The sequence below is a fragment of the Zingiber officinale genome, chromosome 8B (assembly GCF_018446385.1).
Source record: "Zingiber officinale cultivar Zhangliang chromosome 8B, Zo_v1.1, whole genome shotgun sequence".
Classification (NCBI taxonomy): Eukaryota; Viridiplantae; Streptophyta; class Magnoliopsida; order Zingiberales; family Zingiberaceae; genus Zingiber; species Zingiber officinale.
In genome coordinates, this window is record NC_056001.1 from 46,450,939 (window position 1) to 46,523,027 (window position 72,089).

At 38.1% G+C, this 72,089-nt stretch overlaps 3 protein-coding genes across 4 annotated transcripts; all 3 read left to right on the forward strand.

Moving 5' to 3' along the window:
• Positions 1–25,563: 25,563 nt before the first annotated feature.
• Positions 25,564–31,340, forward strand: LOC122017368 (protein TONNEAU 1a-like). Its single transcript, XM_042574964.1, has 8 exons — positions 25,564–25,775; positions 27,419–27,551; positions 29,324–29,412; positions 29,505–29,612; positions 30,304–30,449; positions 30,539–30,564; positions 30,638–30,791; positions 31,019–31,340. The coding sequence occupies exons 1-8, from the start codon at positions 25,689–25,691 to the stop codon at positions 31,068–31,070; spliced, it is 795 nt and encodes a 264-aa protein (XP_042430898.1). The 5' UTR covers positions 25,564–25,688; the 3' UTR covers positions 31,071–31,340.
• A 1,911-nt stretch (positions 31,341–33,251) lies between these two features.
• LOC122016959 (DNA polymerase zeta processivity subunit-like) lies at positions 33,252–42,372 on the forward strand. 2 transcript variants are annotated; one of them, XM_042574401.1, is made up of 5 exons: positions 33,252–33,369; positions 33,437–33,517; positions 33,636–33,769; positions 41,696–41,885; positions 41,959–42,372. In XM_042574401.1, exons 1-5 carry the CDS (start codon positions 33,342–33,344, stop codon positions 42,168–42,170), a joined length of 645 nt encoding a protein of 214 aa, XP_042430335.1. In that variant the 5' UTR covers positions 33,252–33,341; the 3' UTR covers positions 42,171–42,372. The 2 variants fall into 2 exon arrangements, with proteins under 2 accessions (XP_042430335.1, XP_042430336.1); XM_042574402.1 differs by having other exon boundaries at positions 33,636–33,748.
• Positions 42,373–46,958: 4,586 nt separating this feature from the next.
• LOC122017062 (putative U-box domain-containing protein 50) lies at positions 46,959–48,853 on the forward strand. The gene is made up of 4 exons (XM_042574535.1): positions 46,959–47,163; positions 47,256–47,774; positions 47,858–48,475; positions 48,551–48,853. Exons 1-4 carry the CDS (start codon positions 47,077–47,079, stop codon positions 48,722–48,724), a joined length of 1,398 nt encoding a protein of 465 aa, XP_042430469.1. The 5' UTR covers positions 46,959–47,076; the 3' UTR covers positions 48,725–48,853.
• Positions 48,854–72,089: the final 23,236 nt, after the last annotated feature.

Consider the following 72,089-nt stretch of genomic DNA (forward strand, 5'->3'; position numbering starts at 1 on the left):
TATTTGAAAAGAAATAAATTATTTCAGTACAGAAACTAATTTTTAAAAATAAATCTTTAAAAATATTTTTTCAACTCTAAAAATTCTATTATTTTTCTTAGATGTATGAGACACATTGTTTAACAACAAAAAAATAAAATTTTCAAAATTTCTATTTTCTTAAATTTTTAATTTTTAATATTAATAATTATCTCTTTTAAAAAAAAAATAAATTTGCAATAAATCAAACATTATTTGAAAAAAATTAAAAATATTTTTAATGATAGAGAATATTATGTTTTATCACAGAAAAATATAAGATTTTCAAATTTTAAGTTTGCGAAATAAATTTAAATTTCAAGGTATGATTTTTGTTAATAAAAAATAACTCAACAGTAAACAAACTTTGAAATAATTTTTGTTTGTAGATTAAATCATTAAATAGCATAGAAAAAATTTTCAATTCGAAATACGAATAGAAAAACTTAAAAAAATATTTTTCTAATTAGGACTAATTCTATCCTAATAATTAAAAAAACTAGAGTTTAATCTAAAAAAGATTTTGAAATCTAACAAAGGTTTCTACCTACTAGCCATGTTCTAAAAAGCGTCATTAAGCGCCACTTTAGCGCAAAGCGAGGAAGAAAAGCTTCGCTTTAGGTGAAAGCGGGGGAAAAAAGTGGTCAAAGTATGTTTGACCAAATTAAGCATGATTAAGCGCGCTTAATAGCGTTTAAGCACGATTTTTATTTATAATTTTAATTGATTTGTAAATTTTTAAAGAACATAAGGAAAAAAAATTTAGAGAAAACGAAGAGACGCAACGTCTCTCAACTCTTGAGAGAAAAGTCATAATCTGCCATAAACTAGATGCTACAAGAGAAGTTTATGTCCAATTTAATGCAAGATTGATGAACAAGAAGAAGGGCAAGAATAAATTAGAGACTTTACTTGCACATGATGGTAGCAAGACACAATCTTGGATAGTTTAGGGTTGTGATGATGAAGTTGAGGAGGAGATTGACACTTTACAGCCAACAAGAGACATTAATGCTAATATTATAGGCAGTGGCGGATCCAGACAAAAAAGAAAGAGGGTGCTCAAAGAAGGGAGCTGGATCTTGTCTTCCTTCTCGCTGTCCCTCGGACTGCAACATACTGATAGAATTTTCTGAGACAAGGGGGTGCTCAAGCACACCCCCGCTCCCCCCTAGATCCGCCACTGATTATAGGGGAGCCCGATGAAAACGAGTTTGTATCGGATAATACGGAAGATGAGATGAATGAAGATGAGGAGATCGAATTAGAATCAGACAAGGAATTAGATAATATCTAGTTTTTATGTTCTTTTATTGTGAAAACTGAAAACTAATGGATATTATAAACTTTGTGACTTTTGTCTTTATAAACATGTGAGAAATTTATGCATGAACCTTAAATTTATCATGTTTAAGTATTATTTGATCTATTTATTTGTTTAAAATAATTAAATTTTATTTTAAAATAAAAAATGCTTTTTTACGCTTAAAATTGTCCTAAGCTCGCTTAAGCTTATAAAGCTTGAAGCTTGGACTCGGCGCTTCGTCGCGCTTCGCGCTTTTTAAAACATTGCCTACTAGATTTACTAAAAATTTGGAAGATACATAATTTTTAGAAATTTTCTTAATTTATCCCCGGTGATTTCTAATGTACCAGTTGATTCTACCATAATTTCTAAATTCTTGTTTTTTAAAATCATTTGAACATGCATGGTCATTTTTCAACTTTCGATATGTATTTTTAATTTTTCATTTTCTATCTTTAAATTATCAAACATATCTAAGGGACATGAATTTGCTAAGTTTAATTTTAACCTAGCATTCTATCTTTCTAATTGTACTATATTCTTAGATAATATTTTGATAAATTCAAAAGATTACTTGGGAGATAGCCCATGTACCTCACTTACTTTGTGTTCTAATGCTCCCCCTTCATCGCAGTTTTCTTTTGAAGATCCTCTCCCTTCGTCGATGTTCATCTCTAAGGAACTTTCAGCATCCCTCTGGTGGTCTGCCATTAGGACTAGTCTGGCATAAGCTTCGATCTCGGATTCGGAGGACGATGATTCATCCCATGTGACCTTCAGATTCTTGTGCTTTGATCTTGTTGGTCTTTTACACTTGTCCTTCTCCTTCTTCTTCTGTTCGGGGCAATCATTTTTGATGTGCCCTTCTCCTTGGCAGTTGTAGCATCAGACCTTTATTTTGCTCCGAAAGTATTTTTTTCATCCGTGACTTATTAAATTTATTAGATTTAATAAATCTATTAAATTTTCTTACCAATAATGTTACTTCATCTTTGTCGATTGATTCTTCGAAGTTTGGATTTAGTTCACCTTTCTTATTGGCCTTTAGAGTTATGTTGTGGGCTATCTTTTCTTCTTTATTTCGTAAGCCTACACATCTTGATTCGTGAAGTTCAAAATGGAAAATAAATTTTCTAATGAGCTAACTTCGAGGTCTTTAGATATATAAAATGAGTCGACTATAGTGTCCACTCGGGTGTCCTAGAAAATAAATTTAAATCGTACCTTAATGAATCTCGATTCGTTACCCTTTATCTGAGATTCTTGAGTCCGGTGATGAGTTCTTTGATCCTCGAGTGCATATGTGCGACTGTTTCACCTTCTTCCATCCGGAGGTTCGCCAGTTGCTTCCGGAGCAGGTCTCGTCTTGTGAGCTTTGCTTCGGAGGTTCCTTTGTGTAGCTCTAGGAACTTCTCCCAAAGTTTTTTTTACTGATTCGTAATCTTTGATCCGATTGACTTCCTAGGGTGGAAGTACGAGGAGCAGGTGGAACTCGACTCGTCCATTTGCTACGAAGTCTACTTGCTCCTTTTTGGTCTATTGGTATTCTTCTTTTTCATTTCCTTGTGGGTCTTTGGGAGCTACAAAACTATATTTAATAATTAAAAGCAATTCAAAGTCTATTTTAAAGAATACCTCAATGTGTTTCTTCCATGTCGCAAATTCTCCGTCGAACTTCGATGGGTAGATGCTTGGCCCGACCATCATCTCAGTGCTTAGTCAATGATTAGTCCTTCTGAGGTGTCTTGACTTTGATACCACTTGTTGGCACAACGGGGCCAGCAAGAAAAGAGGTGAATTGCCTATGTGAAAATCAAACAAGCCTTTCTCAATCTTTCAATTCGGATTAGTAGCAGTAGCATAATTATAATAAAAATAAATGAACAACTTTAAAATAAAATAAACAAAAAAGTTACTTGGTTACAATATAGGTGGTTGTTAAACCAAGGCAAATAAAAGTACTAAAAAAAATCTCATTCGGTGAAGGCAGAGAAGCCTCTTAGATTCGTTGAATGCTCAGAAAATTACTAGAAAATGAATACTAGAGTTGTTGATTATTTCCTAGGTCCATGGGTCCTTTTATAGATCCTGGAAAAAAGTTATCCGCAGCTTAAAAGCACCTCCAATGAGGTCCAATGCGTCTTCCATCGGATAGAGTTTTATCCACCAAGGATAAAACTTTATCCTCGGCTAATGGCTAGAAAAGGCGCCTTCAAAGTCTGGAAGACGCATTCCAACCATGGAAGGTGCCTTTCATAGGGCAACTAAGCTCATAGCTGATCTCTTCTCATAGTTCTTCGCGTAGGTGATTCTCCGGCTAACCGGAGTTGAGCTCACCCTAACCCAACTTTGACCTTCTCCTCGAGCAGGCTTCCTTCCCGACTTCTCATCCCTCGAATGCTGGGCATGTTCTTCTCGTTTGCCGGTGTACTCTTTCGCAGCATCTCGTCCTTCGGATACACCGAGCCCGTCGACTCCCTTCTCATGCCATCCTTCTCGCTAGCTGCTTCTTTCGCTCGACTTTTGTATTCCTAAGCTCCTGCACACTTAGACACAAAGATCAAATATAATATGATCTAACTGAACTTGATTGACCACATCAAAACTACCCCGAGATATTAACACGTTATTGTTTGCTTTAGAATGCCTCTTGTCAATCTGGAAATGTACTAGCACTTCATCCTCAAACTTCCAAGATCTAACACCTAAAATCTCCTAAAAACCCTTCTTTCATAGCCTTTAGGTCGGGGCTAATTTCCGCCTATCAATCGACTGATGTTATCCATCAGTTAATTGATCAACTATTGATTCAAATGTTGCTCTTGTCTTTACTCAACATTCAGTCAACCTTGACATGCCAAGACTTCCCGTTGCTTAGCATCTGACACACATTGATCTGTCGAGACTTTCTCATTGCCTAATATCCAATCAACCTTGACTTATTGAAACTTCATTACCTGATATCCAGTCAATCTTGACCTATCGCGACTTCATGCCTCATGTCAAATCCCTGTTGGACTTTTGACTGCTAAGTGTGGGGTTAACTGTGACCCACTTGGACTTTTCTCTTGCCAACTATCTGTTGGACTTTGATTACCAAGTGTCTGGTCAACTGTGACCTACTTGGACTTTTTGTCTCATTCCAACTCCATGTTGGACTTTAAACCACTAGTGTTTGATCGATCGTAATCTACTATCTGATCAATCTTGACCTACTTAACTTTTCATTCAACTAACTGAACATTGATCGACTGTCAATTATCCAGTCAATCTTGATTTACTTGATATCTTACTCGACTAACTAACATATTGATGAAATATTAAAACTCCAATTCAAATCAACTCAATCTTAGTCAATCTAATTGATTTAGTTAACATTAATTGAGGGTCAATTGCACCAATAATTTATTCCACCAGTGAAGATTTGTAGTTTGAATGTCAGATGACAGATATTATTACCCCCCCTAAAGATACTGACTCTAATGACTTCATATACAGTAGATTGACTAATAGCACGTCGTCTCAATACTTTTTTAATTTTAAGGTTCTAGGTAGAAAAAAAATTAGGTTATTTTTTAAAATTAAATAATATATATATATATATATAATATTACTAGAGAGATATAATATTATTAATGAAATTTAAAAGAATAACTTCGCACATTGTAAAAGGATATTCTCGCGATTAAAATTTGTGACCACTAGTAACATAGTAGCAACTTATCATTGCACCAAGTTTGACTTTTTTATTAGTAAAGTTAAAAAAAATCTCCTAAACTTACAAATATAATTTGTTAAAAAATATATATATTTATCTAATAAATATATTTAATCAACTAAATAAAAATAAATTGGGCTAATATAATATTAAAAATACTAGTTAAATTTGACAATGAATGATAAATTATTATAATACTAGTTAATATACATTTTAATTTCTATTTTTTAATTTATTATTGATTAATTTTAAGTTCAATAAATTATCTATTAAATTTATCTAGACAAAAATATTTAGTTGGTATTCTTTTCTTGACATTAACTACGAATTATAAAAAAGAGAGATTGTGTACATTAACTTTGGAGATTAAGGGATGATAATATAGTATAAAATTGATGACGAACTAGAAGAAAGATAAAACATAAAAATAATTTTTAAAGAGAAATAATATTAAATATATTTTTGAACTTTTAAAAGAATTTTTATAAAAAATATCAATTACTAATAAATATAACTAATAAATATTTTTAATTTATTAGACAAACTCACTATAACCAATAAATCAAACTTTAATTAATAAAAATTTTAAAATTAATAACTAAATTTTAGCCAAAAAATTATAAATTATCAATCAAATCTATAGTAAAAAATTAAAATTTATTAAATCTAATTTTGACTAGTAATTATTTTAAAATTATTAATCAAAGCTAATTTTGGTCATTAACAAATTAAAAATTACTAGAAATCTAACTATAATTAGTCAAAATTTTTAAAAAAAATGTCTACTAAATTTAGTAAAGAAAATAAAAATTATCAATCAAATCTATTTAAATCAATAAAAAATTAAAAATTACCAATCAAATATAATTTGGATAGTGAAAATTAAAATTATTAGCTAAAATAAATTTCAACTAAAACGTATTTTAGCCAATAATTTTAAATATTTATTGCCAAACCTATTTGTTTCCAAAATAAATTAATAATTATAATTTATTTAATAAATATAATATATATAATATATTAAAAAAAGTTGTGAAGGGTCTCAATGAAATAGGGGTCTGCATATACCTTAGAGGCAATCCTAATTGATAGATAATTTACTAGATCAGGATCATTAGTGACATTTATACATGTTGATATACTTATATATCGGTGATTTATATATATTATTATTTATATCATTGATGTCATTTATTCATGGTGATTAAACAATAATAATTGAGAATTATTTTAATTGATAATAAAAGTTATGATAATTATGAAATGATAATAGTAACTCTAAATATTGATAAACAACTAAAATAAAAATAGTAGATAATTATAAATACTTTTATATATCTAGATAGGTATAAGCTAAAAACTTCAAGAATAATTTAAAGTTATAATGTGAAAATGTAACCTACTTTAGTTCCTTGATCTCCAAAATGAGATTAAATTTATGGATATCTTTTCTAGTAATTTGTATTTATTGTCTACTTTCTTGGACTTCTAGTTTTGTAGGCATAAGCATCCATTTTAGATTACAGTTGGGTTCAGCTAACATATTTGACTTCTAGTTTTGTAGGCATAAGCATCCATTTTAGATTACAGTTGGTTTCAGCTAACTTATAGAGTTGGTTAGAGACCGAGGCGTAGTACGGATTCAAAATTACTTAGGGCTGATTGTCTAATATAACTAATATAATAAAATAATTAATTTAAAAATATAATAAAATGAAAAATATGTTGATACGGTGTATGATCGTGAGGTCGAAGAGATGATATGGTCAGAGGTCAAGCCCGTGGGATGATCAAAAGTCAAGCTCACATGGCGGTCAGAAGTCAAACTTGCGTGGTGGTTAGAAGTCAGGTCTGCGTAGGGGTCAAAAGTCTGACCTACGTGGAGGTCAAGAATCCGTTCTACGTGTAGTTCAAAGGGCCCAATTACAAGATGGGTTGGGTCAGGCATGAATGGGATCCCGGGGCTAGATCCACGTGTCAAGAACCCAGAGGCCAGGATCGCAGATCGGGATGGGTCAGCCAAAGATACAGGTCGGAACTTACAATCATGCGACACAAGACACATGGACAGAAGCATATAGGTCGGGATGTGCCAGCTAGGGATACAGGTCGGGACTTACAATCATGCGGCACAAGACACATGGACAGAAGCGTACAGGTCGAGATGTGCCAGCCAAGGATACAGGTCGGGACTTACAATCATGCGGCACAAGACACATGGACAGAAGCATGCAGGTCGGGATGCGCCAGCCAAGGATACAGGTCGGGACTTACAATCATGCGACACAAGACACATGGACAGAAGCGTACAAGTCAGGATGTGCCAGCCAAGGATACAGGTCAGGGCTTATAATCATGCGACACAAGACACAAGACACATGGACAGAAGCGTACAGGTTGGGATGTGCCAGCCAAGGAAGCGTACAGGTCGGGATGTGTCAGCCAAGGATACAGGTCGGGACTTACAATCATGCGGCACAAGACACATAGACAGAAGCGTACAGGTCGGGACGCGCCAGCCATGGATACAGGTCAGGACTTATGGCCTTACGACATAGGACACATGATTTATGATGTGCAGGTCGGGAAATACAAACCAATGCATACAGGTCGCGACAGACATACACAGGTCAGGACTCGGGATAGGCAGAAGTAAGTTGAGGCGTACAGGTACAAAGGCGAGATAATCAAAACCAGACTAAAGTGTACAGGTCGGTGTGCAAGGCAAGGCAGGGCAGTACCTCACAAAGTAGGTCAGTAGTTCACAAGACAAGACATGCAGGATAGGGCCAAATGTGTAGATCGAGACTTACGATATGGCAAGTGCAAGTTGACGACAGGTCTGTACCCACAGGTGGGGGTTGGCTAGTATGAAGACCAAGTCTAGGGTTACCAGGTCAAGTCAAGCATACACTACAGGATAAGCAAGTCAGAGAATCGTAACCACCCGTTAGAGAATAATCACAGCGTGTCTGGGAATATGCTAACGGTCTAGGGCTTGTTACCCCCAAATTCCTTCTTCGACCTTTAAGAAGATGCCTCGTGTCAATCACCGCCAGATAAGGACTGACACCCGACATTCCCTGACACTCACCAGACTCCAGAAACATCCACAGCAGTATAAAAAGGGAGGCTTCATCCTTACGCAGGTACACTCACTCGTCATTTTCATACTCGTCTCTTACTTTTCGTCCTTTCTCTGTGTTTTCTGAGAAAAAAGTACCTGACTTGAGGGTCGGAGGGCCTGACCCGGAGACTTTTTCCCTGGTTTCTGGTCTCTAACAACTCGTGGGCTCGTCCGAGTGTGCTCAGGATCCTTTCTTCGTCATCACCCCCCGTCATCCGCTCGCATAAGCTTTTCCGGCGGGTGCCAGATCGTCAGGCTTCGCAGCGACTTTCCGTCAACACCAGCGACAGCGCGACCCGCCTTCATCCGACTCAGCTTCCGGACGGGATCATATGTGGCTATTAATTTTTCAAAAATATGAAACAAAATATTTAATGTTCAATACATTCAAAATTATATAATAAAAATATTATTGAAGTTGCATTATTCGATTCTTCTTGGAGTCAAACTTATTAATTATTATATCGTTATCAATTTTTTTTAACTAACTCCCGTTTAATGTAAATGACCATAGAATTTGTTAAAAACTCTTCTTTCATCTTATTATGAAGAACTCTTTTAACAAGTTTCATAGATGAAAATGTTCGTTCTATTATTATTTAGAAATGAAGAGTTAAAACAAGATAAATAAACTTGTCAATTAAATAAATATATTAGATTCAATATAAAAATAAATGATATAGTTATAATGTATAAACTATAACAAATGAGACAAAAAATCACCTATCAATCAAATTGTAGGTTCTTAATTTGTTTGTTTCAACTAATTTTCAACATAATTCAGAAATAGTTGATAAATTTTGAAAACTTTCATGGCTAGCAACATCAAGATTATAATAATCCAATTGCATTCTCAAGTGGTACAAATCTTGTGCATCGAAATCAAGAGGATAGAATTTCTTAACAAGTCGATAGATGTTGTCAACATTAAGAAGCTTAAAATTTTCTTTAGGTTCCAAAGCACAACTAAGCTTTGGAAATTCAACTGCCTCATCCTTAATCTATACTATTAAGTCGTTCAACTTGAAAACCTACTATAATAGTAAATACATTAAATTGATAGTGGTGCTCAATTGTGATTGAGTCATTTTGTCGACAAGAATGATATGTAGATTTATAACGAGCTTCCATGTGAGGTATCTCAATGTCATTCTTAGCACAAACTTATTTCACATAACTAAGTAAAAGAACAAATCCTTCTTCTCTCAAAGTATGAAGCAAAGTTTTAGTAGTTGAAACATAGTCCATTGCATTGAAAATATTTAGAGATTTCTCTTGCAATACTTGACAAAGATGATTAGTTATCCCCATTATCTTTTACATTAAGTGTAATATGAATATGGAATCAAAAGACTTTATCACAATCAACAAACCACTAACTTCACCGTGGATGAAGTTAGAATATCCACCATCCATCATGTTTTCTAACATAGTCATCAGAGAGTACATATCAATCATGCTACAAATTGAGTCAAAATTAGAATTTCAATGAGTCTTTCCAGACCATAGTAAATTTCTAATTTAATTTCATCCTCTACTAGGATCACGTTCATAGTAGCGATCATATGTCAACTTCAATTCTTTGACAAGAATGTAACTCAGCATGGCGTTTAAGAGAAGTGTTAATGAGATTACATATGCAATTTAATTTTGAAAATAATAACCAAATGGATACCTCTTTTTTAACATGAACAATCTTTCAATAAAAGAATATGTAATTCATTCCCAGAGTCACACATATTGCTAGCATCATTATATCTTTATCCCCGCATGTTGTGGATATGCAAATATAACAACCAAGAAAATCAAATATTTCTTTCTTAAGTGTTGCAACAGTTGTATTAGTCACATGTATAATGGCAAAGAATTGCTCTTATAAAAACTCATCAATATCCATAAATCTTAATACAAAAGTCCTTGTTAGATGTATCTCTTACTTCATGAACTAACATGTAGAATTTTACATCCTTGATTTCTTTACGAATCTTGGTCTCACTTGATTGGCAAGAATATTTAAGATATCTTTCTGAATTTCTAGTGAAGTATACTTTATATTCTTTGGAGCTTTCTGCAAAATGATATCTCCAATACTTTCATTCATTTTTTCATAAATTTTATCATCTCAATTAAAATTTTCATGGTTATTAGAATATGGAGATTTATCATGCCCTCTAAATATACATGCTTGCAAAGTGAGTCATCGAATGTTTTCAATAGTTGTTGTAAGCCACAATATGTTTTTCTACTTTTCTTCTGAAGATTGTGCATTTATCACTTTTTCAATATGACGAGGTATATTCGACAACATTACTATGCAATGATGTATTGCATCCTTTATATACATAAAAAATGCACGTCTATCTCCATCATTAACTAACTTCCAATATTTTAATCTATTCATCATAAATGCAGGATTGCAAGGATGCTTATGTTCAAACAAGAAACATAGAAAGTAAAATACAGCATTTTTCGAATAAGAGTACTCTAACTAAATAAATTTCTTAAATCAATGACTTTGAAATTGTCAATTTTGACTTCCAAATTTGGTTGATGGATACTCATTCTTAATAGGTTGATATGACACCATCTTAATATAAGCTTGTATAATTTCATCCCTTTGATTAACAGAATATTTCCATATCAAAGTATGCAATGTAGGATCAAGTTCAAGAGAATTGATATTAACATCAATTATAAGAGATTTGTTAGATTGTTTATTACTAAAATTTGATATATCAATATTGGATGGAGAATGCCCCTAGCTTATCGATGTCTGCTATTTTAATTTAAAAACAAGTTAATAGTTTTTCTTTTCTTCATTCCCTGAGTTTTTAGTACTAAAGTGAATAAATGTAAAAATTACCATCATCCAATATTGTAGAAATAGCCCTTAGTGACAAATTTGATACAACATAATACAAAGTTATACGTTGTTAATATCAAAACAACAATAAAGAAAAGTAACCAAGTATAAAAATAAAAGTAACCAAATTAATTAATAAACTTGTTAACAAATTTAATCAATTTGAGGTGCTCAGTTAGTTAGAGGGTGACAGATTTACTATCATATAGGGCAGTGATCAATTTCTAATGAACGCATGCATGCCCTCGAAGAAAAACTCCTCCCACCCCTTAGTCATTTGGTGGTCGAGTATAAGTTGATCCCGTGATTTTATCTCCCTTCACATTACCTAGGGACAGACCGTAAAGAATCCCTGAGGTGAGTATAATCACTTTGTACTACAATAAAAAACAAATCAATTTAGGGGGTGTTTGGTTTAGGGGAATAGGAGTGGGGAATGGGAATGTGAATTATTGATTGTCATTGTTAATGTTTGGATTATGGGAATAGGAATACAAATAAGGGAATGAATCCTTGAAATTGGATAATAGCTCATTCCCATGTACCTCCCCTTCAATGAGCCATTACCCCATTTTCATCAATCAAAATATTTCCTTATTCCAAAAATACCCTTGACCTAAAATTAAAATTTTCTCCCTTAATATCAAATATCAAAATATATTTATTTATTTTTTCTTTCGTATCACTTCTCTCTCCTTGTTTTCTCTCATCATATTTTCTCTCTCGTCATTTTATCACGCACTTTCTCTCTCCTTAATCTCTCCTATCACACTTTTTTTTTCTCATTACACTTTCTCTCTCCTCAATCTCTTCCATCATACTCTCTTCCTTCTTTTTTTCTCATCATACTTTTTCTCTCATCATACTTTCTCACTCCTCAATCTCTCCCATCACACTCTCTTTTTTTCTTATCACACTTTCACTCTCATCATATTTTCTCTCTCCTCAATCTCTCTTGTCACACTCTCTCCTTTTTTTCCTCAACACACTTTCTCTCCCATCATACTTTCTCTCTCCTCAATCTCTCCCATCACACTCACTGTTCTCTTTTTTTCTCATCACATTTTCTCTCTCATCTTACTTTCTCGCTCACCGTACTTTCTCTCTCCTCAATCTCAATCATCACACTCTCTCTCCTCATTTTTTTCTCATTACATTTTCTCTCTCTGCATCCTCACCCATCATACTTTCTCTCACATCATATTTTCTCTCTCATCATGCTCTCTCTTATCACACTCTATTTTCTCATTTTTTTATCACACTTTCTCTCTCTTCATTCATTGTCATCACACTTTCTCTCTCATCATACTTTCTCTCTCATCATTATCTTTCATCATATTTTTCTCTCACATTCATCTTTCTCTCATATATAATTTTTTCTTTTATTTTTCTTTAAGGGTAAAAAATGAAATTTTGATTTATTCCGATAGAAAATATGCAACTAACCAAACATTGCTTTTAAGAGTGATATCCATGCTCATACCCATTCCCATTCCATAATACAATGATTCTCATTCCGATTCCTATTCCTAGGAATGAACCAAACGCCCCCTTAATAATCTAGCATATCTATCATCAAATCATTTTTCAATTAATGGATTAAATTAATTATTCTAATCAAGTCAGTTAAACTGATTAACATCAATCATCTAATTAGGCTGATCTCATGTTATTGATTAATTCATAATTAACTAATTAACTAATTAGCTAATTAAAATAGATTTAATTAACATATTGATTACTTTTTGTATTATGTGGCAATTCTCGGTGGCCGATGGTTGCACAGGGTCGGGGGCAACTATGGGTGGCTAGCGTTGGTGTTCTGGATATGGTGGTCACGGCTAAGCTAAGTCACAACGATAGGGCAGACTCGACATCGCAAGTGGCAGGGAGAGCAACAATGATGAAACTCTCAACGAGGAGAGCAGTGAACGTGACGCGGCAATGGTCAGGGAGGAAGGTAGTGACCACGAGTCGAGGGTAGTGGTTGCGGCTGGAACTATGGTCTCGCAGATATCACGCACTATTAGGGAGAAGGGATGCTATAGTTTTGCTAATCAAGTCACTGTCGTACGCCTACGAGGAGGGACAAGGAAGGCGGTGTCGGTTGTTCATGTGACAGATGGAGCAGTGCGTCTCACATGGGGAGGTGAAGTAGGTGTGCAATAGAGGGAAATTTAGGTTTAATTAAAAACTTCGACCAGCAACCGTGCAATAGGAGGGAATTCATGGTTTGCAAGAAATTTAGGTTTAATTAAAAATCTTCGGCCAACAATGGTGCAATAGGGGGAAATTCATGATTTGTGATGGGTGTGAAATATAATTTTCAAAAAAAAAAAAAGGAAAAAGATATTATAGATTAGTCATAGGTCTAAAAAAATAATATTTTACCCCGAGGTAATCTGATTATTCAAGCATATAGAGGGTCTAAAAATTTATAAACCCCTTTTAAATCACAAACTATAAAACAAAGTAGTTTAAAATAAATTTACAACGCAGACATGTCATGATGTGGTGATGGTTATGTGATGCTGATAGGTGATAGATCATTATATGAGTATAATAAATATTCTCATAGTGAATATTGATATGAATAGTCCTTAGACCTGAAGTCACTACAGTTTCTTACATAAAGAGTTGTGTACTTTAGTATCGGCAAACGTCATCTATAATAAGATGGACTATAAAGGCAATCACTGGATATGTAATAAATTATACGGAGGGATGTGAGTGATGTAGAAGGAATCTATCTCTTTCATATGACAGAGGTGATATCTATGAGCCCCTTGATTAATTAGGATACAAGAATGCATGACCATGCTCAAATTAGTCAATATGAGATATTGAGATTATTTGATTGAGTATGCCTACTTATGGATCAAAAAACATAAAAATTGATAAGAGAATGATACTGTCTATGTCTTATTGATCAATTTAAATATCAAAGATAGAAGAACTGAGTCATACAAGATAATAGACACAGAAAGATTATGTTTGATCTCTATATTCTCGTCACTTGGATAGCAATGATGAATTACTAGATGTCACTTATTGCATATGTATCTAAAATGGTTTTAGAGACATTGTTAATATTACGAGAACCTATTGGGTCACACACAAAGAACATGTTGATTTGGAGATGAGTTTATTTTAGTTTGACTAAAATATGATAGATCTTAAGATCATAGGATTAAGTTTAATCCGAATTAGACTTATTGAGTTAGACACAAATGAATCCAACCATTGGATTATTGGATTTAGTTTAATCTAAATTAGATTCATTGGATTAGACTCAACCACTAAAGAGAATTAATGTATATTAATAGAGATTAATGTGACATTAATGAAAAGGAGATCAAAAGGTAAAAACCTTTTATATTCATTGGATGAGTACAAAAGATATTTTTCAATGCATTTTCGGATGGATAATTTTGTCTTCTTCCTCTTCTCTTGGCTGAATCTGTTGGGTTTTTCGGGCCGCAAAAATCGCTTTTTACGTTGCGGAAACCCCGAAACCCCCATGCCACGGATTCGTGCGAAGAAATAAATTTTTGAAAACATTCACGTACGAGTTTCTAAGCCTAGATCTACACTAGATCTACAAGGAAGAAAGGTTACCCTCGATGCGAGGCCCTTCGCGTAATCCCGCTCGTCCAAGGTTCGCTGGATCTCGAAAGTATCAAAGTAGATACTTCTCTATGTGTATCTACACGAACGGAAGATGGAGAAAACAACTAAAAGGTGTGCTAGCACCCTTAGAAGTTTCGGACAAAGAGGTGGAGGAGAGGGAGAAGAAGATGAGAGCTTGAGAGGAGGAAGAAGATGAAATCAATTAGCACACAAAGTGCACTCAATTTCATCTTTAAGTGGTCGGCCACTTCAAGGCTTGTAACCCCCATGGAATATCAAGAGTCAAGTCTCTTGACCTCCTCCATGAAGTGACATTTGGTCAAGTCAAACTTGACCAAATGAAGAAGCCTTGATGATGTGGCATTGGTCAAGTCAAAGTCAAGTCAAAACTTGACTCTTCATCTTCCTACTTAAGTCAAGTCAAACTTGACCACTTTTCTCCCTTGGTTGATCTAATCTAACCATTGATTTAAGTCAATTTTAATTTTAATGAATCTCTATTCATTGAATTAAATTGATTCAATGAGTCTAAGTCCAAATTAGACTCATTTAATACATGAACCAAATTGAGTCCAACTCAATTAGCCTAATTTGAATTACTCTTAATCCAATTTGGTTCATCACATGAACCTAATCCTTTAGGTACATCAAATGAACCTAATCTCCATCTAATTGTTCTTTGTGTGTGACCCTATAGGTTCTTGTAACGTTGGCAATGCTCCTAAACTCATTTAGGAGCATAAGTAATGAGCGGTATCTAGCAACACATCATTACTACCCAAGTTACAAGAATGTTGAGATCCAACATCACCTTGTGACTACTAATTGTGACTCTTCACAATATATGACATTGTCCTTCTATCCTTGACATCTAGATTGATCAATGTGAGGCATAGACCGTGTCATCCTCTAATCAATCTAAATCTTGAACTCCAAGTAGACTCACTCAATCAAATGAGCTCAATATCTCATATTGACTCATTTGGGCATGGTCATGCACTTCGTGGTCTCACTCTATCAAGAATATCGATGTCACTCCCGTCATATAGGAGGGATAGATCACATCTACATCACTCACATCCCTCCGCATAATTTGTTACATACTCAGTAATCGCCTTTATAGTCCACCCAGTTACGGGTGGCGTTTGACGAAGCCAAAGTACGTAACTCCTTATGTAGAGAACCATGGTGACTTCAGGTCCAAGGACTAGTAGTCATACTAATAGCCACATAAGAAAGTATATGACACTCATATAATGATCTATGATACTTTCTCATGGCGGGTCATTTAGTATACATTTTCCAATGCATACTCATGTGTCAACTTGATATCTCCATATCCATGACTTGTGAGATCAAGTCATCGAGTTGACCTACATGCTAGTCTCGTCGCATTAACATTGTCCCTGAATGTTAATACTCAACTAGGAATGATTAAGACTAGTGTTCCCTATATCATCTCACTATCGATTCAACCAATCGATTGATATAGGTAAGAACCTTCTACTCAAGGACGCTATTATACTTAGTTATTTGGCACCAATACAAGTAAGTATAATAACCAAAACAAATGTCTTTATTTATTTATAGAAGAATATGATACAATGAATGTATACAACAATCATCAAATGATTGGCTCTAGAGCTCTAACTAACAGAATCATCCAAGTTGCTAGCACAATGAAGGTGGTTCTTCTCCAACACTGAGTGCATGAATCGAACATGGAATATGTTCGTGTGGCTACTGAAGAGGCGCGATCATTTTGATCGTATTGAGATCTATCGAATCAAAGTTGCTGTCAAGATTGTATCGTTCATGCAATAAAGGTAGTCATTCTATCAAACTTTATATACTGTATTGACATGGACCTTTAGAAGGATCGATTTTTCTACTGTATATATTTATTATTTTCTATAAAAATTTCCTACAATTTCATCTAGCTCCCAATGTGTTTTCTTTCAATTTTGATAGATATATTTTCTTTCTACCGTCTTAATCTTGGTGAGTCTTATGGGGACTAGAAACTTTTTAATTTGCTCCACTTGGCTAATAATGTGCCATGTGCACTTTATTTTTGATATCTTTTTATTGCTTAATTAATTAATTTGGCCATGTATATTATAAGTTTTTTCCTCGGTATGAATTCATAAATGGTGGGCAATTGAAACTACTTTTAATTGACTTGAGAATGTGGTAGACTAAGTGGAGATTAAAGTTATATATATATATATATATAATTCTTATACAAATTATTTTGAAGTTAATGAAAAGTTAAAATATAAAGTGTTTGGAAATAGAAGTTAAAAGTTAATATAAATAAAGTTTGGGTATTTGATGAATAATTATTTCCAAGTTTAATTTTTAATTAAATAATAATAATATCCTTAAATTATATAAATTATTATTTTTTAATTATCTAAATATAAATTTAATACACTATCAATAATGTAGTTATACCATTATTATTATATTTTGAATATTGTATTATGTCTGAAAAATATATATAAATTAATAAAAATAAAAATGTAATAAAAGATAAAATTTATATAAATACATAAAAATATGTATAAAAATTCTGAAAATATAAATTATATAAAATATTATTTAAAAATAAATTCTTATAATAAAATATTATTAAAATTTTATAAATGATTTGGAGAATATATCGGAAATATAAATTATATAAAAATATAAAATATTATTTAAAAATAACTTTTTATAATAAAATATGATTAAAATTTTATAAATGATTTGGAGAGTGGCATGAGGAGAGAAATTAAGTCAAAAATGTGATGACAATTATGTAAAATAATAAATTTATTGAGAACATAAATACTAATTTTTAATTTTAGATCATAAATAAAAAAGCTTCTAACTTTTGAGTAAACATTATAGATGCAGAAGAAGCAGAATTTGACATTTACAAATACTTAAAAGTACTTTCAGATAATTAGAATCTAAGAAGCATTTAGTAGAATCTTTATCAAATACTCCTTTAAAATATTTGAATTAAGTACTGTTTATAGAAAATTTATGTGTTCTATCTTTTTTAATATTTTACTAGATATAATAATTAAAAAATGGCTCATAAACATTTGTCCATTTGTCTAGCTATCAAAATAGGAATAGAAAGAAGCATTAATTCAAAGCCTAGGTAAGTGATATTGTTTCATGGGGCCATTTTTTAAAATTGGCCTGAGGTATTAAAAAAAAAAGATGGGATTATCCACACCCCATGGATTACTTAAAAAATCTCATTTTCTATATACACTAATCAAAAAAATATATTATCACGATTGTTTCAAAATACATCCTATAAAATTGTTGACTCCGGGTAGCTTTTGGAGTATGCAAACTGATCGTCGAGGCTAGTGTTCGATACTATCTCCGTAAACGATATTGCTCCGCTACGGTGCTTAACAGATTGTTGCAATTCGTTCCCAAGATACAACGATGAACGTCTCAGAATCGTAGCACTCCGACTTCCGAGACCAGCGAACCTTTTAGTAGACTTCTTGGACTATTGAATGCACAAGATGCCCATTGCAAAGTGCAAAGTGCGCCTACAAAACGCCCATTGCGCACGTGCGCACGTGGCGGGTGGCGGGCTCACAGGTGCGAGCACCTGCTCGCCCTGGGCTAAGGGGTCACCTGTCCTTTTATTTTTGTGTTAACTCCATTAACACATCTTTATTAATAAGTAGAGAATACACATCGAGAATTTCCGATGTGGGACTATTCTCCCATGCAATTTATTAATGAATAATAAATGTTATTTTTGGCTGACTTTAAATATTAATTTCTCATTCACCCTTAATCGGTTTTGAGCAAATTAATAGTCTAAATCTATCTACGCGAATCGTAGATTTCAATTTTGAAGTCAATTACGACTTTCAACAATTGATGGCTTCCTTCCTCTAAATCGTTTTGGTCCATTTAAGGCCCCAATATCCAACAATCCCCCACATGAATGGAAATTAATGCAATGCGTGTATGCATGCTGACATTTTACAAGAGTCCAATCGATAAGTCACTGCATCGGGAGAGGTAACTTGTGGCTTTGAACCTTCCGTAGTGAAATGCTATCGAGTATACTAGGCTGTGAACGTGATGTCTTGAACTGCTCAGCTGTTGGTGTATACTTAGACAATAACACCCACACAGAGATCTATCTCACATACTTTAGGTTCTCATGGTTGGTTCCGTTTCGGCCATGGATATCATCTTGGATTCATGAGTGTTTCATTGAAGCAGCCTGCCTGTCTTCACACTCACATAGGTGACACTTCTATCAAGAGTATCCTACCATACTCCACCTTATCAGGTATAGAAGTCACTAAAAGCATAAGCTTAACCTCACTACATGAGGTAGGACAGCACAAATTCATCCTAGGATTGGGATAGAGATAAACTATCTAATGTGCTGGACCACAACTTCTGTAACTTCGTTGTCCCATTGAACCAAGATCTTGGGATCTCCAGTCAACAAGGTTGGGTTACCGCTACAGTCGTTTTTAGTTGTAGATTTTTTAATCTCATTCCTCTTGATGAGCAGTATACTTGATCTCGACTCAACCCCTTCGTTAGAGGATCTGCCAAATTATCTTTGGACTTAACATAGTCGATTGCAATCACTCCATTCGAGATCAACTGCCTAATGGTATTATGTCTACGACGTATATGTCGTGACTTCCCATTATACATATTACTCTGTGCCCTTCCAATCGCCGATTGACTATCACAATGGATTAGTACGGCAGGCACAGGTTTCACCCAGCTAGGAATATCTTCCAAGAAATTCCGCAGCCATTCAGCTTCCTCAGCTGCTTTGTCTAGTGCTATAAACTCGGATTCCATAGTTGACCGAGCAATGCAAGTCTGCTTAGTGGATTTCCAAGATACTGCTCCCCCACCGATCATGAATACATATCCACTAGTGGATTTGGAGTCTTTTGTATCTGATATCCAATTAGCATCACAATATCCTTCCAACACAGCGGGATATTTTCCATAATGTAATCCATAGTTCATAGTATATTTCAAATATCTGAGAACTCGCATCAATGCTTTCCAATGGGTGTCGTTTGGATTACTCGTAAAACGACTCAGTTTGTTGACCGTACAGGCAATATCCGGACGTGTGCAGTTTGTGAGATACATCAAACTGCCTATTATCCGAGAATATTCCAACTGCGATATGGTCTCACCATGGTTTTTCGCTAAGTGTTGACTTAGATCCATAGGTGTTTTCACTGTAGAGAGATCGTACGCATTGAATTTTTTCAATACAGATTCTACATAATGGGATTATGTTAAAACTATCCCTTCTGATGTCCTGAGAATTTTAATTCCCAATATAACATCTGCTTGACCCATATCTTTAATATCAAAATTTCTGGTCAATATTTTCTTTGTAGTCATGATTACATCATGATTACTGCCCATTATTATCATGTCGTCTACGTATAGACAGACAATTACATAGCCTTCATGTGTGTTTTTGACATAAATGCATTTGTCACATTCATTTATTCTGAATTCGTTTGACAGCATTACTTTGTCAAATTTTTCGTGTCATTGTTTAGGCGCTTGCTTAAGTCCGTACAACGACTTAACAAGTCGACACACCTTTTTCTCATATCCAGGAGCCATGAACCCTTCGGGTTGCTCACCATTTAAGAACGCAGTCTTAACATCCATTTGATGTATTTCAAGGTCATACAGTGCTGCAATGGCTATTAGCACTCGTATGGACGTAATCCTTGTCACCGGTGAGTATGTATCGAAGTAATTAAGGCCTTCCTCTTGCTTGTACCCCTTGGCTACAAGTCTGGACTTATACTTGTCAATTGATCCATCAGCTTTATACTTACGTTTTAGTATCCACTTACAACCTAATGGTTTATTACCAGAAGGAAGATCTACTAATTCCCAAGTATGATTATTCATGATAGACTCAATTTCACTATTGACAGTTTCTTTCCACATTAAAGCATCGGGTCTAGAGAGAGCTTCACTTAATGTTCTTGGTTCCATTTCTGACATGAAAGTTATGAAATCTGGCCCGAACGATTTCTCAACTCTAGCCCGTTTGCTACGACGTGGCTCTTCACTTTGATCGTCAATAGTCCTTTTATAACAGCTAAGTTCGGTAACGTCATTTTTGTTTGAACTTCCGTTGTTATCACTTTCAACGTTTCCCTTTTTATTTGGGAATACGTTTTCAAAGAATATCGCATTCCGAGATTCTATGGTTGTTCCCACATGTATATCAGGAATGTCTGATTTGTGAACTAGGAAATGATATGCACTACTATTATGGGCATATCCGACAAATATCGCATCGAACGTTTTAGGTCCGATCTTTACTTGCTTTGGTTTAGGTACTTCGACCTTTGCCAAGCACCCCCACACTTTCAGGTATTTGTACGATAGCTCGCGGCCTTTCCATAGTTCATATGGAGTTTTATCATTTTTCTTATGAGAGATTCTATTGAGAATGTGATTTGCTGATAATATTGCTTCCCCCCACAAGTTTTGAGGTAAGCCTGAATTTATCAACAAGGCATTCATCATTTCTTTTAGTGTCCGATTTTTACGTTCGGCAACACCGTTTGATTGAGGTGAGTAAGGCGCCGTTGTTTGATGGATAATGCCAGATTCTGTACAAATTTGATCAAACGGTGCACCATATTCTCCACCTCTATCGCTTCGAATTATTTTAATTCGTTTGTCAAGTTGGTTTTCAACTTCTGTTTTATAGGTTCTGAACGCCTCTAGGGCTTCGTCTTTACTTCTTAAAAGAAAGACATAACAGAACTTTGTGCAGTCATCGATAAAAGTAATAAAATATTTTTTACCTCCTCTAGTTTGCACAAATTTCAAGTCATATAGATCACTATGTATTAACTCTAGAGGAGTTGTTGTCCTTTCCACCGAATGAAAAGGTAGTTTCGTCATTTTCGCTTCCACGCACACTTCACATTTGTGTGTTCCGTTAACATTGATGTTTGGTAATAAATTTAATTTGATGAGATGTTTGAGAGTATTATTATTCACATGTCCGAGTCGATCATGCCATAAATTAAAACACTCAGCAACATAGCTGGAAGCATTTATTTTATTACCATCAAAATTTCGGAGTACAGGCATTACAACCATTTTGAATAGACCCTTTTCTAGGTACCCCTTTCCTACGAAGACACCATTCTTCGTAAGTACAAAGTTGTCTGACTGGAACACTAGCCTAAATCTGGCCTTGACCAATGCCGCTCCAAATAGGTTCTTACTGATGTCGGGAACATGGAGTACATCAATGAGTGTTAGCTCCTTTCCGGACGTCATCTTCAGAACAACCTTTCCGAGTCCAACAATTGGCGACGTCGTGGAATTACCCATATAGAGCTTCCTGTCATTTATCGGAGTATACTTGGAGAACATCGCTTTATCGGAACAGATATGACGAGTTGCTCCAGTATCAATGAACCACTGCTTCGGGTTGGTATCCACCAAGTTGGCTTCAAATACAACCGCAGTGAGATCCAAGTCCTCAAGAGAGGTTGCGACATGATTCGCAACATCCTTTGGCCCCTTGGTTGGCTTCTTTGGGCGTCTGCAGTCCTTGGATAGGTGTCCTGCCTTTCCACAGTTGTAGCAGGAGCCTTTGAACTTCTTTGCTTGAGCCTTCTTTTTGAACTGCTTCGGGTTTTTAGCGTTCGGCTCGACCAGGTTGGACATTTCGTCTATAGTCCGCTTGGTTCCTCTGGAGTCGGATAACTTTCGATTATCCTCCTCTATTCATAGCCTCAGGATCAGGTCTTGCAGCCCTATCTCCTTTTGCTTGTGCTTTAGGTAATTCTTGAAATCCTTCCATGACGGAGGGAGCTTCTCAATTACCGCAGCAACTGCGAATGTCTCGTTCAGCTTCATGCCTTCGGCGTCCAGATCATGCAGTATTAATTGCATATCTTGGACTTGAGATGAGACGCTTTTTGAGTCCACCATCTTGAAATCCAGAAACCGACCGACGATGAATTTCTTCAATCCAGCATTTTCGGTCTTGTATTTCTTCTCAAGGGATTCCCACAAAGATTTCGCCGTCTCCAGAGAACAATATACGTTATATAACATGTTGTCCAAGGCGTTGAGTATATAATTGCGGCACAGAAAATCTCCATGAGACCACGCATCGCTAGCAGCCTTACTACCTTCCGTAGCGGCTGGTGTGTCTTCGTGCAAAAATCGTACAAGGTTTAGCGTTGTTAGATAAAACAACATCTTCTGCTGCCATCTTTTGAAGTCGGTTCCGGTGAATTTCTCCGGCTTTTCTCCGTGCAGAATGGTTGTCGGAATGGCGGTCGGAACGGCCGTCGGAATGTCGTTGGTAGCCATATCAGTTTGCAGGAAATATCGTTTACGACTGTTGACTCCGGGTAGCTTCTGGAGTATGCAAACTGATCGTCGAGGCTAGTGTTCGACACTATCTCCGTAAACGATATTGCTCCGCTACGGTGCTTAACGGATTGTTGCAATTCGTTCCCAAGATACAACGACGAACGTCTCGGAATCGTAGCACTCCGACTTCCGAGACCAGCGAACCTTTTAGTAGACTTCTTGGACTCTTGAATGCACAAGATGAGATGAATGCTTGAGGAAGAGAAGAGAGGATTGAGTGAGTATTCCATCATCTGGAGGGTTCTATTTATACTGTAAGAAGAGGTTGAGTGTCCTTTGGGTGAGTGGATGTGTTCCTTGGGCTGGATCGATCTAGATCATCTATTCTGAAGGGTTGTAACCTTTCACCAAGCCCACTTCAATCTCATCCATCAGATCTGAGGAGTTGTGACCCTCAGATCCCGTTGTCATCGGCCATCGGATCTGGATCCATTGATTCGATGCTTCAGATCAAGTCTCATCCCAGGCTGTCAGATCGTTACTCTTTTGCGATCTAACGCTCTAGATCGCATCACAAGCGATCCATCATACCTATTTGATCAACGGTAGTCATCCATTCCCTAAGTCAATTGTCCAGTCATCTCCCTTTGCCCACGAGGATGCCGCATAGGTACTGCCACGTCAGGTACGAGCCTGACACGTCACCCGAGTGCCACGTAGGCACTGCAATGTCACCTGGAGCATAAATTTAAGCTCCTCAATGCTCCTGAAGTGCAAAGTGCGCCTACAAAGCGCCCATTGCGCACGTGGCGGGCTCACAGGTGCGAGCACCTGCTCGCCCTGGGCTAAGGGGTCATCTGTCCTTTTATTTTTGTGTTAACTCCATTAACACATCTTCATTAATAAGTAGAGAATACACATCGAGAATTTCCGATGTGAGACTATTCTCCCATGCAATTTATTAATAAATAATAAATGTTATTTTGGGCTGACTTTAAATATTAATTTCTCATTCACCCTTAATCGGTTTTGAGCAAATTAATAGTCTAAATCTATCTACGCGAATCGTAGATTTCAATTTTGAAGTCAATTACGACTTTCAACAATTGATGGCTTCCTTCCTCTAAATCGTTTTGGTCCATTTAAGGCCCCAATATCCAACAAAAATTTCTATTTTACCTTTTTATAAAAATCCTAAAAACCATAGCATCATCTTCTTCAATTGCTCCTGCCTACAAATTCGAAGATCAAAGAAACGAGAGGACTCTTCGTCTCTCCCTCTCATCTCTCCACTTGGGTAACTTGATTTCTAGCACAATCAAACAATTTTAGTACTCAATTCAAATCATTATATTATTTTTGTTAGATTTTATGTTTAGGTTTCAAGTGTTCATAAAAATCTATCTAACTTTAGTCGTGCATCGTTTTTCTTGGGTTTGTCGAACACATTGTTGCTTGTTGGCTACAATTTACCGAACGCACCAAGACCTATTCAGTCATGATCTACTGAATACAACACAATGTGTTCAATCAATAACCGCTGAATGAAACACTAAACAATAGGCTAGAAATTGATCCCAATATTTATTGGAGTAACTGCCTATATAGTTATCAACTACGTTAGTCCGTGAAATTGTTTAATTTTTGGGTAAAACTTAAAATGACACCCTTCTTTTCAAAATCGTCGAAAGGATGCCCTTTTTCCATTACTTTTTGAAATTACGTATTTTTAATGATAGTATAGCAGCTATAAGATGATACTCGCTATCCAATTACTATTCGTAATTGTTACATAATTGTACTAACTATTATTTTATAGTTATGATAATTATATAATTTTAATAGTTATGATCTCATAACTATTATTGATTAGAGATAAAACGTCTATATTATAGTTCATATTGGTTATCATAGCGGTTATAATATAATTTATCAGTCGCTATTTCAAAAATTTATAGTCATTTATAATTTATCTTTTTCATGTTGATCCTGAAATAGATTGACAGGGATACTAAGGTGAATATAATTATTTTTTTATCACCCTAGTTACAATACAATTTATCAGTATGAATTAAAGTTATAAAGTATTTATATTATAATAGTTATCAACTATAGTTACAATATATTTATATTAATTAAAGTTGACTGTCAATGTATAGCGGCTATGAATGTATAAGTAGTTTCGGAAATTAAAAAAAAATACTAATGAATACCTTTTTAATAATAAATCAAAAAAGAATACAACTATTTCAAGGACGTCTTTTGATTTTTATTCTTTATTTTTTTAGGTGAGCAAATGAGACTTTATTAATTGATTTAAGTATAATTATAGTAGAATATTTTTCGATTAGACTTTTTTTTTTTTTTTTGAAAAAGATGGTTCTTGAAATAAAATTTTAAGCTCTAGATGCATTTCGATAATCTTAAATTTTCAGGGTTATTTTAAAATGTTGGCAAACTTTCAAGGGTGAAATGGAATTTTCGCGCAACATTAAAACCAAGCAAAGTAATTCAACCACTGCTTTGCTCATTCCTTCCGTTCGCTTCTGCCGTCTGGTCTGCGGTTCCTGGAGGAGAAGAGAGGAAGGAGAAAGGAGAAGAGCGGAAAAGGTGGGCGAGGGCGAGGATTGAGATGGACGACTACGCAAGGGAGATGATGGAGCTCAAGACTCTGGTCACCCGCACCCTCGAGAAGAAAGGCGTCCTCGCCAGGATTAGGGTTTGATAGCTACCCCTCGCCCTTTTTTGTAGCCCCCCTAACAGTTTCTCGTCTTCGAATGCAAAATTGTTCTCTCTTGTGTTTATTGATTTGAGAACTAAGTTTGTTTACCCTTTCTCCGTTAAGTTTGTGTTTTCCCCCAAATGCATGACGGGATTTATCCTGTTGGAATGAATGAATGGGTGATTGGGTCTCCAATCCTTCCGAGGAAAATATTTCAGTGGAAAACATTTACAAATTGCAGCTTTGCAAGAAATCTCTAATATTATGTAATTTTTACTGGAATTTTTCTCTCTATGCTTGATTAGGCTCTTCTACAGAATCATTACTTCTCTATTTATTATTGAAACAAGTGTGTGGAGCCATTTTTGAGTTTTTTAAGGAACTTGGAAGCGATCGATCCAATCATGACCATCTTAAGTTGGATTTCTGAAATTTGTGTAACCTTTTACATCAACAGATGTGTTATTGAAGGAATTTAGTTATTGCCTTCTTATTCCATGCCCAAGTTAGTGGTTTATATCCTGTCATGCAAAACTAATTGGTTGTATGAAAAATCAAATAAGTTTATATTAAGGTTTAAAAGGTGTTTCTATGACCACTGCACAGTGCATATGTTGCATGCGGCAGCATTTGTGTAGTCATTAGGAATATTTCAAACATTTACAGTGATGAAATTTACTAGCATATATCCTGCAAAATATGCAAATCAATCCATCCACTTTATAAGTTCACATAGGAAAAAATGCATAAGTACATGTTCATGCCATCTTAAATGCATCCTTCGGAGTTTTCCCTTAATAAGTGCAACTCCGTTTTTCTCTCAAATGTTCTCGTTTCTTATCCCCATACATGTATGTCTTCATATCCACCTTAAAATCCTCATCAATGCAACTCTCATCTGTTGCTTGTGCTCGCTTTATAGTCCAACATTCACCTTTATATAATATAGTGAGTCTAACCATCGTTTTCTAAAGTTTTCCTTTAAACTTTAGAGGTACCTCAGCATCACAAAGAACAACTGACGTCCTCTTCCATTTCAATCATCCATCCTATGTAAAACATCTCTATCAACCTCTCTATTTTTTTTTTTTTGCAAAAAAGTTCCTAGATATTTAAAGCTCTCAATTATAGGTAAAAAAATTGGAAGTGTTTAGCATTTGCAAAATAAATGTTTAAGTTAATACTTACATGTTAAGTGATAAAAACATAGTTAGTGCATCATAATGACAAGATTTGTCTTCTTTAATGTAGAAAAACTATCATACAAGTCCTTAAGCTCCTGAATATCAAATAAACCAAACTAGGATTTTTGTTTTCTTCTTTTACCACATAGATGGTCCATCTACCCCATATAGGCACCCGCCTAGCTCACCAAGTTACTTGAATTACCTGAAGGGACTGGATATTGCATAAGTGAGGCAGTCCCTTGTCTAAAATGCCAAAGTAGTACTTAGGCTACTTTTTAGAGCAATGATTTATATGAAGGAAGACTATTATTTGTTTTTCCTTTATCAACTTTTTGATATTACTGAATAAGTGTTCTGTGTTTTGGACTGGCTACTGTCATGATGGCCTTTGTTGCTAGGACTACACTGGAATCTGGGTATCCATTTTCTTAGTATATCTTCTCTTTTGGATAGGCTGAGCTCAGAGCAAGTGTATTCGAGGCAATAGAAGAAGAAGATAGAGTGGCTGAAAACAATAGCAATCTCTCCCCTGCATTACTAGGATGCTGTAATGATCGGGCAAAGCAACTGCATATTTCTCCATCAGGTTTCTTTTATACTAAGCCAATCACTTTTTGGCAAGTACTACTTACTTCATGTTAGCATATGGATTCTTTTGCAATTTATGATTTGTGGTTATGCAAAATATCTTTCTTATGGGATTCAATGAACTTCATCTTCAATTATGTTGATTCAATTAACCATCACCATTAAGTACTTTGAACAAGATCCTGAGACCACTTTTCTTTCTTTGCTGGATTTCTTATAAGCTTTATTTCATTCAGGGTTGGTTTCTTGCATAATGGAAAATGAAATTAGTTATATTCCATTTCAAATTCGAAAGGCCAGTAATCATTATCTTATCTTGTGAATGAGCTTTGATGGATTTATTTTTTTTCAGTTTTACGAAACATCAAGTAGATTTGCAATGACATAAAGGGTGACAAATCATATAAATTATATGTTTATTGGATTTGCCTTGGCTAGGATCTTAATGCTTTCATGTTAGTTAGGCAGATACTGGATTGAACTGTTGTAGAATTGATTCATACCATAGTTTTAACTACCATTCCATGCTATTTGGCACACAAGAAACTTATGGGTCCATCTGCTGATTGAGTGAAACAAGTTTGAGTCCCTTCCACGATGGAGGTTTTGTGACTGCAATAGAGTCTCTATTAGCGACTGCAAGGGCTAGGGTTCCTTGAGCAACTCCATCGGAGTTACTGAGAGTGACCATAACAGAGTTTCCACAAGAGCCCACAAGGACTAGGGTTGTAAATGGGACATAGGAAGATGAGCTTGGTTACTAAAAAATCTTATCAAATTCAAGCCTTTTATTGAGCCCAACTATAGGCATCCTCTAGTTTATTAGATCTAATAAATAAAAGGTATTATTTTCTCTTATTTATTATATCATAGATAATTTAAAAAATTTAAAATTTGTAGTGTATAAGAAATAAGATTATAATCAAGTTTTAGACATGTAAATAAATAAGATTATTCATAAATTGTTCATGAGTTTTGTTTATTAACACTAATGAGCTAAACTTGTTCGAACTTGCTTATTTTATTTATTGTATACTGCCGATCAAACATCAATGAGCTCTCATCGAGATGAGTGTCATACTTGATCACAAATATCCTTTTCATTTACAAACGTGAGGGCTAGAGCTTCGTTGTTCACGTTGTGACAAAGGACCTTCCTCTGTAGGTATGGTTCCTTGAACTTCTCGCCTTTCTTCCTTCAGATCTTCTTCCACTTATCTTCTTCATCTTTCTTACCTCCCTCCTTAGTGTGTTTGTCACTGTGTGTTAGCATGCTCAGCATGACTTCAACACCATGCCAATCTGATAGAGTACCAAAACCTCAACCCAATTGATATTTCAATCCATGGTTCATACACAATCATGATTATTCCTACTACCTTAACAATCTAAATTAACAGGAAAAGGATATAAACACTTGAAATATTCATCACTCTAATTGTTTCCGTATACTAGTAAAATAGTATAGGACAATTTTGGTGGACACTAGTGTCCTAGTTTTCTTTCCTGTTCTTCTATTGACTCCCCTGTTTATGCTACTATGTTTTATTCAGTAGTCTTTTTTTTTGAGATGTTATGCAACATAAAAACATTCTTTTATTGGATATCACCACATTTATCTTGTAATTTTTTTTCTTATAAAATGGCTTAGTAATTGTGTTAGCTTCGTGATACAGAAATTTTGCACATAGTATTTATTTATTTATTTTTGATAAGTTGCACATATTTATTACATGTATGTTTGTGTCCTTGATGTTTCATTGCTTGCAGGCAGGTTATTAACAGCATTAATTGGTGAATATTTGGACTGGGCTCAGTTAGGCCATACCCTCAAAGTTTATCTGCCCGAGTGCAATTTGGTAATCATGCTAACTTTAATTAATTCTACTGCTATATGAAGAATATTCATGTGTGTATGGTTTCTAATTTCCATAGAATTTTTTATTTTCAGCCAAGGGATTTCTGGAAAGAAGAACTGAAAGATTTTAGTAGTTCAAACAAGAATGGTGAAAGTGGTCCACTGCTTTTAGATGTGCTTGAAGGTTATCTGAAGTACGAGGTTGGTCCCCACATGTGATTGACTTTTTATACTTTCCACACCCATTAGAATATTAGACAAGTTGAGAAGAATATGCAAAGAATTACTTGAAGACGTATAGATTGAGGGATTGTATCCCATGGAAATGCTAGACTTTCTAAAACAATAATATCTTCATTATTGTTTTCTCTCTCTTTTTAAATTTTTTTTGTCTGTACTGTTAAACATAAATTGTATAAAAAAAATCCACAAAATTGTTTTTTGGCAACACCGCTGTATCTTACAAAAATAAGATATCAGTTTATGTAACATGTGTTCATAGTTCTGTATGTGATGGTCCCCTTAGATTTCTCTTGGTTACAACTGGTTTTTAGGAACAGAAGGTCAACTATTAGGAGTTGTTATTGTCTTCAACTATTGTTAGATATGGATTTTCTGAGTGATGATGGTTGTGATCCCATAAAAAAAAACAAGTTCCATACAGTGGTTTCAAATTCAATTTTCAATATAAGTTTTAATAACCAAAAAATTTCAATCCTGGTCTGTATGTTAGACTATGGCTTCCTTTCAGGTCATAAGATATCTAGATCAGTTTTTGGTTATAGAACCTTAATGTATTTGGGTTAATTGAATGGATGATCACATGGATGAATTTGACCAAATAGAGATTAATTTAATGTCTATTGCTTACCTGCAACATTTTCCTGCACAGAATCTTATGCAAAATAGGTTGGCTGGCGGCAGCTTAATTAATTCAGACTCAGAGTCCGTATCAAGTGCAGAAATCAGGAATGTTCGTAGGCCGTCAGGATTGTCATCATCATCTGCTGTTCCTGGCGGATTACCTGCTTTGGACCGGTAAAACCACAGTCTTGTAGCCTTTTACCTTTTCTTTGCCTTCTAGTATGTGCTATCTTTCTGATGTTCTTTCTCACTGTGGATGTTAGGCCGATCCCTCGGGTTCACTCATCAGGTAACTGAGAAGCTCTGTTATGTTTATGTTGTCATTCTGCTTCTTAAGCTTGTGTCTGATTTTATGGTTCCAGATAGAAGGTCAGGTTCCTCAGTTTCCTCAACTAGGAAGGATGATTATATGTGGAGATATGATGCTGAAGTCTCAGATGATATAATTCAAGCTGCAAATGCTTTAGAAAACATTCATCTTGACAGAAAAGCACGGAATATGACAACAACTTGGAGGTTTGTCAGAATATTTCTTTCCTATTACTTTTACACGCCAGAACCATGAGATAACAATCACCTCACTGCCCCATATATCTGTTATAACTTATGAAAAACCTATTACATTAGTTTCTAGCAACTTCAGCTTTTGTCAATATTATGAGTTTGAATTTAACATTTTCATAGAGTTCTGGATTTATTTATTTTCTTCCTTTTTTGATACATTGCTTCAATTGTTAATGCAGGCAAGCAAATGACGGCATCATTGAAGATATTGGAATGATGGATCGTCAGTAGCATCATCGTCAGTGTATTTGTAATTTCTATTTGTTCCATTTTTCTACCACGTTTGAGATTAAGAACCCCTAAGGACTGTGATATATGGTGTTGCTTCCTTCCCCTTGGAACCTTTCAGTTTTTAAGTTTTTTTTTTGGCTTTGGGCTTCAGATTTTTCGCCGGGTTGGAGTTATCTCACTTGTGGGGTTGATATCCTTCCATATCTCTGTGTAATTGGTTTGCCAACTGCAGATTGATCTCTTATGAAAGACATTGTTTTCGTTTGATTCTTCCAGTTTGTAATCAGTTTAAGCTTGCCTTTTTTATGTCAAGCTGGGTGTAACCGGTACTTCTGTTTGTTGATAGCATGGTTCATATATTTTGGTCGTTTAGTTGTTGAGTCTCTTAAGATTTTCAGCCATAACAGTGCATACATAGATTTATTCAATAGTGAAAATCAAAATTAGAAGTCTATTTGAATAGCCTAGTGTGTGCACATCATTTGGTTCATTGTTGGAAACTTGGCATTTATAACCTCTTGGTTATTTATTTTGTGTGCATGGTTTGTGTTGAGTTACTAACAATTTTTAAATAATTACTTTCATAAATAGAGTAGTCTAATGGTGCATTTGGTTCTTAGTAATAGTTATTCTAAATTCAAATAAATAGTTTATTCTTTTTACTCAGTTTTCTTGTAGTATATTTGATTGTTCGAATTATACCAATTAGATTGAAAGTGCAAATGAAAACACAAACTGACATGCTTGCTTGCTTTCTTCTCATCCCATCTAGCATCAAAATGCTAGATGATTCAAGACTCTACTCGAGTTATTCTCTTATCCTCACTTACAGTCGAAAAAGAGATTTATCTAGTTAGCGAACTGGTTTCCCAATGGCCAGTGTGGGATTTTACTTGCAAAATGAGAGCATGCAGAGATATATGTTCGTTATATTTTGCGTGCCCATTGATTAAGATATTGATCAGGTATCAGTGTCTTGGTTGGATTGAAAACATTGAAGTGCTTGCTAGTATTACTTGATGAATGGAGTTGATGGAGATTGAAGCTGGATGGTTTGCCATAATGACTGTTTGAAGCCTAAAATATAGTTAATCTTTCTGTGTGAAAAACTCATTGAGGTAGCTGGTGGAGAAGTGATTAGAACTTTCATGTTATAAAAATAGTTCTCTATTATAAAATGAACTCTCACTATATTTTAAACTCTAAAGTAAAAGCAACAAACAAGACAAGGTCCTATGTTTAATCAAATATAGTAAAGATATTGCATTTGTTACTATAATTTCTATTCTTTTATCTATTCGACTTTGAACAAACTCTATGTATATGTGTCATATGTAGACATAAATGTTATCTTAAAACTCATGCTAGAAAAGTGGAAAAATGCGAATCAATTGGAATGACATAACATAGCTAGTTGAAAAAAATTCTTTTGATTGCCTCAGGCCATCCACTCCCATAATTTATTCATTTCTTTGTATTTTTTTTTATAATCCTAGTATTCAACTCTTCTGATCCTACTAATTTTAAAGATGATCAATTTGTTTCATGAAAGTTTTTTATCGGTCACTAGAGTAAATTGGAAAGTAATTCCTGATGAAAGATTTAACGTCATATGTAATGTGTTATAGGTGAGATTTAAACTCTCATTGTCTATGAAACTTATTCCACTTCTTATCATCATACTGTCACCAAGAGGATTAATTTATTTATTTCTTTCAGTTAGTCACTTTCAAGTTAGAAATGACTCATTTTATATTTGATTAATCCTTTTTATGTCGATTTTTTGATCTTTTTATTCTGATTCATTAAGTTTGGCCAATCCTAATTTAATAAAAATGATATCGCTCACTTCAAATGATCTAATATTATCGATCTTATGATAAAATATAGATAAATAAATTACTATATGCAACTACCTTCTAGGTGAGAGGACATTTACCTCCAAGAATCAACTTGTACCCAATTGGATAAGCCTATCATCCGAGCACCCATTGGACTACGCCTGTGGGGGGCAACCCTATGCTCGGTGGGTACTTCATGTTATTCTTCAAGTTGGTCTTTTGTTCATAAACAGGAGGGTACATATGAAATTTTGATAATTATCAGGGAGTTTAGCAAATATAATCGGACCGTTTTTGATAAAAAAAAAATCCCAAAACAAGTGGATTTTCCTTCATAAATCCCTTGGTTCAAGTCTGCTCTACCACCCTCCACCGACCAGTTGTCTCCGCCCTCCGCTTCGCTCCGAGATCCTTCCTTCCCCGCGACACCATGGATCGCAAGAACGCCTCTCCACAAGGTTCAGCAACCAACTCCATCAATCCATCCTCTCCTAAATGTGCATAAAGTCTCCGATCTCTTTCCAGGCGAAACGGCTCGTGTCCTGACGGAGTTCTTGGAGGTCGCCGTTAACTGCATCGTCTTCCTCAAAGGCTTCTATCCTCCAGGTATTTCATCGATGCCTCTTTCTTTTCTTTCCCCTCTCGCATATTATCGATTGTTTTGTTCTCAGTGTGTGATCTTTGTGTTTGTTGTTTGGGCAAAAAAAAAAAAAAAAAAAAAAAGCGGCGTTTGAGAGAAGAAGATACATGAACGTGGTGGTGCAGAAAGCGAGGCATCCGCAGCTCGCCGACTACATCCACTCCGCCACCTCCAATCTCCTCCCATTTGTGCAAAAGGTTTTTATCCTTCAAAAAACGGTATTCCATGTGTTTATGTTATTGCTCGACTTAATTTTTCTCAGTAAGCAAAGCTTTTTATCCTTCAAAATACTCAGACCTAATCTGTATCTTGATTAGGTAACGAATAAATCTTCCTACTGCAAAAGACAGTAAATTTTCAGTTTATTTTGTAATCCCCTGCGATTAGTTTTCTTCATAAAACATAGTTTATCTATCAGTTATCCGAATTAGGGTTAGAATTCATCACGCAGTGACCTGCAAGCTAATGACATAAGCTTATTGGACTTGTGAGTCGGGTGAAGTTAGATATACTTCAATTTAAAATGACCCTGGAGTGAGGTTTAGCATTGTCGAATCAATATAGTTTGATTTTGAACAAAGAAAAAGGGATCTGAAGATCAATTTTGGAAATTGACTTCCAATCAGTTATGAGACACTGGACGCTTTTACATGGTTGTCTAGCTGTTCAAACCTTTTTGCTCAAAGGTTGTCAATGACTAGTCGGTATTCCTTTGGACCAAAACAATGAGGTTGTTGGACACTTGTTGCAAAATTGAATGAATCCTCGAGCATAGGCTGAGCATACATCTTACATCGTTTCAACTTTATATATCTATGTCGAGGATACGAAGGCTCATATACAAAGATATGGTAAAGCCCATCTCTATTATTCGTCACTAGATTTTTTAAATATATATATATATATATATATATATATAAGATTTTGATATGCTGTGTACCTCGCTTCTGCAGCTGTGCTGCGCAACTCAGTGAGTCGGGGCGCCCGAATCATTTCCGGGTGCCTCGACTCTCAGTCGCGCAGCGGTGGTGAACAGGAGCGATGCGCAACACACACACATAGTTTTGATATCTCGCACACCCGGTGAGTACCTCAAAATTTTTTTTGTACTTACTGGCAACCCCTAAACCTTAAAGGCAAAATCTTAAATGGCATAACCGCAAGCTAAAAAAAATAAAATAAAAAATATACCGCACGTCTCCTAGGATAATTTTATGCTATATATATATAGTGATCCTGTCCGAACGCTGAGTCGACGGACGCTGGGGACGTGGCGCTCTCCTCTATCTCCGACCAGCTACACAAATCTCCGGCGAACCTGCAGGGAAGTCGAGCCGGGAAGGGGTTCCCGGCGACGACCCTCCGACGCTCAAGTCAGGCAAGAGGAAAACGATGAAGTGGCTCCAAAGATGATAGATCGCGTACCTCCGGTGAAGTTTGTGGGCTCTTATATAGAGCTCTAGGGAAGCTTGTGCACACCTGTCGAGGCATACACGTGTCCTTTACCATACCTCAGTATGGGCTTACCAGAGGAGCATGCCTGACACCATACTGCTACAGTCCGAGCACCTCTCTGATGGGACAGCAGAACCTTTCGTCGTATGATTCTGCGTATGGCTTGGTCGTCGAACATGTCTGTTGTCAGAAGATGTTTCCCAATGTCCCCTTGTCCTTGTCTCTTTTTTCCCCGAGCCGAGCGTCCATCCGCTCGGCAGGCATCGGTCCGACCGGGCGTAGTTATCGGTCCGACCGGGAAGATTTCACTCCATCGCGTGCTCGGCTGAGACTGTTCCTTCACAGCATTGCTGCTTTACGCCTCGGCCGAGCGGGCTACCCGCTCGGCCCGACGACCCTGTTCACCATGAGCGTCGAAGACCCGACTCCCCGTCGGGTTGTCTTTGATTCCGCCCGGACCCGTTCGGCCGATCGACCCAACCCTTCTTCGATCGGATGGACCTCATGCTGACCCTTTTGATTTCTGACACGCAGGCTCCCCACAAAGGGGGTCCCCCGTCCTTACTGCCGGATCACTTGCCTCCCCTTCAAGTCTAGTCGAAGGAGGCGATTAGTCCGACTGACTGGACCGCTAGTCACGTCGAGCGACGTCTCTGTGAAACTATCCTTCGCTCGACCCCCACGGGGGTAGCTATGACCTTATTCAACGCCAACATTCCTCGGATCTCTTCGAAATTTGCGTCAATCTTCGACATTAAGGCCGGGCATGCGCTCTGTGCCTCGTAAAGGCACTCATTAAATGCACTCCAGTGGCCGAATGCCACGTGGCGCTGCTGCCGTCATCGTACGGCGGCGGCGGCGCGGGTGACGAGACCGAGGCGGTTTGAAATGGACGACCCGATAGCGTCCTTGGTTTTTGCGACCTGCATTCGACGGCTGAGGCCGTTCAGGCCCAACCCTATAAAGCTTTCGCCTTCTTCCTCCGCCGCATTCTTGCTTTCGCGTGCCCAGAAGCTTTCCCTGCCGTTTTTGCTCCGGTGATCCTGCTGCTGCTTCTTCCGGCGACCTCTCGCATTCTTCCTTCAATCTTCGTCTGCTTCCGTAAGGTCCTTCTGCGATCTTCTTTTCATTTCTTGTTTTCCCTTGTGCTTTCTTCTTCTCTTCGCGTTCTCGTCTCCTGGTTACGATTTGGTCCCCTCTCTTAAGCTTTTTACCCTTTCGTACATCTCTTGCTCCTTTTCCCGCTCGGCTTATGGCCAGCTCTTCTCAACCTCAAGACCCAGCCCTCGGCCCGTGGTATACCACCATGGAGTCGCGCTTCGATCGGCGCGACGCCGATATTCTGATGGACAATTTTGACATCCCCTCTGACTTTGAACTTATCTTACCCTCCCCCTCCGCTCGGCCACACAAATCGCCGCGCGGAGCTATCTGTGTTTTCCGCGACCAGTTCATAGCCGGTCTGCGATTTCCACTCCATCCCTTTATCGTAGAAGTCTATAATTTTTTCGGCATTCCGCTCGGAAGCTTAGTCCCTAACACCTTCCGCCTTTTATGTAGTGTTGTTGTCTTGTTCAGAATCCACAACATTCTCCTCCGACCGGAGGTCTTCTACTATTTTTATTATCCTAAACAGTCCGAGCTGGGTACTTACATGTTCCAGGCTCGGCCCGGTTTAGTCTTCTTTAATAAACTGCCCTCTTCCAATAAACATTGGAAAGAGTACTACTTCTATCTTCGTCTTCCCGAACGGGCCCCTTTCCGAACACAGTGGTAGGTCGGACCGCCAACCTCCCCTGAGCTAAAGAGGTTTAAGACCCGACTGGACTATCTTCACGCTGCCAACATGCTAGCCGGTCTGAAGTTCGACATCAACAAATTCTTACCCGAAGGGGTGATGTACATATTTGGTCTGAGTCCGATCCGGACTCCCCTCCCGAGCATCTTCGGTAAGAATTTTACTTGTGCATTCGCCTTGATTGCTAACTGATTTTCTCCTTTTTCCTTTGCAGCGGACATTGTCATGGAGTCCGTGATGGCCGGGATTTTGAAGAGGAAAGTGGCGGCGCTCGAGGCCGCAGCTGCCAAGGAGATGGAGTTGCGTGACATTGAGCCAGTCGGCTCACACGAAGGGGAGAGCGAGACCCACGAGGAGTCGGCCGCTTAAGCCTCTCCCCGGGATGTGGCAAGAGGCGCCACCCCCAGCAGGGGACCAACAGTTCAGGAGGAAGGCTCCGCTCAGGAGGAAGAGCGCTCTCCGACAAAAGAGGCGCCGAACGGAGATACCACTTCGATCGGCCACTTTCGTGGTCCAGCCGTCCGAACGGACCACGACCGATTCTCGCGGCAAAGCCCCAACGGTGGAGGCGATCTCGTCCGATCGGACCCCATCCCAACTGGACGCGTCCGCGGACCCCCTTGAGGCCATACCTGTCAGCGCCCTTCCGCCCTCTCCCCGTCGAGTCCAACGCTCGGCCATTTTGTCCTAGTTTTCTGCATCGGCCTCCGATCCTTCCCCAGCTTCCGCTCAGACGACTCTTGGTCGGCGCCGTACCATCAGGGTCTCCCTGCATCTCCCTGCCGAAGAGTTGATGCCCGAGTCCGATCGGCCAACCGCGCCTGAGCACATGATCACCATGAAGGGGCCCCTAGCCGAGATGTGGGCCAACGCTCGGGCACGTGTCGCGATGATTCCACTCGGCAATCTGGCTAATAGCCACATGCAGCAGGCCACTGGGGTAACTATGTTTTCTTTGGTCTTCTACGCGCTTTCTCTGATCGGCTATTAATGATTTTATTTATGTCAGAGATGGGTAAAGGAGATCACTGTCTCCAATCGTCTGGCCATGGTGGACGAAGAGTTAAAGAGGCTAAGGAGTTCGGGCGGCGCCCCCTCCCAGGGTCCTTCATACGCCGAGCTGCAGAAAGAGCTCAAGAAGACCCAAGATCTGTTGGCGGCTGAGCAAAAGAAGACGGCCGGCCAGGCCCATACTTTGGCCGAACTCGAACGACAGGTCAAATCACTGGATCGAAAAATAAGCTTGGCAACCAATCGGAAGAAAACGACTATCGCCGGTCTGGAGAAGAAAAACATCGAGGCTCGAGGCCTGGAGCAATAGGTTAAGGAGCTGACGGAGCAGCTGGCCGGCGAGAAGGCGGCCCGATCGAATGAGGTGACGAAGCTTGAGGCTTCCTTGCAAGAACACCAAGCAGCCGCCGATGCTTCCCGAGCGGCCCTCAAGGAATACCAGGAGGCTGAGCCAGGCCGGGTCGCTGCCTTGAGGCTAAATTACATCCGTTCGGACGAATTCTCGGAGAAAGTCTGCGAACGGATGTACACTGCTTTTGAGCTTGCTATGACTGCCACAACAACCTACCTGAAGTCCAAGGGCCAGCTTCCCGACTTCGTCCTCATCCCGGCCCAAGACCAAGCGACGCTCCTCAGCACCATCCCAAAGGACCTTTATGATTTCCTGGAATGAAGGCATTTTGTAACCACTCCGATCGGCCTTAACGACCTCTAATGATATGCTATCATTTTGCTTGCTTTTTCTTTTGCTAATCAATACGCGTGCTGTCCGCTCGGCTCACCAACTACCATCGTTCACGTTCCTTCACTTCTTGTTATTCGCCTCTCATCCCGCCTCTCTTGTGTTTGAACGGGATTTTTCACGAAGTATTTTGTACAGCTAGGCCGCTAGGCTGAATATATCTCGTTTCGCAAATGGAATTTTCGCTAGATGTTTACGGGGTACTTTTGGTAACCCGCCCGCTTGCACACTTGGTCAGCCGGACTCGCTTAGTTGAACACATGCATAGCTTTAATTGGAATTACCGCTAAACAACATTACTTCCGGCCGGAGGGTTTATAGTTGTCGGTCCGACTCTCGATATTAACGTCGGAGCTCGACGGTCTTCCGATTCGGCTGACGATGCCCTATACTTGTGCTAATTTTCCGATTTTTTACTCCTGCATTTCAAGTATACCGCCGAACGGAAAGTATACAGCATACATTACATTGGCGCACCTTTCACCCCGCCCGGTAAGACTGGAGGTGGTTTGCGCTCCATGGTCGATCCAGTTGCCGTCCGTCTTCATCCTCCAGATAATAGGCACGCGAGCGGAGCTTTTCGATGACTTTGAAGGGGCCCGTCCAAGGAGCCTCCAGCTTGCCAACGTCCTCGATCGGCTTTACTTTCTTCCATATTAGGTCGCCGAACTGGAATGCTCTAGGGATCACGCGCCGGTTGTAGTTCTGCTTCATTCTCTGCCGGTATACCATCAGCCGAACGGACGCCTTGGCTCGCTCCTCGTCGATCAAGTCCACTCCACCTTCCTCCGCTCGGCTTGCGCCTTCTGTTTCTGTTGCTCCACGAGCTTAGCTGCTCTTGCCTCGATTAGAGCATCGAGCTCCTCCTGGGAGAGCATCACGGGGTGAGGTCGTCCAGCTTCGTCCATCTCTTCCGCTCGGATGCAGGTGCGTTCCCACAGACGGCGCCAATTTGATCCTGTCCGAACGCTGAGTCGACGGACGCTAGGGACGTGGCACTCTCCTCTATCTCCGACCAGTTGCACAAATCTCCGACGAACCTGCAGGGAAGTCGAGTCAGGAAGGGGTTCCCGGCGACGACCCTCCGACGCTCAAGTCAGGCAAGAGGAAAACGATGAAGTGGCTCCAAAGATGATAGATCGCGTACCTCCGGTGAAGTTTGTGGGCTCTTATATAGAGCTCTAGGGAGGCTTGTGCACACTTGTCGAGGCGTACACGTGTCCTTTACCATACCTCAGTATGGGCTTACCAGAGGAGCATGCCTGACACCATACTGTTACAGTCCGAGCACCTCTCTGATGGGACAGCAGAACCTTCCGTCGTATGATTCTGCGTATGGCTTGGTCGTCGAACATGCCTGTTGTCAGAAGATGTTCCCCAATGTCCCCTTGTCCTTGTCTCTTTTTTCCCCTAGCCGAGCGTCCATCCGCTCGGCAGGCATCGGTCCGACCGGGCGTAGTTATCGGTCTGACCGGGAAGATTTCACTCCATCACGTGCTCGGCTGAGACTGTTCCTTTACAACATTGCTGCTTTACGCCTCGGCCGAGCGGGCTACCCGCTTGGCCCGGCGACCCTGTTCACCATGAGCGTCGGAGACCCGACTCCCCGTCGGGTTGTCTTTAATTCCGCCCGGACCCGTTCGGCCGATCGACCCAACCCTTCTCCGATCGGATGGACCTCATGCTGACCCTTTTGACTTCTGACACGCAGGCTCCCCACAAAGGGGGTCCCCCGTCCTTACTGCCGGATCATATAGAGAGAGAAATATTATACCCCACACCTTATGAGCACCTAATATAACTTTTGTTTAAAAATTTTTTTAGACTTAATACTATACCCCTAACCCTTAGATCCTAAAGTCAAAATCCTAAATGACTAAATTCTAAGCTTAAAAAAAAAAATGTACACATATATATATATACTTTACTTACCTTATGGCGCTCACACAATGTGTAATTTTTTTTATTATTTCTTTAACTTTAATACTATAACACAAACTCTAAACCTAAAGACTAAATCCTAAATTTTAAATTCTAAGGTCTAAAAAAAATATACTTGGTGCTCACAAGGAGCACCATAAGGTAAGTAGGGTAACATTCTTGGTTTTGTGTGTGTGTTGGGGGGTGTGGGGCGCCCGAAAGTGATCCTTGGGTGTCTGTGAGAGTTGCGGACGGGAGTTGGGCACCATATCAATGCTATATATATATATAAAACTTAATTTCATTATTGTTGATATGGTGCCCGACTGGGTGTGGGGGGCGCCCGGAAGTGATCCCCGGATGTCTGTGAGAGTCACGGACGAGAGTTGGGCACCATATCAGCGCTCTCTCTCTCTCTCTCTCTCTCTCTCTCTATCTATATATATATATATCAAACTTAATTCCATTATTGTTGATTTTTGTCCTTTTATTTTAATTAATCTGAAACCTCCTTACATTACATTAACTGTTCCTTATTCTAAAATCTCTCTCCTCCTTTTTCCATTTTCAATTTCTCTTCTTAATTTGCAAGAAGAAATTACTTTCTCATTCTTGATCATTTGTTTTTCTCATTCTCCATCTTCCTAATATTTCTAATTGCTCTTGTGCTTGGTCCAAGAAAATCCTGTTTCCTATCATCCATGGGCTTTTCTTAAAGTTTCATGAGAAATTGTATATACATGTTTCAAAAAGTATTACACTCTTTCATTTCAGCTTTATTTAGTTGATATTTTTGTTTTTTTTTTCTCAAGTTACTGTTGTTGGAGATGAGAAATGGCTTGTGATATCATTATCAATTAAATCCAAATAAGATAGGTAGCTTCAAGGTGTAATCTAGTAAGGGTCTTCTGGAATAGGACAGACATGCTTATGATTGGGAGATTGACACATTAATTCTTACTAATTGGTAGTTGAACTTCATGACTAACCTCCTCCTCATGAAAACAAAGAACATAATTGGTTCGGCCTAAATATTATAAATTTGATTAATTAGTTTGGTCACGGTGCAATTTTGGTGCAATTACTTAGCTCTTCGTAGCATCTGAATTGTGAAAATTGATAATAATCACTTCTAAAAATAATCATTCTTTGTGATATATATAATAATGTTATTCCTTTTATAATTTGATGTGCCAAAGACCTTGACATACCTCACAGGGGTTGGTGGAGCGAGTGAATGTTACCTTCTATGACAAAGAGCACATCCCGCTCGAGAAGTTTGTGTTCAAGATAGATGTTAACCAATCTTACAACTCCAAGGTGGAAGAGAGTGATATCGGATTTGCTCTGAGAGCTTTCCTCATCAAACTGACAGTCGCTAAGCCAGCAACCAAACCCCTTCCACCCAGTACTTGAGTTGGCCGCCTTTCATTTTGGTGTCATCACGGGGCCATGAACTGAGACACTGCATTGTGATGTAGGTAGCGGCTGGGAGATCACTGCTTATTTTCGAGCCCTTCCTCAAGGCAGCAGCAAGGAAAAGGAAGCTCAGCTGTGGATCCCAACTGACACGAAGCAGTGGCTGCAACCGCCGGATATAACGCCCATTAAATCTATGAGCAGCCAACCATTGAAAGTGCAGCTCTATTTGGAGCATCCTAATCCTTGTGAACCTAAGAAACTAGAAGAGTAGAAGATGATACAACTTGGATCTTATTATATGGGAATTGCTCCATCTTGGGTTTGACAATATGAGATGTGGATTATGTTAGTGTGGGGGATATGTCTCTGTAGCCTTTTTTTTAATCCACTTGTAGTTTTCTTAACTAAAGAAATGGCTGTTTAGTAGCAATTTTCTCCTGAAAAGAGTAAAGTCTCTGAGGTGTTTGATTTTATTGGATTTCAGTGTTATATGAAACTCAAAGATGCTGTTGGATTTTTTTTTTAAATAGACAAGTATCCCGCTTTTCAAATTGATTAATTTTGAAAGTGATTAGTCCGATTTCACATAAAATTTTCACTGATCATTTGAATATATCAGGAAATGTTCACAGAGATCTATCCAAACAGTCAATGTTTTTAAGTTTGTCGTCTTACTAGAGAAAAAATTTTATAATGCACCACAACTGAAATTCGAACTGTGGATGCCTGGTTAACCACTTAGGGACTTAATCGTTGCACCGTAGCTCTAGGGGTAATAAAGTTGAGATTCATTAGTAGCAAAGAGATGAAGCTGTCATCTCGACGGTCCCTCCAAGGTGACTCTCACTGTCTGGAAAAGAGATAAATCACAAGGAGTTTTGGTCAACAACAACATCACATGCAAGGAGGAGTTGAGATAACGGAGCATTCTTAAATTTTTTTTTCTTATTTTTTGGGAAACACATAGAAAATTAAGAATTCTTTTTTTATAATAAAGAATATAGAGCTTTTTTTTAAATAAATAAAAAAATGAAATGATAAAGAACTGAAGTCTTGAGCTATTCAGTTTATCAACAAATATCTCACTTTATACAGGCTAATGCCCAAGCCCCCGTCCTTTAAACTGCAGACAAGAAGACCAAGACAATTCTTCTTGGTGTGTTTGTGTATTTGTTTTTATTTTTCCTATTTTTGTGTACCTGTATTTGTTATTTAACATTCATGTAGAAGAGGTTGCGGTTCGGCCTAAATTTGAAATCTCATGAAAGTGTTATATGAATTTATAATGATTCAAGTTTGGTGTTATTTGGTTGATCTAATTTAACAAATAAAAACTTTGTTCATATAAAAACTCTTGGTTTGCATCAAATATTAAGTAAAAAAGTTTTTGATTATTAGGGATGACAATTTTTCTCATGGATTCGGGGTCCCGTGAGGAAAATCCGAAATAGGGACGTGAATCCCCGATTTATTCGGGGATGGGGGCAGGTTCGGAGATTTTTTTCGGGGATGGGACGGGTATAGGGATATTGTCCTCATCCCCGAACCCGCTCTGAAAATAATAATAATAATAATATTATTAATATAATAATATTATTTTTTAAAATATTAATAATAATATTGATAATAATATTAATATTGAAAAATTTTAAAATATTAATAATAAAATTATTATTAATACTGATATTAATATTAATACTAATAGTAAAATAATAATAATATTAAATTAATTTGGAGATGAAAGCGGGGATGGGGATTTGATCTCGATGGTTCGGGTTTGAGGATTCTCCGAATCCGAAAAAATGAGGATGGAGACGGGGATGGAGATGGGGACGGGGATGAAATTCGGGGGTGGGGATGGAAATGACAAACCCGTCCCCGTCTCGCTTTGTCCCATTGTCATCCCTATTGATTATTGAAGGGATGCCATTATAAAAATATGTAACTTAATGATTAAATATATTTATTTATGTAATTTGGGCAGAATGCATTATAATGTAAATTTCAAGTAAGTTAACAAGAGAGTTTGACACTTACCTTGGTGTCAAATTCTCAAGTTTAAGCAACGATAAATTACCTACCGATGGTTAAGTAATCCTAAATCGATAGTTTGCACTTGATCAAAGTCAATATCAACATAAAACATTATGCGCATTTGAAAAGATTTGTAATCCTTGGCATAACTCTATAAGAAAATTACTCGCCTAAACATGTTATCAGCGCTTGCTAAGTTTCATATTGATTGATAAAGAAATTGTATTTGCTATTTAAGTCAAGATTTCTCATTCATCAAATTCTGAGAAAGTTATGGATATGTTGACATCACCAGCAATAGATTCTAATAGTCAGTGTCCTTTGAGATAGATGAGACTATTGGAGACCCTGATTGATTGAGAGATCAGCCAAGTTGATACTCGGGAGAGCTTGCCACCAGAGATGCATAGTTTGATTCCCGACAGGTACAAATTCTGCTTTAGATGATCTTGTGCCCCTTTCTAAAAGGCCGCTCAGCTAAGAGTGAACAAACCCCCATGATTTATTCTCTTTCAAAGTGTGTGGGCCGTCTTAGAGGAACCACTAAGATGACGACTTCATCTTTTGCCACCATAGAAATCTCGCTCCTTATTCCTAAAAATGTTCTAGAAGCAAGCATAGAATTGTCAAGCTACATATTTAGTGAAGAATATTTACTCATTGGGTAGTTAACCTTCAATAATTGAGGACAAACACAAGGATATTTACTCGCTTGGTTCAGCTAATAGGGGTGTAAATGAACTAAGCTGCTCGTGAACTATTCGAAACTCGATTCGATAAAAGTTTGTTTGAGCTCGTTTAATGAGGCTCGTTAAGATAAACAAACTAAGATCAAGCTTCACAATATTCGACTCGTTAGTTTGTGAACACGTTCGTTAAGCTCATTAAGCAACTTTTAAATAAAAAAATAATAGTTTTGATATTGAATTTATAGATTTTACACTCTACTTATGAAAAAATATAGACAAATATATTAAATTTATTTATTAGAATAAAATTATAAATTTTAATAATAATATTATAATTTTCTCTAAATATATAATTTAATTTTTAATGAATATTTAAATTTATGATTTATATTTATTAAGCTCATTTAGGCTCGAAAAAGTTCGAATAAGCTTGTGAGCCATGAATATATTCGTTAAATAAAGCTCGAGCTCGGCTCGATTATAAACGAGCCAAGTTCAAACATTCAAGAGTTCGGCTTGGATCGACTCGGCTCGATTACACCCCTACCAGCTAACTTGTTGTCTGTTTCCTCCAAAGTTTGATTCTTCACCCAGTCAAAATTTTGTTCATCTGATCAAAATACAGTAAGATTATTGTGCTGACAAAGAGAAATCGTTTCTAAGATCAACTCTAATAACTTACTTTCTGGAAACATGGCATACAAAAGATGGCGAGTTGGCGAAATCAAAGTCTATCAATTACTGAACATTGGAGGCAATCCTTTAAATTGTACTATCATTTAAAGAAAATAATGCTTCTTTACTAGTGTTGAAAGTGACAAACTACGTCCATCATTGGTTTTGTAACCCCCATTCTTGTAGATCCATAGATGCTCAAAAGATTCTTGACAATTTTGAAGCATGTCACCAAATTCCAAACACTACCCATAAGTCTTCTCACAACCATAAAACCATGGTTTCATTAGATCGATAGTTGCTATCAATCAAAGGAAAAGGTTGTGTTGAGAATCAGCAACAATGGCTTCATTTCAAGAAAAGGTTCATGTTGTTGTGGGGAAGGACGTTCAGCAGGGCTCTGGGTTGATAAGGTGGGCGATAAGCAAGTGGTCCGACCAACCTGTCACAATTGTCATCCTCCAAGTCCTTATTAAATCTAAGGATTTAATTAACACTCCAAGTGAGGAGGGACAAAATTCCATACCAAATACAATTTTTTTTGGTTATACTCTAATGTATATATTCTCCTGATCCTGTGTTTAGTTGGAGTTTTACCGATCAGCTCGGTAAATGAAGAGATGCTGTGGGCTTTGAGAGCAAACGAGCAGGAGGCAGCCGAAAAGGACTTGAAAAAGTACATGGCTTTGTGCTCACAGGTTTGGCCACCTTCAGATGCATGTTATTCAGTACTTCCTATCTAATTTCCCATCTGCAACCTTGCAGGTGAAAGTAGATGTCATGAGGATCGAACGATTTGATGAACCACTCGATGAGATAATCATTGGTTTAATTTCCAATATGGGAATGAAGGAACTAGTGATGAATGTAACAGTGACGAAGTCATTAGCATGGTAAGTATCATGCTAATGTTTGCATTGCTTCCTACACTAAAAATGAGATTACTAGATTATATGATCTTAACAGGAAAAACAAGTATGACTTAAGTGTCGCCTATTCTGTTCATAAGCTTAAACCAGAGCAATGTGAGCTATTTGTAGTTTGCGGAGAGAAGTTAATCTTCTTTAACCATGAAAAAGGATGTGTGGAAAATGAAGATGGAGTAGTTCTCGGTGATCTCAGAAAGTTGTCGAAGGAAAAAAGAGGTTTAAAAGGTTTGCTAAGCAAAAAATTTACTGAGGATGTAGAATGTAACAACCACAGTGGGTGTTCAACTCAAGTATCACCAAGTTCTAAGAGCTCGACAGACCCATACGACGAAGTTGAGAATTATGTATCCTATTTGCAAACATTGTATAATAACGAAGGAGAGGATCAAGAAAGGGAAGAAAACAACACTGTTAGCTTGACATGCCAACACAGAGAAGGAACAACAGAAAATGAGATGGTAAGTGTGCAAAACCAAATTAGTAGTTTTTCTTGCTATGACTAATCCAGTTACATGGAGGATCATACAGTTAACTGAACTCTCATCTTGTAATATTATGCTACTAAAAGTAGAGAAGGCTAGCACTAGTGCTTGGTCAAAGTGAGACACCTGTTTCACTAACATCTGATTACCAGTTCAAAGGTCTGATGATTAACTAATGCGCGTGTAGTTTGAACAATTACTGCCGTAGCTAATCCACTTCTTATAAAGACAAACTTTCTTTCGTACTTGCAAGGAATAATGAAACACTCTGAGGCTGGCTCAGTCACATTAAATATACTAATTTGCAGGAAACCATCAACCCACTGAGCAAACAATTCTTGGAAACAAAGATCGAGGAAACGGAGAAGATGCTGGAGGAGAAGCGTAGAGAAGCAAAGGCCCAAGCTGAGAGACGCAGTAAAGCCGAGTGGGCGATATCTATTTGCAATCAAAAGGTAATTAATTAAGCAATTAACATACGATATCATATGGTTTTAATTAAGTTTTATTTTGGTAAAAACAATAATTCAAGCTTTAATACTTACAGGTTGAGGATTTGGAGGCACAAATTAGCAAAGAGAAAGCCCAGCAAAATCGCTTGGAGGAAGAGCTGGAGGTTGTAAGACAACGCGTGTCGGAGACCACCGGCGACATCCACCACATCGAGAGCGAGCTCAAAGCCGTGAAGGAGCTTGAGGGCGAGCTCAGGACCAGACTGGAAGAGTTCGATTTGGAGAACTCATGGTTCGAGACGCAACTGGCGAAGGCCATGACGGAGAAGAGCGAGATGGAGCGCAGGGCGGAGGCCCTTCGCCGAAAGAGAGACGCCATCCGCCAGCAGATCGAGCAGTGCAAGCTGAGAGAACTCTCCAAATTGTGGCACAAGCCCTACAGGGACTTCACCACCGACGAGATCAGAGACGCCACCGGGGGGTTCTCCGGCGACTTTCAGATCGGCGCCGGGGAGAGAAGCACCGTTTATAGGGCTAAGATCTGCCACATCGACGTCGCCGTCAAGTTCTCGGTGGAGTTCTCGACGGCGACTGCGGAGAAGTTTAGGGCGGAGGTAATCGGACTTTTGTTTTTATGGATTCGGCCCGATAGGACGCATAGTCTGTTTCACCTTTTGTATTCGTCGTCGATGCGTAGGTGGATCTGCTGAGCTGGATCCGACACCCAAATATCCTCCACGTGATAGGCGCGTGCGAGGAGCAGCGATGCGTCGTCTTCGAGTTCGCCCCCGGCGGCAGCGTACGCGACGCCCTCCCGATCCTCCGCTGGCACGAACGCATCCGCATCGCCTCCGAGGTCGCCTCCGCCCTCAGCTTCCTCCACGCCTCCGGATCTGCGCACGGCCGCCTCTGCGCCACCCGCGTCCTCTTAGACCGTCACCTCTCCGTCAAGCTAATCGGCCTGCTCCCCTGCTCCTCCTCTCCCCCTCCTTTGGCTGCCGACGTAGCTGCCCTCGGCGAGCTCGTCCTCCAGCTACTGGCGGGGAGGGAATCGATCTCCGCGGAGGAGGACTCGATGGGGCTGGCGGACCCGGCGGCGGGCGATTGGCCGGCGGATCTCGCGGCGGAGTTCGCGGACGTCGGGGTACGTTGCGCCGCAGGAGCAGGCGAGGGATACGAACGGACGGCCGAGATCGCGAGGGTGCTGGAGGATCTGAAGAAGCGGGCGGAGGATGAGATGAGCAGGCGAGAGCGCGAAGGAGAGGAAGAGATGCTTCTGGAACCTTCTTCCGCCTGTTTCTGTCCGATACTTCAGGTACATAAAAGTGTTATCCATAATAATGAATAAAATGATAACAATAATAATAATTTTTGTGAGATATTAATTCAGGAAATAATGGAGAACCCACACGTGGCAGCGGATGGATTCTCGTATGAGCACGATGCGATAAAGGGGTGGTTGGAGAGTGGGCACGAGACTTCGCCCATGACAAACTTGAAGCTGAAGCACACCAATCTGACGCCTAATTACGCTCTTCGATCTCTCATAAGCAGTTGGAAATAAGAAAGTATTCGATGAAGTATTTTCATATAAATTAGTGATTGTGCCTCCTTATTAATTGTAACGACTCGATCCCTCGATTTCTTGGGCGGTCACATTAACGATTCAACTGGCGATTCCTTATGTCATCAATCGACGATTCTTCGATCGTACCGTTACTCGTAAGGACTTCCCACTCCTGATCAGTGGATTTTTACTTTTTCCAAGATTCGAACTCTAGATCTCCAGATTAAATACTGGAGTTTATGAATCTTGTTAGTCAGTTGGACCGCCCAAGGGACCGTCAAAGGATCGCCAAATAGGTCACCAGTTGGGCCGCTCAAGGGGCCAAGGGGTCGGGTCGTTATATTAATATACATAAATTATATAAAATAAATATTTACTATTAAATAATTAAATACACGTATGCTAGCAACAAAAAAGGCACACAAACAACTCAAACATAAAAAAATAATAAATAAAAAACAATCATATAGACAAGAGAATGCATAAAGATCGAAATCTATAAAATATGTTATGGGGTACCTTAAAGCTTTTATGCACCAGTCAATTATTGCAATGGAAGCTTTTGGATTGAAATATATGTGTATTTTTTTTATTACACAAGATGTATATATCTATTAGGGTGATAGATATGCAAGTGATCAATAATGAGGGTTGTACTTTTATCCACGTGAGTGAGTGTGCATGGATGCCTAGAGGCTTAGCGATCATATATATCCTACATTTTAGGAGGAAGAATGACAACTTGAAGAGGCAAGCATGTGAGAGAGGTATAAACACTAGGGTAGCCAAAAAAATTATAAAAAAAATTATAATAAAAGACAGGGAAAAAATGAGAAAATTGGGGGCTAGCCCGGGGCGGCGACATCGGCGTTGACGACTAGCCCGGGGCAACGACATCAGCGTAGGCGGCTAGCCCAGAACAACGAAGTTGATGATCTCTACGTCAACGCTTGTAACTCATATCTTGAGATTAACCCGGGTAGTTCATCTGGGCCGGCTCCGCCATTGGGGAAACGAGCTACAATGTGGATGGCAATTGATGATAGCCAGCTAATCCCATAGAATCACCCAATGATGATGGTGGACTACTCACGTGGACATGCCACAATGGTAGGTTATGCACGAGGAGTCGATGCAGGCTAAGTCGTGGGCAGCGATGAGTAACAATAAGTGATGAAAGGAGAGATGAAGGAGGATCGATCAGAGAAGTTATGTTTGTGAATAGGGTACACTAAATTTAAGAAAGGAGGCATTGTGTGATTAAAAAAATAATAATAAATTTAGTTAGCTTCATCAATTATTCCTCAGGTGATCAGTCCGGTCCTATGGAAGTTTTCCACTGGCTATCAGGGTTAATCGGGAAGCGTGCACCACGGCTAGCCCATCCTTTGGTTGCGATCCCCATTTGGAGAAAAAATTCCTACAAATAGCGAGGAGCAAAAGATGGAGCGGAGGGAAGATTGCTGCAAATAGCGAGTGTTTCCAACGGACGAGAAGTCGGAACGGAAGATTGTTCGAGGAGTAAAAGACACAGCTAGAGAGAAGGTCGACACGGGAGAGAGCCGACGGGCTCGATGCGTCCGAGGGAAGAAGAGCTGCGGAAGAGTACGCTGGCGGACGAGAAGGAAGCATGTGACGATTCCGAGGGATGAGAAGCCGGAGTGGAAGCATGCTCGAGAAGACAGGAAGTTGGGTTCGAGTGAGCCCTATTCCGGATGACCAAGATCACCCAAGTAAGAGGAACCGGAGCAGAAGACTCGGACCGAAGCAAGCGAAACCGGAGCAGAAGGTTCGGACTGGAAAAAATCAACTTGGTCAAAACGAAGGTTTTACCACCTTCTATGGTTTCGGAAAAAGAAATTTCATGTCCGTAAAGAGTAACTCCTCCTAAAGATATGCTCCAAACTTCTATCATTGCACTAACAATGACTTGTAGTTCCTAAATCTTTAGGAAACCCAAAAACTTGAAGTTTTAAGGTTTACAAGATTCAATATTGAAACTAACCTCATCCTAAACTTCATCCTAGTGTTCCTTAACCATTTCTCCTTGTTTTCATCATGAAAACTACCCTTATATATATATATATATATATTCAAAGGGGTTAGGAGTGGTTAATAAGACTAAACATAACTTAAAGTGCTGAAATCAGACTTTGCCAACTAAAATCAATCTTTTCAATTGATTGGGTTGAGACTCAATCGATTGACACTTGCTCAATCGATCCACTGATCGATTCAACGAGGTTTTGTTCGCAGAAAAACTATGTGAATCGATCCACTGATCGATCCAACCGGGGTTGAATCGATCAGCTGATCGATTCAACGAGCTTCTGCTTGCGATAATACCTTTCTCAATCGATCGTCTGATCGATTGAGACACTCCAATCGATCGGGTGGTCGATTGAAGCTCTGATTTCCTGAAAGTGGATTTCAACGAAATTCAGAAATACCTCAAAAATTTTAAAAAATTCTAAAAGTCATGAAAACTCTTGTAAACATTATTTAGGGTATATACTATCAAGAAAAAATAATTTTCTAAGAAAATACTTCCTATTTTCGAAGATTGACACAAACTTGAAAACTTACAAAAGATTCAATGTTTTCTTCTAGTTTGTGTCCAACTTTTCAATGATGATTACTATCAAAAGATAGCATTCACTAAGGTTTCCTAAAGTATATTTAAAATGTTTTTCAAAACTAATTTCTAACCATGATCTTTGGGCTCAATGCACATTACTTGTACATTAGCTTTTCCAATGATTAGAGTACACATAACTATATGTTTTGATGAAGTCAAAACTCAACTAGATGCACTAAATTAACATCTTGAGTTTTGTTTATCATCCTAACATCTCACTTGTATCTAATGTGTACTAAAACACACACAAGTTAACTATAGTCTTTGTGAGATGTAGTTTTTAGTTTTGTCCTAAATTAGGGATCATACATATCTATCTAGACATTTTGAATTATGAACATCCACCTAGAATGTCACTTGTTAGTAAATGCCATTGTCCTTAATTACAAGGAAATTAAAATGATGCATTATGAGTTATGGCATACATAAAAAAGAAATACTTTTTAAAAGAAAATATACTATTGCTACATGATGTATGTATGACATGACATGGTATTTTTGCTTGTTTCATAATAAACATGAATGCAACATATGATGTCATGACATATGATGGGCAAACAATCATGGCAAATTAGCATAAATAAATTACATCTAGATAACCTATCTAAGTATCCTTAATCCTTGCTAAATCTAAAATTAATCCTAAATTTACCCATATTTTCTCAAGAAAATGTCAAAACCCAACTTGACATTTCTTTTACTCTTTTCTATTTGTGCCAATTAAAATTAAGTTCAGTTTCTCAAATTTTGACACATTTTACTCTTCCAAAGAGTAATTGATTTATCCTTTTCATTTTCAAAGGTTAACAAAAATCTTGAAAATGCCTCTAAGTATCAACTTTATCAAGGTTGGGTTAATCACCCTACTCATTTGGAGTTGACACTCTCTAAATCCATCTAGGGTTTAGAGAATATGCTCCTCGGAACCCAAAACCTATTGGTGCTCCTTGAATGCTCTAGATACTCACTAGGGATAACTTCCCTAGATACCTTCTTAATGACCTTTCTAGGCTTCTTAAAAGCCTTGGTCACTTTCTCTAGGTCAACTCTAGGGATAGCTTCCCTTGTGACCTTCTTGGTTGTTGGGATCTTAGATGGCTAGAGGGGGGTGAATAGCCTCTTTGAAAAACACTAAACAGAAATTTCTTCAAGAACTTTGTTAGCACAGCACAGCGGAAATAGAAAAACTAAAACGAAAGAAAAACAAACACACAGCAGACACAAGGATATACGAGGTTCGGGGATAACTTGCCCCTACTCCTCGGCGTGTCCGTAAGGAGGACGACTCCTTGATCTTTCGGTAGATCACACCCCGGACAAGATCCGGCTAAAGATGTCTCCTTCTCGGTGGAGCAACCTCTCAACAAAGTCTCAGTTGATTATAGATTTAAGCAGAAGACTTACAGTGGCTGAGAAAGATATTAAGATGAGCTTACAGCCACGCGGAGAAGAGAACAGAGCAGAGAGCGCACAATCAACCTTCACAGCAAGGAGCTCACAGCTTCACCAACTTGCTCTCTCGAAGGCTTGATCACAAAAGACAGAGAATTCAGAATTATTCCTTTCTGAACTCCTCTTCTTCCTACTTATGTTTCTCTGCTCGAATCACCGCCGTCTGCAGAATCGCTGCTGCCAGCAAGGCGTAGCCAATCACCTCTCCTCCTCTTCTGATTCTCTGAACACATGCCAATGAAAATCACTGGCGTCTCTGGATACCAACCAATGGGTAGAAGTCAAACTGAGCAGCCCAATCGTAATCGGATTTCGCCAGTGAACGTTGATGCCCCAAACGTATCTGTTGCAGCAAATTACAGTGAAAAGGGTACTTGTCTCCTTCTATTAATGAAGCTTAATTTGAATCCAAACATGAGAATGTGATCTGCAACCTGCAAGCTAGAAAGACTCACAGCAGATGGTTAAAAACAGATGGTGAAGACAAATACGGCAATCAGAAAAAGTACATGCAAAACAAACAATACTGTGGATCGGTCTGCAAACCGATCCATGCTTTCTGGATCATCTCTGATCGGTCTGCGGACCGATCAGGAACTAATCTGATCGGTCCCCAGACCGATCAGATAGTGCTGTTTGAAAGTACGCACAGCTCCTGATCGGTCTGCGGACCGATCAGGAACTAATCTGATCGGTCCCCAGACCGATCAGATAGCGTTCTTCCCGAACGTTTACAGCTTCCTGATCGGTCTCCTGACCGATCAGTAACATCACAGTAGGCTACTGATCGATTTTTGATCGGTCTGCAGACCGATCAGTAAACGTTCAGTAGCTACTGATCAATTCCTGATCGGTCGTCAGACCGATCAGGTATAAAGGTTTCACTGGATCGGTCTGCCGACCGATCCAGGTGTCCAAGGTTTCACTGGATCGGTCTGCCGACCGATCCAGCTTCTTGACTCAGTCCGGGTCGAGCCCTCTCTGACCTAGTCCGGAGAAACGAGCTCCCTAGCTCTCTCCGACTTCATCTGGTCCTAGAGAACGAGCTACCGAGCCCTCTCTGACTTCGCATGCCAAGCTTCCTTCTCGGACTTTTCAACACCAGATGTCCGATCACCCTTGATCCATCTGGATTTTCCCTTGCCTGGCTTCACTCACCAGGACTTGCACCTAGCTTTACTCACTAGGGTTTTCACCTGGCTTCACTCACCAGGATTTCCAATCTGCCTGGCTTCACTCACCAGGACTTTCCAACTGCCTAACATCCCAGTTAGGACTTTCTCAATCAGGTCAACCTAGTCAACCCAGATTAGTAATTAATCTGAGTTCAATATCTGATACAAACTTAAATCAGTGTCAACAGCAAAACAACATCCAGGTCAGACTGTATCAACATTGGTGACTTTCTTAGACTTCTTACAAGTCTTAGTCACATTGGTCTTGACAAAAATACTTTTAGGGATAACTTCCCTTGTATCTTTGACTTGACCCCTAGACCTAGGATTGGTTCCATAACTATATGGAACCCTATGATAAGAGACTACATCTTTCTTGGTTTTAGGTTTGTATCCCAAACCTCTATGACCATTGGATGACCCTTGTTGTCCTAAACCTAGATTATGATTTTTGGACCCTTGTGTTTCATTTATGATTTTTCTAAGGTCCTCTCCAATTTATTAAGTCTTGACCTTAAGACTTGATTTTCCTTCCGCAACTCTTCAACCTTAGATTTTTCACTAAAGCCTTGATTTTTCCTTTTCTTAGGCATGCGTCTAGAGTCCTAAGGATTATTACCTAAGATGTTTTCTACCTTTCTAGCCCTAGGTTGAGTTGTTTTAGCATGATAAACCACATGTTTTTCTTTAATTCTATCATGCCTTCCATTTTCATGATAAATAGCATTAAAATAATGTAAATTTGAACTAGCATGCTTTTTACCATGACTTAAAGAAATTGACTCAACAAATGATACCTTAGGTTTGCTCTTACAAGCTCCCCCTTGACTCTTACTTCCTTCTTTGAGCTTGGTTGGCTTCTTCCCCTTTGAACACTAGCTCCTATAATGTCCTCTTTGATTGCACAAGAAGCACACTATGTGCTCTTTGCTCTTCTTTGTCACGGGGGTGGTCTCTTTGGGTTTCTCCTTGCCCTTAGGTGCCACTTGGCCCTTCTTCTTGGCCAATTTGGGACACTTGCTCTTATAATATCCACTTTCCCTACACTCAAAGCAAATAATGTGCCTATTATTCTTTAAAATTGAAATAGTTATATCTTCTTTGCTTGTAGGGTTGGCACATGATCCTCCATTTATTTTTTCTTGATTTTGTGGAGGTGATACCATCTTCTTCTTCTTCACTTGATCCGGAGGTAGAAGCTTCTTCTTGCTCTGGAGTCAATGATCTACACTCTGTTATGCAACCACAAGTGCATGGTTTCGTTGTCAGTAATAAAAAGATATCGATCCCACAAGAACTGGTTATAATCATAAGAGATGTCTCACGTAGAATTAGCTAAACAATCAACAAGGTAAGGAATGAACTAAGTAGAAACTAGAAATGGAATTAGGAAAGTAAATGAAGTATATGGTTTGATGAGTGTTCTAAGAATTCAGTTTCGTTGTGATATTCATTGATGTAGCATGTTTCTCCAATTCATATCCTCAATTGACATACATTTATAGGAAGTTGTCGATTTTCTCCTGCAGAAGACAATTGGCAAGGGACTTCGATCTACACCTCTAACGATTAAATGATTATGATCCCTATGAAGTCCATTAGCAGGACATCCTGTTACTAACGCCCCTCGATCATACAACATAGAAACACAACACCACTCAATTCTCATAAAAGTGCAGAAACTAAATGCATTCAACTATTCCACCTCCTTGTAGAGACTAGCTTCACCTTTCAAGGTGATCCCCTAGACATCCGTTAGCGGGGTAGCCTATCACAAATGTCCCTTGGTCATATGATCTAGGGTATCCCTCTATGGGATCCAAAAGCTTCACAAACATTCAATCAAACATGGTAATGAGATTCAAACACAAGCATCCACACAAGATCAAATAGATACAAAATACATCAATATCATCTAAATAGGAAATTGTCATATCCATGAGATTCATACATCAAATCACACCACAATTACTCCCTTAATCCTATAACAATGAATATACTCCATAATACAAAGATAGAGATCCGAAGACAAAGAGATTACAAACATTCCAATCCCCATCGAGAAGAGATAATAGAAATGTTTATCTAGAGATGATGGGTGATCTTCGGAACCAATCTTATGGGCACCACACGACCCGTGCCACGGCCGTGTGACTCTCACATGACCTCACAAGTTTTGTTCTCGGCCAAGGTGACATGGCCGTGTAGATCTATACGACCACTACCGTATGGCACACATGGCCTGATCTTGCCTTCATTCTTGAATCATTGCATGACCGTGTAGATCTACACGGTCGTGTGCTGGAAAAGCTCCTGGGATGACACGTCCATGTGGATCTACACGGCCATGTCATGCTCCTCCTCTGGTAAAGCTATATGACTTGTTTACACCACACAGCCAAAGTCATTTTCCTCCTTGCTTCTTTGGCATGGCTGTGTGACTCACATGACCAGTACTATCTTCCTTTGTTTGTTGACAGGATTGACCATGAACATCGTTTCCTCTCCACATTCGACTCCTATAAGTAGAAAATACACAAGAGCAGATCTCTAAATAAAGAAGAGTAATTATGTTGAAAGTAAGACTAACAGTATGAAAGTGCATAGACAAAGCTTGCGTAAAATATATGAATGTGCATCAAAACATGCTAAGTAAGTGTATATAATCTGCGCACATCACACCCCCAAACTTAACCTTTGATTGTCCTCAAGAAAAATGTCGTAATCTAAACTCATGTGCTCTATAATGCATCATAATATCTAGTGCACTTTCCTAACTCTATCTATAAGTTTCATTGATAAGCATGATCGTGGAAATAACTCAAGTATGGCCTAAGCATAAGTTTCATGTGCACAGTGCAATAAGTGACCCAAACTCTTCAAGTTTCAATCTTTGTCCTAGTAAAGTTAGCATCCAATCGAGTTCCTAATATTCCTAGTGATAGGCACTTACCTACCACATACTTGATTCATATTTCTCAATTAACTCAAGGTCTCAAAGGCATGCTCGATATCAAGAGAAACATAGGAGTCATTTCCCCAGTAACCTAACTCAATCTCAAAGGGGTAACTTGCTTGTTTCCACTCACGACAACTGTTTATATATATATATATATATTTTTTCTTTAGTGATTGCAAGATGCAACACTTGAACATGAATGCATTTAAGTGCAAATGTCGAGATATTTTGATTTTTCCAAATGAGCTTATAAGACTCAAGCATCATCCAGTAACCAAAATATAGTTTGAGAAATCACCATAGGAACTAAGTATTAAACAAATAGGATGAATCATGACTATTCCAATGATATCAACTATTCAAGCTCAAGTAAAGTGATAATAGAATTTTTAAGTTTAAGCTAAAACTTAAATTTATTTTCGTACAATACTTAGCGCATATCATGCTACTTAAGATAGAGAAAAGATGTACACTAAACATATTAGCATTATATCCAAAATATTATGAATCAAGATATAAATGTGCAAATAATTTTACTTGTAGACAAGTCAGCATAAGTGAGGAATGATGTTCTTAATATGCCACATGTGTCAAAAGACAGTCAAGTGACAGTTAAAACCAAATCTAGCAAACAAAGCAAGGAAATATGCAAGACATAAGCAAAAACTGAATGCAAGAAAAGAAAAAAATGTAGAACAATTGAAAATGTAAAAGAAAATGTAGAAATTTCAGGTTGCAAACACCCCCCAGACTTAAAATTTTCATCGTCCCGATGAAATCAATATGATGGTAGAGGAGGGAGTTTAGGGAATTCAGGAAGGGGAAAGGGAAAAAGATCAATGAACCATCGTACCTCATTCCTAAAAAATTTATCATATTCAAATAATTTGTCTAAGTCATCTTGTAAATATCTCATAAAGCCTCAAAAATCTTCATTAAACTGCATTTGAGCCCTATAAGAGTTCATGAATTCAAAAATTCTGATACATAACTCTTTTTCACTTTTGAAACACTCTTGTAGTTTCTTAAATTGTTCATCCTTCATGCAATCTTCATTCGTAAGTAATTTATTAGTTAAATCCAAATCATTATGAATATTATCTAAAACAGAATGAAATTCATGGAAGTTGAATTTAAGAATGTCACGATTAATTGGAGGAACTTCCCTCGTAACTTTAGTTGATAGGGCTCTAGAATGTTGATTTGCTAGGGTTAAACACCAATTCTCCATAATGCGAACAGTAGTTAAATCAGGATTTGGCAATCGCAAAGGAAAATTATTTTTAACAAGGAGGCTATATCCATGTTCCTCACGTCTTAACATCCGTATTGCTAAACATGAATTCAAATCTAATTCATAAGTTTCCTCAACCATCTCTAAACCATCTAGATCACACCCTAGCACTGGCGCCATTTGAGTTAGCAACCCACCTAAGATAATAGGTGTGGTAGATTCGGCCTTCCCTAATTTCACTAAGTTCTTAAGAAAGAAATAACCATAATTTATTGAAACATTTTCAACCCTTGCCCATAGACAATATAAATCAGTAAGTCTTACTATTCCTTCCTTATGCTCCCGTCCAAAGATAGTGTTTTTCATAACTAAATGAATGTGTCTAAAGATGGGATTAATGATACTAGAGGCTTTGGATGTGTGAGGGTTAAGTGAGATTGCCCAGAGATTAATTGTCAAAAGTGTGAATTTTCAAATTCAGGTAGAATCATTCATGCACCATCCTTAGGCAAATCATAACAAGTAGCAAAATCACTTAATGCCCATTCATAATCATCATTCAATAATTAGAATTCGAGTCCCCCCCCCCCACCTTATACATTGTCAACCATGATAGAACTTAAAATTTCTAAAATAATTCTAGGGTAAGTTGGATATTTCATGTTCATCAATTTATCCCAACCTATTCTTTCAAAGAGCCAATCAATATCACCTCTAAAACCTAAAGTATCCAAGGTTGCATAATCTATAAACTTAGTGCTCAAGATGAAATGTTTATATAAAGAAAAATAACGATGTTTTTGTTCATCACTAGAAAAAATGATGTCAAAGTTATTGTAAATACCTTCAAAACATAAATTCCTTCCTTTCGAAGCAAGCATTTTCTCTTTTTCTCTTCTTGTTGATGTAGTTTCCTTGATTAGATTTGACATTGTAGGAGTTAGAGAGGTTGAACCTTAAGGGAGATAGGTGAAGAAATTGGAAGGGATTTGTTTATGGCCTTTGGGAAGAAGAAGAGATAAGAAAGAAGAGAGAAGAAGGGAGCAAGCGGCGGGCACGACCGTGTGGCTCTTATACCCTCGTGCCATAACTTTTAAAACCTGGGTTGGGTCATGTGAGTTGCCATATGGCCATATTCCTTCTTCCTTCACACGACCGTGTCTGAGACACGACCTGTTTCTTCTCCTTCTCATCTTTTTCCGCACGGCCATGCCAAATGGCATGGGTAGTTTCACCTTCTTCTCTGTCGGCCTCACACGACCGTGTGTGTCATACGACCTCCTTCTTCTCCTCCTCTGGAATTTTCACACGACCGTGTGAAATCACACGACCTTGTCCTTCTTCCTCTCAGGTGAGCTCACGCGACCAATGTGAGTCACATGATCGAGTCTCCTCCTTCTCTGTAAGTCTCACATGGCCGTGTATGTCACACGACCGAGCTCTGTTTGATACAGGATTGCTGAATTTCCTCCTTTCTGATTTCTCCAATGCCTCCATGCCCATGAAATAATCATGGCTAGCTCATGGAAGCAATGTACAACCTGAAAACAAAATAACAACAATTTAAAAACATGTGCTAACTAAAGGGACCCTTGGGTTGACTCCCAAGAAGCGCTTGTTTAAGGTCATTAGCTTGACCGATGTTAGATCATTCTGGGGGACGAGGTTCAATGAAGTATGACTTCTATTTCTCCTCTAACTGCATACCATGGACATACCCTTTTGAACGTTGCACATTCACCTTAATAACTCTGAGCTCCTCATTCCAAATGTCCACTGCTCCAAAGGGGTAAACCTTTTTAACTTTGAACAGACATGTCCATCGTGATTTTAGCTTTCCTGAAAAAAGTTTTAACTTTGAATTAAATAATAAGACTAGGTCTCCTTCTTTGAAATCCCTGCGTAGTATGTGTTGATCATGTCATTTCTTTGTCCTTTCCTTATAAGATTTGGCATGTTCGTAAGCATCCAACCTTAATTCATCAAGTTCATTTAACTGAAACTTCCTTTTTTCTCCTGTTGCCCTGAGATCCATATTAAGTTTTGTAATTGCCCAGTAAGCTTTATGTTTCAATTCAACTGAAGATGGCATGACTTTCTATAGACTAGCCGGAATGGGGGCATACCAATGGGAGTTTTGTAAGCTGTACAATACGCCCATAAAGCATCATCTAGCTTCAATGACCAGTCCTTTCGTGAAGTAGAGACCATTTTCTCTAGTATGACCTTAATTTCTTGATTAGAGATTTCAACTTGCCCATTGGTTTGTGGATGGTATAGTGTTGCCACTTTGTGATTTACTCCATATTTCTTGAGTAAGTTTTTAAATTTTTTTTCTATAAAATGTGACCCTCCATCACTAATAACTGCTTTAAGAATGTCAAATCATGGAAAAGTTATATTTTTAAATAATTTGATGACTGTCTTTGCATCACTTGTAGGAGAAGCTATGACCTCCACCCATTTTGACACATAGTCCACCGCCACCAAAATAAACTTATTTCCATACGACAAAGAAATGGTCCCATAAAATCTACCCCCTATACATCAAATAACTCAACTTCAAGGATGTAGTTTAGTGGCATTTCATTTCTCTTGGTGATACTTCCGACCCTTTGTCATTGATCACAGGATTGTACAAATTCTCGTGTATCTTTAAATAAGTTTGGCCAATAAAATCCTGTTTGTAAGATTTTTGCAGTTGTTTTCAAATATCCCAGATGCCCACCATAAGATGAAGAATGACAATGGAACAAAATATCCTTAACTTCTTCCTCGGGTATACATCTTCGATAAATTACATCATTGCATTTCTTGTAAAGAAGTGATTCATCCCAAATAAAGTTCTCGACGTCTGAAAGAAATTTTTTCTTTTGTTGTCTAGAGAAATTTAGGGGTAAAACTCCACTTGCTAGATAGTTAACAAAATCTGCATACTAAGGTGTCTTTACACATGCTAATGCCAAAAGGTGTTCATCCGGAAAAATACCATCAATAGGTGCCTTAAATTCTGCATCTTTTTTTTTTCATTTTGCAATACTCGAGATAAATGATCCGCCATTATATTTTCTGTCCCTTTCTTATCTCTGATCTCCAAATTGAATTCCTGAAGAAGTAAGATCCACCTGATAAGTCATGGTTTGAGATCTTTCTTACCTTGTAAATATCAGATGGTTGCATGATCAGTATATACTATCACTTTCGAGCCCACTAGGTAGGATCTGAACTTGTCAAACACAAAGACTACTGCTAGAAATTCTTTTTCTGTAGTGAAATAGTTTACTTGGTTTGCATCCAGTGTCTTACTTGCATAGTGGATTGCATATAAAATCTTGTTCTTTCTTTGCCCCAGAACTGCTCCTATAGCAAAATCACTAGTGTCACACATAATTTCAAATGGGAGCTCCCAATCTAGGGCTTGGATTACTGGAGCTGAAGTAAGGGCACTTTTAATCTTTTTGAAAGCCTCTATGCAGTCATCATCAAAACAGAATTCGACATCTTTAATCAACAAATTAGTTAGTGGCTTAGAGATTTTTGAGAAATTCTTAATAAAACGCCTATAGAATCCATCATGCCCCAAGAAACTCCTTACTCCTTTTACATTAATTGGTGGGGGTAACTTCTCTATTACTTCTACCTTGGCCTGATCCATCTCAATCTCATGTTCTGATATCTTGTGTCCCAAGACAATCCCTTCTTTTACCATGAAGTGACATTTTTCCCAATTTAGCAGTAAGTTTACATCTTCGCACCGTTGAAGAACCGTAGAAAGATTTAGTAGACAAGTGTCAAAGTTATTTCCATAAACTGAGAAATTATCCATAAATACCTCCATGATTTTCTCTGTCAGATCTGAAAAAATTGTCATCATGCACCTTTGAAATATAGCTGGGACATTACAAAGTCCAAATGACATACGTCGATAGGCGAAGGTTCCGTAGGGACATGTAAAAGTAGTCTTCTCTTGAACTTGAGGGGCAATTGTAATATGAAAGAATCCTGAATAGCCATCCAAATAGCAGAAATATGAGTATTTTTCTAGCCTTTCAAGCATCTCATCAATAAATGGTAGAGGAAAATGATCTTTTCTAGTTTCTATATTTAGCTTCCTGTAATCAATACAAATCCGCCACCCTGTGACTGTTCACGTTGGAACCAGTTCATTATTCTCATTTCTGATTACAGTCATTCCTCCTTTTTTTTGGAACTACATGCACTGGACTCATCCATTCGCTATTTGAAATAGGATAAATGATCCCGACATCAAGAAGCTTAAGCACTTCTTTTTTTACCACCTCTTTTAAATTTGGATTCAGTCTCCTTTAATGTTCAATTGAATTTTTATATCCTTCTTCAAGTAAAATTCTATGCATATAAAGAGAGAGACTAATTCCTTTAATATCATCAATGGTATACCCAATCGCCTTTCTATGAAACTTTTACTCGTTGATCAATCTTTGTGTTTCCGGTTTAGTTAAATTTGCATTGATTATCACTAGAAAAGTGGAATTCGGACCAAGGAATGCATATTTAAGGTTAAGGGACAATGGCTTTAACTCTAGTTGAGGCGGCATAAATTTTGGCAAAATTGGATCAATTGGATCCTGCTCCAACAACTTTATTTCGTCCTTTGGAGATTCTTTCCATAAATTTTCCTCAGTTTTAGATACCATCTCTTCATCCTCTTCATAATCAAAGTTATTTTCTGCACAAAAAACATTGGAGCATTCCTCCTTCTCAATAAGATTAGTCAAAGAAATCCCTTCTCCAAATATTTTTAACAAAGACTTACAACACCAAAGGAATAAATCTTGGAAATTCTTTTGATTCAGAGTAATGTTTTCTTCGGAATCATTCTAAATTTCATCATCTACAAATTCTTGTTTATTTCCCTCATCATTTTCTTTTTCTTTGTCCTCGAATGCACTTGATGAGAAAGCCAATAGATTTTTCCCTGACCAATCATTAAGATTTGATGCTATCTGATAGATTATTTCATATGCTTCATCAAGATTTTTCCTCATGAAAGATCCTCTGAATGCCAAATCTAACTAACTCTTATTTTGGAAATAAAGCCCAATATAGAATAAGTGTACAATCAACCATTTCTCGATACCATGATGCGGACATGAATACAGAAGAGATGAATATCTTTCCCAAGCTTGATGTAATTCCTCTCCGACAAGTTGCTTAAAATGCAGAATTTGATTTCTCAGATGTATGTTCTTTTGTGGAGGCAAATATTTGTTCAGAAATTTTTACTCTAACTCATCCCAAGTTCTGATACTTTTAGGTTGCAAGGTATTAAACCACCTCTTTGCGGCATCCTTAAGATTGAAAGGGAAAACCAATAGTTGTATAACATCAAATGGAACCCCCTCATATTTTAGTGTATTACAATATCTATGGAATTCCATAAGATGTGAGTAAGGATTCTCTGACTCTAATCCCCCAAACTGATCCTGTTGAATTTTTGAGATAAAAGATGGTCTAAGCATAAAATTCCTTGCTTGAATCTCTAGCTAAACAATGAGCCCTAATTTTTGGGCAGACTTTGGAACTCCATAATCTTTCAATGGTCTGAATACCATATTTGAGTGTTCTTATTCTTCTAGATGTCTTTGGAAGGTTTTTCTTTTATGAAAGGTTCTATCAATTTCAGAATCAAAAGGTAACAAATCACCTACAAGGTTATATCTTAGCATACAAAGAACAAGATCACAAGTCACAAAATTTTCTCTTTACTTGAAAGACAAAGAAAAACTAAACTGAAATTCTGAAAATCTAAAATGCAGAATTTGAATTGCAAGAAGACAAATTATAGAAAAAGTAATTAGAAATAAAAGATAAGATTGTGAAAACAGAATTTCTAAGACTAGTTACAACTATGTAATAGAATAGAAAAGAAAAGTTTAGTCTAACTCAAATGATTATCTCTAATGTTATAGACGCAGTCCCTGGCAACAACGCCAAAAACTTGTTGCGCAACCGCAAGTGCACGGTTTCATCGTCAATAATAAAAAGATATCGATCCAATAGGGAATGGTTATAAGCACAAGAGATGTCTGACGTAGAATTAGCTAAATAATCAGCAATGTAAGTAATGAACTAAGTAGCTACTAGAAATGGAACTAGGAAAGTAAATGAAGTATATAGCTTGGTGAGTGTTCTAGGAATTCAGTTTCATTGTGATATTCATTGATGTAGTATGATTCTCTAATTTATATCCTCAATAAACATGCATTTGTAGGAAGTTGTCGGTTTTCTCCTGCAGAAGACAACTGACAAGGGACTTTGATCTACACCTCTAGCGATTAAATGGATATGATCCCTATGAAGTCTGTTAGCGGGGAAGCTTATCACCAACGCCCCTCGGTCATACAACACAGAAACACAACACCACTCAATTCACATAAAAGTGCAGGAATTAAATGCATTCAACTATCCCACCTCCTTGTAGAGACTAGCTTCACCTTTCAAGGTGATCCTCAAGACATCCGTTAGCGGGGTAGCCTGTCACAAATGCCCCTTGGTCATATGATCTAGGGTATCCCTCTACGGGATCCAAAAGCCTCACAAACATTCAATCAAACATGATAATGAGATCCAAACACAAGCATCCACACAAGATCAAATAGATACAAAATACATCAATATCATCTAAATAGGAAATTAGCATATCCATGAGATTCATACATCAAATCACATCACAATTACTCCCTTAATCCTAGAACAATGAATCTACACCAAAGTACAAAGATAGAGATTCGAAGACAAAGAGATTACAAACATTCCAATCCCATCGAGAAGAGAGAATAGAAATGCTTATCTAGAGACGACGAGTGATCTTTGGTACTAATCCTTAGCTTCTGGAGTCGATACGAAGGTGGAGATGGCTTAGGATTGTCGGAACAAAGTTGGAGAGGATGAAGAACAACCCCAAATTGAATCTCCCCAAAAGGGAGAGTCTCCTCCTCTTTCAAGAGGAAAAAAGCCCCTTATATAGAGCAGGGCACGGGCACCACACGACCCGTGCCTCAACCATGTGACTCTCACACAGCCTCACAAGTTTTGTTCTCAGCCAAGGTGACACGGCAGTGTAGATCTACACACTGTGTTCTCCTGCATGTCTGGTTGGCCTACACGGTCGTGTGGCTCACACGACCATGACATTCTTGGCTTCTGAAAATCTTGCACGGCCGTGTGGCACATACAGCCTGATCTTGCCTTCATTCTGGAATCATTGCATGACTGTGTAGATCTACACGGCGGTGTGCTAGAAAAGCTGTTGGGATGACACGACCGTATGGATCCACACGGCCATGTCACACTTCTCCTCTAGTGAAGCTACACAACCTGTCTACACCACACAACCAAGGTCATTTTCCTCCTTGCTTCTTTGGTATGACCGTGTGGCTCACATGGGCAGTGCTGCCTTCCTTCGTTTATTGACAGGATTGACCATGAACATCATTTTCTCTCCACATTCGACTCCTGTAAGCAGAAAATACACAAGAGCAGATCTCCGAACAAAGAAGAGTAATTATGCTGAAAGTAAAACTAAGAGTATGAAAGTGCATAGACAAAGAATGCATAAAATATATGAATGTGCATCAAAACATGAGTGTATATAATCTACGCACATCACACTCCCCCTCAATTATAGAGGTGGAGGCTTCATCATCATCATCCTCATCTACATGAAACAAGGAGTATGCTCCCTCCTTGCCTTTTTCTTTGCACTTTGTGGAGGATGAAGTTTCTTGTTCTTCTTCTTCTGATGTTGAGCATCTCTCAACCTTGGAGTCCTCTATCTCTTGGTCTTGATCCAATGGGTCGCCCTCTTTAGATTTTTCTTGAATTGGTACAGTGGAGGGGACCTCATGGAGTTTAGCCAATTTGCTTCACTCCTTGGCATCTTCAAATTCTCCTATTTGCTTCAAAATGTTGCTCGACAACATGTTAACCAATACTTTAGTCACTTTGTTATTGGCCTCGCTTCTTTGAATTTTCTCTTGGCTCCACTTGCTCTTCTTGAGAATTTTGCCTTTTGAATTTGTTGGAGCTTGGAAACCTTCCATTAGAGCAAACCATTGCTCTATGTCCACCATGAAGAAATTTTTTATCCTTAATTTCCAAAGATCGAAACTTGTTGATGTGTATGGTAGAGGCACCCTCGTGTCAAATCTGAATCCATCTCGAAATTTCATCATGAAGTTGAGCCTTTTGAATTTTTTGACTTTGATGAACTTGCTTCAACTTCTTCTCCCTATAGCTTGTTGCCCTTCCGATGATGATTCCGGTGAAGAACGAACTTGCTCTGATACCACTTGTTAGGATCGATTTGTAGCTAGAGGGGGGATGAATAGCTCATCGCGCTTTGTTTGCTTGCTTCGGTGTGTTGATATGCAGCGGAAAGACTTGAAACATGACTCACAATGCTAACACGAGAATTTACATGGTATCCACCTTAAGAAGAGGTAACTAATCTAAGGATCCAATCCTCACTCAATCATCCACTATGAAAACACTCTTTCTCGGTAACTACCGAAGGCGAAGAAGCCTTATACAACGCTCACAATACAACAAGAAGAAAGGGGAGCAAATACAAGTAAAATCTTACAAGATTTACAACATGAAGCCGAAACCCTAGCTTCTTCTTCTTGCTTGAATACAACTCTTGACTTGCTTGGAAGTGTACCAACACTCCTCTCTAAGCCTCCAAGATTTGGTGTGTGTCGGTGAGCTCAGTGGAGAAAGTCGCGTGAGGTCCGGGATGAAGCTCGCGAAGAACTGACGAAGAAATCGCTCGCCAACGGCTTTAACCTGCGCAATTGTTACATCTCAATCGATTGACCAATCGATTGGGGAGACTTCAAAGTGCCTCTATGCTCTGCTGGAAAAGACCTAAATTGATCGTCTGATCGATTCAACTTTTATCGCGTCACGCACGATTTTCAGCTGCCAATCGATTGGCGGTGCCCGATCGATTGGCTGGTCTATTGGAAAGGCTTCTATGCATGTGATACAAGTTCCCAATCGATCAGCTAATCAATTGGGCTGCCATTTGTCGCAGCACTGTGTCCAATAGATCATCTGATCGATTCGGTTTGGTCTAATTTGATCACTTGATCAAATTGACCAACCCTAGCTTGGCCGAGTCAAGTCTAGTCTCCCAAATCCAACATCCGGTCAACCGTGACATGTTGGGACTCCTCATGTGTAGCATCTGGTCAATCTTGACCTACTGGGACTTCTTCACCAAGTGTCCAGTCAATACTTTGACCCACTTGAAATTTTCTCCTCGTGCCAAGTGTCCGATCAACCTTGACCCACTTGGACTTACCGTCTCGTGCCAAATGTCCTGTCCTCCATGACCCACTTGGACTTCCACCAGATGTCCGGTCATCCTTGACCCATTTCGATTTCCTCTTGCCAAGTATCCGGTCAATCCTTTAATCTACTTGGGCTTCCCAACACCAGGTTCAGTCAGCCTTGACCCATCTGGATCTCCACGTGCTTGGCTTCACTCACCAGGTCTTTCCATTTGCCAGACTTCACTCACCAGGACTTTTCATCTACCTAGCTTCACTCACCAAGACTTTCACCTAGCTTCACTCAATTGGATTTTCCCACTGCCCAACTTCACTCATCGAGACTTTCACCTGCCTAGCTTCACTCACTAGGTCTTTCACTTGACTTCACTCACCAGGATTTCCCAACTGCCTAGCTTCACTCACTAAATCTTTCACCCAGCTTCACTCACCAGGATTTCCAACTGTCTGGCTTCACTCACCAGGACTTCCCTTTGCCTAACCTCCAGTTAGGACTTTCCCAATCAAGTATCCGGTCAACCCTTTGACCCACTTGACTCTTCTTCACATCTAACTGGTCAGTCTTTAACCAGAGGGGAATTGTATTAACAATCTCTCCAATCGGATGATTATATCCGCAATCTCCATGTATTGTCAAACATCGAAACTGAACCATCAAAACTCAAGCTTGAGTCAACTCAAAATTAGTCAACTAGGTCAATCTTGACCTAGGGATATTGCACCAACAAGGTACACTTGTCCCTTGACCTCTACGATTATTCCAAACTGTTATCTTCGCTGTCAGTACCATAGAAATTTTAGAACACGGTAAATCAAGCAGAAAGAGCGTACGTTATAGTGATCATGAAAAAGAGATAGAAATACTCACAGTAATTGTAAAAGGGAATTGTAAATGACCTCGATAAGGAAATGGTTAGCCTAAACAATGGACTTCCTTTCGACTGTGTCAAAATATGGCCGAGTCATATTCGTTAATAACTCGCTCGAGATCGGAGGCACAGCCGACAGAGGAGCTTGCTCTGTCATATTTGTCAATAATTCGCATAAGATCAGAGGCGCAGCTGACGGACGAGCTTGCTCCTTTGGGAGATTGCCGATCATGAGTGAGTTCCTAGATCGAGAAGGGCGAAGGTGGAAAAGTTAGGTTTACCAGACAAACAAAATGACCGGTAATCCTATAATTTTGGTTGACAATATAGATTACTAGCAAAAAAATATTTTCGGGGCTTCGATAAATATGAGTATCCGACTATTATGTTAGTTGGTATTTTTTAAAACAATTACAATCCAAACAAAATGACAGATAAACTTTTTAAAAAATATCGACTAAATATATACTTGGCTAGTAATTTTAAAAATAAAAGGCAAGCAAATTTTTAAAAAATCGATCAAATATATATTTGATTTATAAATTTTTAAAAAATTTACCGGCTAAATTAATTTGATCGGTAATTTCTTAAAAGTTACCTGCTAATATTTATTTAGTAAACATTTCTAATTGAATTTCAAAATATTTTTCGGTTGCTTAATTTTAAAATTGAATCATTTTTTATTAATTTATCAATTGTTTCGATAAAATAATAATTGATAAAATTAAAAATAATAGATAAAAAAGTGAATTTTACACAAAATAGTAAGTTATCATAAAATATTAAAAAAATAAATGTCTAATAACTAATAAAATAAACTAATAAATCTTCTCGTGGATGGGAATAACTATTATTATTGGAGAAGTTGACGTTGAAACCTTTGTATATGTTTGGTGAGTGCTCTCGTTTAAGTATACATATATTCGTCCATCTACTTCCTTAATAAAATAATGTTTATGCCACGCCTTAATTTGCATCATGTCCCTGATAATTTTAATAAACAAAATAAACATCATATCATTAGTTAAAATAAAAATATATATTCTTATAAAATCAAACATATAATTATGGAAAAAAAAAAACCTAAAATGATTAACTTCGTTTTTCTAATTTACTGTCTTCTAATAGGTATATGACACTGGCAGAGGGCCATTAGGATAATAGATTTCACCTAACAAAAAAACTGAAGGCTAGTTAACTTATAACCAAGTATAAATATTGGGCTTGCTTTGAGTCATCAACATTCCGAACGTCCCATTAACTTGGCTTGATAGGTCTAAATTGCTATCATAATGTAAACTTATAACTCCTTCAGTCACCCTACATTATGATACACTATATTACCGATATTCTTTTATAAATAAAATAGCGTGCCCAATTGATTAGAGTTATAAATTTATTATAATTCGATAGAGATTATTTTTTAATAAACTGATTTCATGATTTACCTTCTCCTTCACAGTCCATTGTTAGGTTATGTGATTTACCTTTTCTTTCACATAACGTAAGGATAGGTTGTGAAGGACACATGGGGCGAACGTAATTACCTTTTACTACTATTTATAATAAAAATATTTCATTTTTCTATTCAAATAAATAATATTTCAGAATACCCTTAATCAATCGAATTATCAAAATAGGAGCTATTGCTTATGGTGCTAACAATGATTTCCTATACGGGTAGTTGAGTTGGTATCTTGTTCAATTTTTGCTAGGTGTAAATAATACTTTAGGTTATCTGATGCTCCCTGTGTGAAAGAAGGCACAGAAGGTCATCCGACTAAGATTAAATAAATTCTTATAATTTATAACCTTCTAAAACAGATGAGACAGTTCTGTTTTAGTCACCATGATTTCTTCTCTACTAGCCTTTTAGTTCGAAAAGAATAGAACGCCAGCTAGACAAGTCAAAATAAACCAAACCTGACCCGAACACCACCTTCCAAACAGATGAATTTCCTCATTCCATGCAACAACCCGGCTCGGTTGGATATAATTATCTCTATTAAATGAGTTTATTTGTAAGTTGCACATATAAATATGATCGGAATCTTTTAAAGTGATTTAACTTATATCTAGTGAGTTTCGGATAATTGAATGTGAATCTTATATGTGTAGAACCTATAATCCCGCATCTATTATTATCGATGGGCTGATAATAGATGTGCACTATATAATGGGTTGGTCCCTAGTGGATTAGGGTAATCTTTGAGACGTCTCTTCATTCCCCATTGACGAAGAGAATTCGGCGCCGTCAACCCTAACTCCTCCGGATGACTTACTTTTCCCTTTCGCTATTTCTTCTTCCACAGGATCTTCTTGACGACGCTAAAAGACAAAGATATGGTTCCCTTTCGCGATGCGTACAGTGCACGATTGTACGCGTCGCGCGGGATTTCAACGTTTTTGTTTCTTTTTAATTTTTTTTTAAAATTTTTGAATTAAAAAAATAATTAAAATATTTTTTAAAAATTTAATTTTTAGGGTTCAGGCTTTGGATTATAGTATCGAAACTATTTTTTTTTTATTTTACCTTTAGGGTTCAGGCTTTGGGTTATAGTATCTATTTAAGATTCAGGCTTTGGGTAATAGTATCAAAGACATTTTTTTTAGATTTTACCTTAGGGTTCAGGCTTTGGGTTATAGTATCAAAGCAATTTTGTTTTTTTAGATTTTACCTCTGGGGTTCAGATTTCCCAATTAGATTATAGTGTTTGGTTTTAAAAAAAAATTAAAATAAAATTAATTTAAATATTTATTGAGTATTGTAATATGTTAAGGGGATATATTAATGTATTAGAAATTTATATAAGGAAATATTAATTTTTTTAATTGATTTTTTTTTAATTTAAAATATTAAAAAATAAAAAAAATTTAAAAAAAAAGCTTCAGCCGACCGATCCAGTTGGGAACAGAACGTCCCCAGCTTCGATCGATCTGTAGATCGATCAGTAGGCCGGTAGGTAGTTGGGAAGTTAGTTTCTAGTCCCTAGCTCAGTTGGGATGTTCAGTTTCCCCTTCTTAGCATATGTACACCAGCAAAGAAGGTCTTTAGACCTTTCTTATCAGTTGTATCCGTCATTAGTAGAAAAAAGTTTTAATTAGCCCAGCTTTCCGCACAGTATAGTTTAGCATTATTGTGACGATCGGCCTTACAGCCAGTGCCCAGAAGGCGGGTCGTTACAGAGTGGTATCACAGTCACGCACTGTACGCCTCGCGCAGGATATCAAGATTCATATATATATATATATATATATATACTTAAAACTGTAGTAATGCTTATTGTTTAATATATATATATATATATAGAGAGAGAGAGAGAGAGAGAGAGAGATTTGTTATGCTAGGGACTCTATCCTACGGATTGCTACGGACTTTGCCATGTCATTTTAATTTTAATTTTTTAAATGCAACTTTTCCTTTTTTTTCTCTCGTTGCCGAAACCACGAACACCGTTCATGTGCCAAGCCAGACGACCATCGTGCCAGCCTCGCCGCCGGCCACCCGCCCATCGCCCACCGCCGCCCACCCGCCCACCGCCGGCCGGGGTCTGACCGTGATCGGATTCCAGCCGTGATCACGTCAGATTCCGGCCGCGATCAATCCAGATGCCAGGCGGCCATCGTGCCAGCCTCGCCGCTGGCCACCCGCCCATCGCCCACCGCCGCCCACCCGCCCACCGCCGACCCGGTCGCG

What these genes read in the sequence shown, in the direction of transcription:
- LOC122017062 (XM_042574535.1), top strand. Translation starts at nt 47,077, where the DNA reads ATGCTGGAGGAGAAGCGTAGAGAAGCAAAGGCCCAAGCTGAGAGACGC. An exon ending in CGGAGAAGTTTAGGGCGGAG is followed by an intron (nt 47,775 to 47,857) that starts GTAATCGGACTT and finishes GTCGATGCGTAG; the next exon opens with GTGGATCTGCTGAGCTGGAT. An exon ending in GTTTCTGTCCGATACTTCAG is followed by an intron (nt 48,476 to 48,550) that starts GTACATAAAAGT and finishes ATATTAATTCAG; the next exon opens with GAAATAATGGAGAACCCACA.
- LOC122016959 (XM_042574401.1), top strand. Translation starts at nt 33,342, where the DNA reads ATGGATCGCAAGAACGCCTCTCCACAAG. An exon ending in CAAAGGCTTCTATCCTCCAG is followed by an intron (nt 33,518 to 33,635) that starts GTATTTCATCGA and finishes AAAAAAAAAAAG; the next exon opens with CGGCGTTTGAGAGAAGAAGA. An exon ending in TTTTTATCCTTCAAAAAACG is followed by an intron (nt 33,770 to 41,695) that starts GTATTCCATGTG and finishes CATACCTCACAG; the next exon opens with GGGTTGGTGGAGCGAGTGAA.
- LOC122017368 (XM_042574964.1), top strand. Translation starts at nt 25,689, where the DNA reads ATGGACGACTACGCAAGGGAGATGATGGAGCTCAAGACTCTGGTCACC. An exon ending in GCGTCCTCGCCAGGATTAGG is followed by an intron (nt 25,776 to 27,418) that starts GTTTGATAGCTA and finishes TCTTTTGGATAG; the next exon opens with GCTGAGCTCAGAGCAAGTGT. An exon ending in AATATGACAACAACTTGGAG is followed by an intron (nt 30,792 to 31,018) that starts GTTTGTCAGAAT and finishes TTGTTAATGCAG; the next exon opens with GCAAGCAAATGACGGCATCA.